The following is a 71,245-nucleotide window of genomic DNA, read 5'->3' on the forward strand; positions in this document are numbered from 1 at the left end:
AACCAGAACTTCATCCTGCCGTGTGTTACAGAATAAAATCTCTCAGAGCTACCTTACAGATTTTTTCCACAGGCAGTATCACAGTTACAGGTATTTTAATGTCAAAAAATAAATATTTAACTTGTTGGGAATATTTAACTTTAGAGCCAGTAGGTTTGGGAAAGCAAGATGTTTAAAACAATCAAAAGATAATGTTGAAAGCATTTAGTTTTCCCTTGCTACTAGTTTGTTTTTGAGTGAAAGTGCCAGAAGGGTTGTAGAGAAAGTGTTATTATTGGTAGGTTCAAAAAATTAGTTAGACTGAATGTACACAGTCTGATTTTTTTCATGAAACCAAAAGCAAAATAGCACTTAAGAATGCAGGTAATTATTGTTTTTTAAAGCATTTGAATTTTCTTCCTTTTTTCTTCCGTTCGTAGAGATGTTAACTACTCCATCTAGCATTAACAGCCCTTTCATGAATACGTATTTCCAAACTGCAGATTTGTGGAAACTCAGAGGGTAGTATAGCATTTTGTCATAAATGAAGCTCAGCAATATTTGCAGTTCTTCAGACTTGTGCTATCTTCTGTTAGAGCTCAGCTAAGAGAACCACCACTGAATAACAGACATCAGTGATTTTTCCCATGTAATCAGAGACATGATGTCCTGGGTCTTGGAGAGGCCATGCCATTTTTTCCTCTCTTCATCATTTTCATTTTTCATTCTCTTTTCTGTTTGCTTGTGAGATGTCTACCACCAGTGTCCAGGTAGAAGAAGTCATGTTTTTCAGAGAATACATGTTAAAATGCCACAGAACCAAAAAAAATCATTGTGTATCCCTTTAGCGGGAATTTTGTCTTGCAGTTGTTAGAGCTCAGCTACTGGTTCAGAAGCTGGGTAAGGGTTTTTTTATTTTCACATCTTAATTCCTTAACAAATGCCTATGTTTATGCAGAACATTTCCCAGAAGGTATTGGAAGCAGTGTTTTCTAAAGAAGACAAACTTCTATCAGATTTAGTAATCTAAAAATGAAGGGCTAAAAAGTATTTCAAGATTGCAGCATATGTTTGGAACAGTGCAACTGGTCTAGCCAAAACTAAAAACTAAATTTAAAATAAATAAGAAGCCTTAGTATCACTGCAGTAATAAAAAAGCTCTCAGCATGTCTTGTCAGCCTCCTAATGACATTCAGCTCTCTTTAAGATTCTTAGTACTTCACTGCTTATAAAATCACTTCAATATTTTCACAATTTTCCTTTCAAATATGAAGGTAAATATGGTAAACATAGAAGTTTTGCATCCTTCTAGTTTAGTTGTTGCAGTGAGTTTGAAAATTAACTCAGACCTGATTTTGTAGGCTTCTGCTTTGCCTCTCTTCTAGAGGAAAAAAATGTCCAGAGTCTTACATTTCTTATTCTAAAAATGTTTTAAATTACTTTTCAACTTTGCTGCACTCCTCCTCAAGTGCGTCCAGATGAAGTTTCTAGTTGAAGTTCTAGTACTTGTAATACCTCTGACTCAGGGAATTTTATTTGAGATACATAATTAGAAACGTTACAAAAACCCAGGAAGGTGGGTTCTTTTTATGGGACATGTATAAAAATATTTCATTACTTTCATAAAATATAATAAAAATCACTAGCATATAATAGAAAAAAGTATTGTTTCTTTGACTCTAAAATGAGAAATAAGGGGGGTGCTTAGGGGGGTTTTGCAGTTTTGTTTTGTTTTTTCCTTCTCTTATATGCCCTAGAATAATGATCCAGTTTTTACATCTCTTGACACTTAGAGAGAGCAGCATCTTTTTGCTGGAACTCTTTGCTTACTCATATTCTCACTTTTTGAAGGCTTCTCCTTTCCTGAGAACTTTCCTTTCTAATAACAGCCAAATTTATGGAGGGTGCAGTATCTACCTAGAAGACAGGTATCTTTCACCAGGCTTGTTTTATGCTGAGTGCTTCACTTGATCACTTTGAAAATATAGGAAGAATCCTACTCTTGTCCAATTGCTTTCTGACTGAGCATGTAAAACAATAATTACTGAAGTAATTTATGCTTAAGTTACTGTTTTTTGGGAGTAATTTTGAACAGTTCTCAATACTTGGAAGAAACTTTTGAAGTCTGAAGTGGGGTTATAAAACTCCTGAGTTCCTACTCATCAAGGCGTGTGAGAAATTGCTCTTCTCCTTTATTTGCATCACCAAGCTTCTATCCAGAATTAATATCCTCTGGCATGTTACTGCTCACTTATTTTATCTTAATTTTCCATTGTGTAAAGTGGTCTGGTACCAGCAGAAAGCATTGGTAGGTCATTTTTCCTTTTCTTTGCCTGTATACTCATAGTAACCTCCACATGTTTCATCCTGGGATGATAAAACCATTCCCTGGCTTGCAGATTTTGTCCTGAAATCAGTGATGAAGCTATTTGCAGAACCCAGGATAGAAAGTAATGGTCTATAATTTTCAAACCTAAAATAACCTTGTTTGTAATGTACTTCAGTTAAATCCAGCATTATTTAACAGTAGCTTTTGTTGGTAGTTTTTTAAAGCAAGAGCTAAAAGTGGCTCGGCTTGAAGAAATACAAAGTCCTAGAAGATTGACATAAGTAAAAGAACTTATGTTGCCTCTGCCACTCAGCCTTTTCTCTGGGCTGTTTAAGCCAGTAAATTGAAAATCAGCCAGGTTGTTATGAAATTAAATGACAGTATTATTTTACTGTACTCTATCCTTTGACAGATGTAGAGCATCTTGCAGACTTACTCACAAGAAAAGACTTTCACATGAAATGTGAAATGAAACAGAGAAAGACTGTTTAGGAGAAATGGGGGAGAACTTACTGTCTGTGGTATGAAGCTGTGATTGCTAATAATATTAAGGTTTTTTTAAAGGTACTGTTGTTGTTTTAATTTCTGATTCCATGATATTTCTCTTCCTACTGCCTTTTTTCTTTTTTCTTTAACTGTCTCTCAGGGCCAAACGTAAAGGCTGTTGCCAGTGCTGTGGAACAGATTTATCCATTCGTGTTTGAAAGCAGGAAATAAATTTTGTAATTCACCACTTGATGGTTAGGTTCCCTAACCGAGCACCTTCAAAGACTGCTGCACATTGGACTAAAAGCAAAAAGGAAAACTGGACCAACCATAGCAGAGGAATACAGACTCTTTTACTTGCTCATGGCCACAGTATAGACTCCAGTTCTTTTGGATTTTACTCTTAACAGTGCTGTATTGTAAAAACAGAAGTTTACAAGATATGAAATTGCTGCTTTTAAAAAGACATTCTATTTATTTTTGCAGTAATTTCTGTGTATTCATAAGCAAAGCTGTCACGATGTGCACTACCTTTAAGACTTTCTTTTTTTTTTTTTTAGCTTGAGCTTGTGTTTTATTTGTGAATAGTCTTTTACATTTTTGTATGCTGAATATTGGGCACCAAAGAAGCTGTAAAAGTTATCTTTTTCACCTGATGAATGTGCACAAATAAAAGTTTGGAAAATATTTCTCTTCATACCTGTTCTGTTACGTTCCTTCCCTTTTTATATTACGATTAAAATTGTATAGTTGCAAATTAATTTGAAACAATGTAAGAATAGTCTTTTGCTGATACCTTCTGTTTCTGTTTGTAGTATGTGTAAAACTGTGCGTGGGTTAGATTGAAATCTATAGTAGTTAACGTATGTTTATCTGAGGATGAAATTTGGTTTGTTCCCAGTTCTCTTAACTACATGCCAGACTTCAAGTATTTTCTTGTTGTTACATGAAGAGAAGACATTTCTAAATATAAAGGTCTACAGCAAGTGTTTTCCCGTAGATGAATTGTAGAATATGCTGAGTTGGAAGGGAGCCATCAGGATCACCGAATCCAGCTCCTGGCTCTGCACAGGACACCCCAAGAGTCACACCATGTGCCTGAGAGCATTGTCCAAATGCTTCTTGAACTCTGTCAGGCTTGGTGCTGTGACCATTTCCCTGGGGAGCCTGTTCCAGTGCCCAGCCACCCTCTGGGTGAAAAACTTTTTCCTGGTACCTGTACTAAACCTCCTCTGACTCAGCTTCATGCTGTTTCCTCAAGTCCTCTCACTGGTCACGAGAGTGAAGAGATCAGTACCTGCCCTTCTGCTTCCCCTCGAGAGGATGTTGAAGACCACAGTGAGGTCTCTCCTCAGTCTCCTCTTCTCCAAGCTGAACAAACCAAGTGACCTCAGCCCCTCCTCATACGGCTTCCCCTCCAGACCCTTCACCACCCTTGTGGCCCTCCCTTGGAACTTTCTGATAGCTTAATTATGTTATCAACTTATGAAGCTACTGTAGAAAAAACAACTGCCTTGTCCACCTACTCAATGCAAAAGAAAAAAATTTAAATGTGAACTTCAGAAAATTGTTGTGCTTCAACTGGGGAAGATGCTGTGGTCACTCTAATCCAGCCCCAACCTGTTGCTGAATGATTAACACAGACCTTTTCTACACTCTTCTTACTGTATACTGTTTTGATGACAGGAGCTGCCAACAAGCAATGACGCTTGATTCTGGCATGTATTATTATTGGTATTAATCTTGGACTTGAAAGCCAGTAGGTGTTTCTCTCAATAAGTGCACATTTGAAACAGAAGAGGTGAATGCTTAAAAGTAACTGCAAATGCTACTTTTAAAAAAGATACAATAAATATGTATAAATGTATGTATGTCTTTTTTCCCTATCTCACTGAACAGAAAAGTAACACTGCTCTTGCATGCTGCAGGTAATGTTAAGTTCTAGGGGGTGCTAAAAATAGTAAACTGAGCTGTTACTGTACCAGAAATCACAGCTTTGAAAGAAAGGTGGAAGAACATCTGGAGGAAGCAAGTGCCTGGCATGAAGGATTTCATCTGCCTGAGGGGGTGGTGTAGGACTTGGGGCTGTCCTGTGCAGAAAATATGTAAAGGAAGGAGTAGTATAGGAAATGCTTCACCAAATCCTTCAGAACTAAAAGAAACAGAACTTTGCCATAAGTCCTAAGTGGTATGTTCATAAAAGCCTCTTTCTAGGTGTCTAGAGAATGGTTTGGGTTGGAAGGGACCTTCAAGACCATCTAGTTCCAACCCCCTTGCCATGGGCAGGGTCACCTTCCACTAGACCAGTCTGTTTAGAGCCCCATTCAACCTGGCCTTGAACACATCCAAGGATGGGGCTTCCACTACTCCAGGCAACCTGTTTCAGTACCTCACCATCCTCACAGTAAAGAGCTTCTTCCTTATACCTAATCTAAACTTACCCTCTTTTAGTTTAAAGCTGCTCCTCCTTGTCCTGTCATGACATGCCTTTGTAAAAAGTCCTTTCTCCATCTTTCTTATAGGTTACCTTCAGGTAGTGGCAAGTTGGAATTAGGTCTTCTCTTTTCCAGGGGAACAATCCCAGTTCTCTCAGCCTTTCCTCATAGGACAGGTGCTCCATCCCTCTAATCATCTTGGTGGCCTCCTCTGGACTCACTCCAGCAGGTTCATGTCCTTCCTGAGCTGGATGCAGTCCTGCAGGTGGGTCTCACCAGGGAGGAGCAGAATCCCCTCCCTTGCCCTGCTGTCCAGGCTGCTTTTGAGACAGCCCAGGATACAGCTGGCTCTCTGGGATCCAAGTGCACGTTGCTGGGTCGTGTCCAGCCTCTCATCCACCAGAACCTCCAAGTCATTCTGGGCAGGGCAGATGTCAGTCTGTTCATCCCCAGCCTGTGTTCATACCAGGGGTTGTCTGGACCCAGGTGCAGCACCCTGCACTTGGCCTTGTCAAACCACATGAGATTTGCATGGGCCCACTTCTTGAGCTTATAAGAGGGCTTATAACCATGAAAATATGATTGGCTGAGTTCAACAGTCAGGGAATGCAATGTAGCACGCTATATGTAGCAAAGCTTGCTATACCTAAATTTTCCAGTTTGTATTAAAATAATGTGGACCTTGGCACTCCTGAGGTAAGCAAAGATGTTGTGCATAGTCAAAGAGCAATAAACAAACCACCATCACAGAACGCTAGTTATTATTATTACAACTTAGAAAAAGCAGAAGGTATTTGAACAATGAACAAAGTTGTAATGGGTTTTGAGGGACAAAGTGTAGTCCCAAACTGATGATTGAGGATTTGACCATTACAACTACAGTAACTGTTACAGATTAGGCTTGCCTCTTCAGATCAAATTACAAAGCTTTTGAGTGCTACCAGTGAATATCTGGAGCTTTTATGAAGCATATGTGTCTCCTAAATTTATCTGTGGAGAAAGAGGAACATTATGCTTTGTTAGCACTGCCACGTAGTGTGAAATCTGTCTCTTAGAACAAAAATGAAAGCTAATAATGAGCTGCAATGTATTAAAATGGGCACTAGTTCTTTTGAACTGCTGCCTAGATCCATGCTATCAGTTTGAAGCCTTTGTAACAATCCATAACAGAGCCAAAAAGCACACTACCAAACTTGCAGGGTAGTATTGAAGAAAATAATAGAAATAAAAGATCCCTTGAAATGTGTGCCCACCTGTCCTTCAAGCTCTAAGGGAGCCCCAAACTGTGAAAACTATATTTTAAAATTTCTGATGATGAAGGGCATCTGGTGCTGTATGCTTATTCTCAGGGATATCACTTCTTTTCCTGCTGCTCTAAATAGGTAGGTCCCCACCTCAGTTTGGAATAGGCTTTGCTGCTGATGCTTTCTACTGTGTGCACACACAGCCCCCCGTTCCCATCGTCACCAGTTAGCATTTGTTCCTTTGCTGTGTTGTGCTGCCTCCAGCTGGTCCTGCTACCAACTCCTGCATCCTCAGTAGGAGATGCAGGCCAGACTGTGTGTCCCAGCATGCTGGCTCTCACCTACAGTGTGGGGAGCAATGCTTTGGATAAACTTACCTGTCAATCCATCATCTCTTCCTCAGTGACCGTGTTTCCTGGAGCACTGTTCATCTGTCCCTGGTTTCTCCATGTGGATCCCATGCAAAACTCCCCACAGTGCTCAGCTGTAGCACTGGCAGTGCCATGAGAAGTTCATTTCATGTTCTTTAGAGAGAAGGGTTGGTTCTATTTATGCACCCTACTAAGGGCAGTAGATTGATAACTCTGACTCATTGCTGCCTTGTGGGTTGTCACAGCTACTGGAACTTTTCCTGCAGTTTCTAGCACCATTTTATCATTCTCTGACTAGCAGTTAATGTTACCAGAGAAATTTGTGCTTATGTTTTTGGAATTGTATCCTTCTGAATTTCAACCTAGTCTTTCCCAGCTTAGTGTTGCCTGCATATTTAATAAGCATATTCTGTTCTGTAATCCAGTCCATCGATGAAGATACTGAATAATTTTAGATCTGTGACAAATTCCTTTGTGCAGTGCTTCAGAGATCCAGGGATGTGATTTGTAAAATGCTTTCCTTTTTTCCGTTGTATTTTCATAGTTGATGGTGAGTGCCAGCTCTGTGTCATCAGATGTGCAGGCTTTGTTATGAAAGACTGTACAATTATGGCTACATTTATAGGCTATATAAGGCTAAGTCTGTAGGACTACAATTAAGACTATAGCTATAATGATTTTAAAAATCCTTGACTACAGCATCATCACTTTTAGGAGTTATCTGAAGGTCTATCACTGTCTCGTTAGTAAAACCAGTATTGAAATTATCCTTTCTTCAGGAATGTGTCATTTTTATTTATTTGTTTCTGCACTAAATAGGTGTGCATAGGAAAAGTTTAGAAGAGCTTCCAATGATCTCAAAACCTGTAAACTGGAGAGACAATTTCTATGGTATGTTCTAAGTTAAATTTATTTTTGTAAGAACATTCAGAAAATTTATTACAGCAGAGGTTTGTTTGGGAAGCTGCAACGCTGAGAAAGGTTTTGCAGAAGCCCCTTTCACTAAATACAATGTAATAGAAATTAAAAGCCAGTACAGGCTTGGATTGTATGTGCAAACATCTGCTATCTAGAGGCAGCTATCAGAAAACAGTACCAGCCAGAGCAAATGGGGATGCAAAAGGAAATGCAAATAGTCCACTGCCTGGTAAAGTCCAGGATCAGGAAATTGATTAATTTCCTGCAATATAGTCTTAAAATACAGTAATACTAAATATTACTGGATTTAATCCCAGGCACTTGTTAGTATGAGAATGATGTTGACAGCATATTTGAAAGACTACCCAGAGTCACCTTAATATTTCTCATTCTGAAGCTTAGTAGAATGCATGATATTGCTAACCATCCTCCAGCATAGACATGAAGCAGGTGAAGAGATTTTCATTAGACATCAGTGCTATAAAATTAAGGCTCTCATGCAGAGGTAGCTAAATTTTCAGTGGCTTCAGGCAAATAATGGCCTTGGCTTCAATAGTTTGTTTTCAGGTTTTGGACATGAGCTCACTAGAGCCTAGTCTTGACTAGGCTTGTTTGTAGAAATTTGTGGTGTCAGTATCTAGAAGTGCAATCTGATCAGAACTGATATGCTTTGCTCAGAAGTAAAACTTTATCTGTGTCAGTAAGTCACTTTTCCTTCAGTGCAGAACACAGTCAGGTGGTTTTAATGCTATGAGACAGCAAATAAAGTGGGATCACATGCTTAGTTCAAACTAGTATCTGCACTCCAGCTGACTCTGTCAGTCTTGCTGCCTCAATGAAATGCTGGAAGAAATGCCACTTTGTGGCTGCAGACAGTCAACATGCTTTTAAAGCATGCTTTGTTGTTTTTCTTTTTTCTTTAAACAAAGAACCATTTATTTATCTGCTAATAAATATTTATCTACTGATCACTCTAACAACATCTATCAAACTTCTAAGAAAAAAAAGACCAATGTTCTTTTATGGGAGCCATATGGATAACCCTTTATAGAGGCTTGTTGAGTACTTCAGGATACACTTGCTGAGCAATAACCAAGAACTGGAAATAATTTATGATCTGCAGTGATTACGGTTCCTGAACTCTCCATGTGCTGCCATGTACCACACAATTCTCACTTTCTGAGTCCAAAAGCCAAAGTCTAGTGTGTCCTGTGTTGAGAAACAAAATTATTTTGGCATCAACTCTGGTACCTTCAGTTTCCAACTTTCCTGGAAATGAGAGGCAAAATGAGAGGCCAAAGAAATCCTCTCTCCTCTTCTGTAAGGCCATGGTCAGTTCAGGTTAATTGATTATGCAAATCATAGAATCAATAAGGTTGGAAATGAGCTCCAATATCAAGTCCAGTCTTTGGCTAAACACCACCACGCCAACTAAACCAGAGCACTAAGTGCCACATCCAGTTGTTTCTTGAATACTTCCAGAGATGATGACTCCACCACCTCCCTGGGCAGCCCATTCCAATGCTTCACCACGTTTTCAGTGAAAATTTTTTACAGATTCCCCGCCTGAGCCTTCCCTGGTACAACTTGAGGCCATTTCCTCTCATCCTGTCACTGATTGCCTGGAAGAAGAGGCGTACCCCCACCTGGCTACAATGTCTTTTCAGGTAGCTGTAGAGAGAGGGATGCATTTAATGTTCCACATTAAAGAATTTGACAATGTTTTCTGAGGAGTATTTCCTAGGTCACTGAATCCTGGCCTTACTGAGAAAATGTATGTAAAATTCCTCTTACAAGTTGACTTTGCTCTGCATCATAAATAATTAAGTTCAGCTGAACAAGATCCTTTTTCAAATCTTGTTAAGCTGAATCCTAAATTAATTTATAAAAAGTTTATATCTAGTAGTTCTGCACTAATGTCATCCTTTGCTTTCCATAGTTGTCCATTTTTTGTTCCAGAGCATTGTTTTCCTTAACTTACAGACAGAGAGTTGTTAACCTTTTAAGCCCCATTTTTACTAACTTAAACAGACCTGTCTTTGGTAGGATCCTCCACGAGACTTTTTCTTCTCCCTGATTCTCCTCTGCACTTCTCCAGACTGAACTCTCGTTGAATATGAATATGAGAATTGTGTGCAATATTCCAATTTCCAAGAGGTGAGTAACCTCAGGGGATTTGAGGAATGCTGATTAGAAACAGAGGCGAGATTTCCAGTTAGTTATAAACTATAACAACCTTTAATGTTGGCTGTAAACTGCCACTGAAAGAAGTTCTACCAAGAAATAAAAAGAGAATATCTTGTGTATAGCAACACCACGTGTCCCATAAGAGTGTGAGCATCTTTTGTTGATCAGATTTTGGTGAAGGCTGCTTTGCTTGTCCCGCCTCTAGTAGAGCTGCTCTTTCTCTTGGCGAGTTCCACCGGCACCAGTTTCTCCCTGCGCTGGCTCAGCCCGCACAAGGGCGTCCTCCCGTATTTCCTGCAGAAGCACAAACCCGCACACGTTGCCGGCGGCACACGGGAGGGCTCTCCCTGCCTCTGAGGGCGGGGCGGCAGAAACACCCGAGCGCCAGCCCTGCGCCCGGGATGCGCCGGGATGCGCCGGGATGCGCCGGGATGCGCCGGGATGCTCCAGAATGTTACAGGATGCCCAGGGATGCTCTGGGATGCCCCGGGATGCCCCAGAATGCTAAAGGATGCTCTGGGATGCCCCGGGATGCTCCGAGATGCCCCAAGATGCCCCGGGATGCCCCGGGATGCCCCAGGATGCTCCAGGATGCCCCGGGATGCCCCGGAATGCTACAGGAAGCTCCGAGATGCTCCAGGATGCTCCAGAATGTTACAGGATGCCCCGGGATGCCCCGAATGCTACAGGATGCCCCGGGATGCCCCGGGATGCCCCAGAATGCTAAAGGATGCTCCGGGATGCCCCGGGATGCCCCGGGATGCCCCGGGATGCTCTAGGATGCCCGGAATGTTACAGGATGTCCCGGATGCTCCGGGATGGCCCGAGATACCCCGGGATGCTAAAGGATGCTCCGGAATGCCCCGGGATGCCCCGGGATGCCCCGGGATGCCCCGGGATGCTCTGGGATGCCCCGGGATGCCCCGGGATGCTCCGGGATGCCCCGGGATGCCCCGGGATGCCCCGAGATGCCCCGGGATGCCCCGGGATGCCCCGGGATGCCCCGGGATGCTCTGGGATGCCCCGGGATGCCCCGGGATGCTCCGGGATGCCCCGGGATGCCCCGGGATGCCCCGGGATGCTCCGGGATGCCCCGGGATGCCCCGGGATGCCCCGAGATGCCCCGGGATGCCCCGGGATGCTCCGGGATGCCCCGGGATGCCCCGGGATGCCCCGGGATGCTCCGGGATGCCCCGGGATGCCCCAGGATGCTCTGGGATGCCCGGAATGCTCCGGGATGCTCCGGGATGCCCCGGGATGCCCCGGGATGCCCCAGGATGCTCTGGGATGTCCGGAATGCTCCGGGATGCCCCGAAATGCCCCGGGATGCCCCGGGATGCTCTGGGATGCCCCGGGATGCCCCGGGATGCCCCGGGATGCCGGCGCTTCCCCGCCTGCCCGCGCGGGGGCGGCCCCGCCGCACGCTCCGCTCCGCCGGTCCCGGTCCCGGCTCCGGCAGGGAGGAATGCCTTTCTCCAGGAGGAGGGGAAGGGACAGCCCGAGGGCCGGCGGTTATTCCCTAAACTAATTAGTCCATAAACAAGCTCCTTCAAGCCTGGCTGAGTGGCAAATATTCTCCTGTAATCTAGAAAAATACTAATATAGGATGATACTAAGATGGTCACACTTTAATTATTTTTACTGACAAAATAAAGTATCTAGACTAGTAGGTCAGTTTAGGTCGAAAAAGGCCTGTAAAATTATCAAGTCCAGCTGTTAACCTAATGCTGCTCTCTTCACCATGAGACCATGTCCTCAGGTACCCAATCTAGACAATTTTTAAACATCTCCAGGGATGGTGATTCCATCACTTCCCAGAGAAGCCCCTTCCAACACCTTACCACCCTTTCAGTGAATAATTTTTTTGTAATATCCCATCTAAGCCTCCCCTGATGCAATTTTAGACCATTTCTTCTCCTGTCACTAGTTGCCTGGGAGAAGAGACAGACCCTCACCTGTCTACAGTGTCAGTAAAGACACAAGAAAAATTCGTCTACAACAGCTATCAAAATTCACATGGAGCCTTGAAGTGACACCCAGGACAAAACAATTTGAAATTCAGGATCTCTCTTTCCCATTTTCTGCATGCAACCCAAAACACACAGGCCTAAATGCAAGATCAGAGTCACCCTCCCATCCAGGAATGCCAGCCAGCAAAAGTGCTGGGGAGCCAGACTTGGCTGCAGATGTTCCTCAAATGGGTGCTCAAAAACCACCTTGCCTTTAGGACTGGTCCTTCAGCACCAACAAAATGGTGGCTACTTAAATCAACAGGTGCAAGCTCAAGCCTTGAAAGAATTGGAAAATTCCCACATAGTTTCCTTTTGTTTTATCAATATTTTGAAAGGCTTTGTCCCTCTGGCACTTGGGGGATGCAGTCACACTCTTGGTACTTACTGTTTAGCTAGTTCCATGGATATTTGCTCCAAAGAGCATCCTTTTGTCTCTGGTATAAACATGATAACAAAAGCCAGTGATGCTAGGCTCATTATGGTGTAAATGAAGCACACCCAGGACAAGCCAATGAGCTCTACAAAGGAAGAAAACATGTCTTTTTTAATTTTCAAATATTGCAATTCTTCTTCCTGTTGCTGTATTTTATAGGATACATCCCCTAATGCACAGGAGAAGTTAGAAAGAAGCTAGGCTGCTATTCTTAGCTCACATATATAAAAAAAAGAAGAGTGGCTTTGCTTTTTGTAATACTACTTGTGAAAGAAAAATTAATGAGTTCATATTGGCCCACTTGGCATGAACATATTGGTTTATTTTATTTGCAATTAATCTGGATGAAGAGAGTGAGTAGCCATTGTTCCTGGTTTGTGGGAAGGCAGTGAGGATCACGAGTGCCTTGAATTTTTGTCTATGTCTGGTTTTGGTACACATTCTATCTTGGAGCAAATCCAAGCATTTTTCACACTATTACAGTTGTCTCCAGCTAATCCTCCCCACCTGTCAGTGCCCAGCATTTCCACTGCACGTCATGGATGCTGTGCCAGAAAGTGATCCAAGAGTGAGCTCCTAATGGAGCCATCCAAGAATCAGTTTTTCTGAGCCTACAGCCCAGGGGCAGGTACAAACCCAACCATCTGCTGTATCCCCCTTAGCCCTTTTCCCTGCTAAGATAAACCTGGACAGTTGAGACATTTGTCATTCGTGTCATGAGCTGAAAATTGCAGCTGAAGCCTCTAATCCAGCTGGCACCTCTGCATCAACACATGGGTGCAGATGCTGCTGGCCACTGTGACCTCCATGTGTATTCATTTGACAGAATTCCCAATCCTGCCTTTCTGCCCTAGATGAGGAATGCATCTTTTCTTGTACTTACACTTCCATAAATCCAGATTAGACCCAGTTAAGCCAAGGGAGCTTTGCAGTCTTTGAAAGTGAGACCGGGATAACAGCGAGATGAGCATTAGCAACCAACACTGCACGACAAGAGGGGACCTCCCAGTGAAGCAGCTGACACTGAGCACCTGGGTGGTTCTGGGGACATTTCCTAGGAATAACTCAAGTCTGGTCCAAGGACTGAGCAGGTGCATTTTCTCGTTTGGTTTTTGTCCAAAAGCTTGTGCAGCTCAGGAGTGCAGTTCTGTGATGCAAACTGATGGGTAGTGATGGGAGTAACTGGATGCTGTCCTTTTGAAGAAGACCCTTGATACAAGTGAGAGTGGGAGCACAGTGAACTTTACCTTTCATATTTTTCCTAGTTTTAATCAGGATGGAGGATGCATTTTTCTCTTTCTCTCTATCTCTCTCTCTCTCTCTTTTTTTTTTTTTTTTTTTTTTTTTTTTTTTTGGTAATGGATCACACTCATTTTCAAATCTGTCTCAAAAAACATCTAACATGGTGAAAACTACCTTGACTTTTTGTGAGTTGATTGCCTGCCTCTGGTGGAGAGTAATGTAGACTTAAGGGAATCCTGGAATTTCTGCTCTCTCATATATTTTGAATTTCAGCACATATTTTCCACACAATAAGACTGAAAACTAAAATTTACAAAGCCTCACATTATATAGAATTAGAAAAATAAGCTTGCTAATCAACAAATTTTAGCATCAGCACTTAACCTTCCCCTTTGATTATCATCACATTAAATGTCATATATAGTAGTTTATTTTCTCACATTAAAATGTGAAAGTTTTAACTCACAAAGACATTTTTTCTAAAGAAAATTTTCTGAAAGCCAAGACATTCCTGTGAAAAGGAATGAATTAAATGGAATTGGGTTTAAAAATTTTTATGATCAGAAAAGCTGTGATCTGATCTAGAACAGAACTTGCATTGATTTCAGAAGATGCAGGACTTAATCCTAAACATGATGTATTTTTAACATGATGTAGTGTTTTTAAGACCTGAGTTTCACAGCCTGTGGAGTTGGTGTGCAGGTTGATCTGACACCAGCACTGAGGCTGAAGTTACTGGCACAGAGATGTGGTGAGAATGGAGAAGTTACAGCGACACCTAAACAGAGATCTTGTCTCCTGGGCTTTCACAGCTGCAATTGTAGCAATGCTTTTGTAAAAGAGAGACTTTTCACCCACTAGGAGAATATCAACTTGGAAAGACATGGAGAAATCTTACCAGTTACAGTCAAAAACGTCAAGGAGATGAGGAGATTTATACCCCAGTTCATGCTAGATGTCAAAGCCATGGCTCGTCCTCTGATCCCACCGGGGAAAATTTCACTCAGGACCAACCAGGACACTGAAATACAAGGAAAAAAAATGTTTCTTTGGAAGGATGACTTTCCTTGCTGTAAATCTAGGCAGTCCATGGATTCAGGTGAGGCCACCTGAAATAATAAGTTAGATTTGCAAGGGCCCACACTCTGCAGACAGCAGGGGCAGCAATCAGCCTCACCTCAGGTCCCCATCCCTTCATCCCTGCCCAGTGGGTGCTGAGCCCGGGACAGGTGGCACTGCACTGGGGAGGTGAGCTCTGACTGCACACCTGGCTGTGAAAGAGAGTTCTGACCCAATAACTCCTGAGTGACACAGCACTAATGGAATTGGGGCAGCAAACCAAAGCAATCCTCAGCCTCAGAGGGGCACTGTGTGTTTATGCCACGTTGTAAATCAACCTGCCACGCTGAAGTATGCTTGCTATTCCAGCTCTCTGCTCCACATAAATGAGATTGCTGAGCTATAAATGAAAAGAGAGGGACTGATTTTTGACCCCTTCATATCACACCACACCACAGGTGATCTAAATGCTGGTGCTGCTAGCTCAAAAAAGCAAATTCAGACATGAAGAGCTGGCTGTGTAATCACCTTGATAGCAAGGAAAAAAAAGACCAAAAAAAAAAAAAAAAAAAAAAAAAGACAAGTTTTTGGACTGTTCCTGATTATCAGAAAACGAATCAACAAAAACCAAACCACAAACAAACCCAAAGCTCAGCCAAAAATCTGCTCCACCCTCTCCTTTTGTTGGCAAGCAAGATACATTAGGAGAGTTGTGGGTTAGCAAATGACTGGCACAAGAGCAGTGAGGTTCACTTGGAGGAGCTGTGTCTTCAGGCCCTTGGACATAGCCATTATAAATTGCTCATCTGTGCTATTATTTCTGCAAAATGACAGATGGGAGTTTACCCAGAACACTTGCACTGGGCAGTCTAAAAGATATATTTTTAAAATAGGCTCCTGTATGTCCAAGTGTGTTTCATGCTGTACTATCCTTTTGGATGCTTGTAGAATTCCTGTGTGACAGCACTGGAAAAAAAAAGGTGCTCCAGGAGGAAACTAAAAAGGACTAGCTGAAATGGAAAAAAACCCCCGAGTTTAGAGTCAACAGAGCAGATTTGAGCAAATTCTAGATTTCTTTGTACTACAGATTTGAATTAAGGGTTTTTTGTTTTTTGGTTTTTTGTAGACTTGGCTCAGATTTTTATATTTTTAAAAGAAAAATAAAAAAGCTTGAGTCCCAGCATGGGAGTGACCCAGAAGAGTGATAATTTTATTACAGAGAATCAAGACCACACTTCATAGCAGCCTAACCCTGTTGGGTACAGTCAAGTGGCCATAACACACCTGCCATGTCTAACAGCAGCCATAGAGAGGCTTTTGTTTCTTTTCTTTCTTTTTTTAAATGACTTGGATCAGGTTGAGCTTTAACACACTTGCTGCTGACAAGGCAAACATTGCTGTGAAGAAGCACCCTCGGTGCATTCTGTGGAGCAAAGAAGAAATGAACTGACTTCTCAAGCAGGTGTTTTTCCCTGCCAAGCCAGCTAGCCCTGCACCTGAGCACATCCACGGGGATGTCATGATTGTATTTTTCACCAGGGCTATTGAAACTAGTATTTAAAGTCACAACACTTCAGGATGAAAAGCAAAGCAGCAAGTAAGCAAGAGGGAAGGGACCACAGCCCCTGCAGCTCACCTCCACAGGATGGCCTGCCTGCACACAAGCTCAGCTGCAAAAATTGTTACACATCAAAAATGGTAAAAGGGATATTTGCCATCACATTAGAGTTAAAATAAAGGTTGAAAGAATCCAAACCCACTTTCTGCTGGGCATAAACCAAACCCCAGGAACAAAGCAGTGCTCTGGGCACTGAAGGATGGCTCATGCTGCAGCTGAAATGTGTGGCACTGCAGCAACTCCAATACCATGCAGTTTTCCAATGACAGACTGGCCCTTTCAGCCTAACTGATAATTTGTCTGGAGGTTTGAATTGTGTTGTTTTCTGTTAAGAAACCAAAATACTCGAGGATCAGCTATAATAGTGGGTAGCTGCTTTTATTGCAATCACTTATTTACTTTAGACAGACACCACCAAAACACCAGGACTGCTCTTCATGTGTGCTAGTGGTAGCTACACCCACTGGCACGGCCCTGACCTCTGCTTAGCTGGCAAGGAGTGGATAGGCTCATTCCCCAGGGGAGAAAGAGCAGTTGTAGAAATCTGACACTACAGTCTGTTTACTCCTTTCCCCAAGCTGAAGCAGCAATAACCATCAATTCTTTGCTTTTAGCACCTCTCTGGGATTGTGTTTACTGTTTGTACCTCTGACAAAAAGCAGCAGCTGCTGTAGGCATGGCAGGGATGTGACTTGCTCTGGGAAGCCAGCAGCTAGGTTCAGGCTCCCATTCATAATGACTGCTGCTCCCTTCTGCTCTGTGCACACAGCACTGCAGAAATTTAACCTACACCTCCCAAAGTGGCTGCCAAGCCACCCCTGTGCTCTGCCTTCACCAGCCTAAGCAGTGGCACTCTACAGGGGAAATCCTGCCCCTGAACAGAGGATCCAAACACCACCCTCCACCCCCACCCTCCATCTGCTGGTACCCAGCAGTATTTCCACAGGATGCTGTGATAGCAACCACACTGCAGGTTTCAGTGTCACCCCTGGCTGGTGTGAGTGGATTGGGTGGGAAGAGAGCTGGTGATGCCCAGGTCAGATGCAGGTAAGAGGTGAGGCTGAGGGCTGGACAGCATGATTCTCTGTGCTCAATTCAGCAACTGCAGGGATTTGTTGCTGCAGGCAGGAACTCACCTTTGCTGACCCACAGTGTGCTGTGTGTTGACAGCAGTTAAGAAGAATTGTGTGGTTTAATGGTCCTTTATTATGGTACAATATAGAGAAAAGAACACACACTGCAAATGCAGACAGAAATGCTGCATTGGATCAGAAAGCTTAACTGTTTAATTAAATATCACAGAAACTAGTTGGCCTGACATGCCTTGCCCAAGTGGAAAGAGCAGAAGATTCAGATATTATAAACATCCCCACAACCAGGATGGTGACATCCACCTCTAAACAAAGTCACAGGGGCTGTACAAGCAGGAAACAGAATAGTAATGGAAGATTTCAGCTGGTCCCATTAAGACTGAATAAATCGAGTAATTGAGCACAGTGCTGGGAGTACATTTTACATACCAGAGATAATGGCTCCTTTTAGCACTTGGTTGGATATTTAATGAGAGAAAAACAGGCAAATTGTGCTTCAGTGCTGAGCCTGGGTAGTTCAAGATGCAGCCATGACCAAATGCTTTTTTACACTGGTTATAACACTTAAAATTCAATATTCTTGTAGAAAGGAAAAAGCCAAGAGCCTACCACATTTTGTTTTGACAGGAGAACAATATTAACATAAGCCTGCTTTCTATAAAGATCAGGGTAAGGGCTTCAGTGGTGCTCTGGAGAATGTTTAAACTACATGGTCGAAGGCTTAAAATATACATACAACCAAATAAATAAGAAATAGCTCAGCACAGAAAAACTACAGAAAAAAAGTGTACATTGTGCCCAGACAAAGAAAAGACAGTATGACTGCTGAAATATTACTTGCAATACCATCATCAGACAGCCAAGTGTTTTGAGTGTGCTGGCTGAGGATGAGAGGCCAGGGACAGAAGCAGTGACATCCCAGTATTAAAGAAAACATTCCACTGGGATGCAGGAAGGGATCACCCTGCTAGAGCGAGCTCCCAGCTGGAGCTTGGATAAAGCTGACTAACATCAGCTGGAAAGGGGGATGTGTACAGTGTCTTGCAGAGTCCTAAGGAAAACCATGCCAGTTTGAAAGGAACAGGGTTAGAGATGAATGAGCCACTGCACTTTTCAGTCTCAAAGACCTTTGGTGAAGTGTTGTGGGTTAGAAGAGCAGTGGGTTTAGCCACATTCTAAAAGATACAAACCAAGAGAATCCAAGTGAAATTACCAGGTCCAGCAGTTGGGTGAGGCAGAAGGATGTGCTTTTTCACACAATGAGTATTTCAGCCATGGAACTCATTTTCACAAGATATTTCCAATATGAAAAATATTGGTCACTTAAATCATTAAATGCTGAAAGAAACATTATTTCTCCATATGTGTGGAAAAAAGAACCATACAGAACTATTGTTCACAGTAAAAACAATTCCTCAATATTTTTCTTGAAGTTTTCTAAACCTACAGATAGGCTGAAGGTCATCTGTGCATGCTGTGTGGGCCTCTTCTTCTCCATGGTCTCTCAGCACTTGTTATTGGCTGGAGGTTAAAGTGGTTGGAGGCAGGGTAACACACTGATTAAATGGACTCTTAGTTTGCCAAACTAATGAACTTTATACCTGGCAAAGAGATGTCTCAAACTTCATGTGTCGTCTTCCTTACTTCCTTACTTCCTTTATTTCTATGCAGTAAATAAATTTTAAAAAGAGAAATTAACATAGTCACATCAGAGAAACAGAAAAAACTGAGAATAACTGAGAAATACCATGAGCTTCAGGGTGCTCAACATTCAACTGAAGTACATGAATGAAAAATGTCCTTGTTTTGACCTTTTCCTGCCAGGAGGTAGAAGCTAATTGGAAGCTGCTCAGCAGGTCTTATTAATGAAATATTAGATTCCCTTGGTATTCATTTGTTGCTTAGCCTTTTTTTTTCTCCCTGTTACCTGTATTGTGTGAGATCAAATTCTTTATGGTGAGATTCAGAAAATGCCCATTGCAATATGTGAAAGAATTCAAGTTTCTCAGGTACAAACTCTGGAAAGTGATTAATTTGACTTACAGCTTAGGAGAGAAGTGGGCAGAAGTATCTTAGATTTTTAAAAGGAGGACTGGATTGCTTACAAAACAAGGATAAGGAAGGGATTATCCCATGAAGTAACACAGGCAGACCATCTAAGAGTGTGTAACAAATGATCAGTGCTGGGGAAGGATGCAAACAAGTCACTGCAAAGCTGCCATGAGACAGCAGGACTTGACAAATGACTGGCTTTGCCAAGACCAGATTTTTATTCCAGGCTTATGAAACCCAATAGGTTTTTCATTTTCCTGGCTTCTTGCTTTGCTGGGTATTGCCAGAAATAGCCAGGTGGCCAACACTTCCCATTAAAGGCCAGGTTCAGCAGCAGCTGGCCTTGATTTCAAAGGGCATATTGTGCCATCAGAGGGGTGGCACAAACCCTCAGAGTGTGTGTGGTGGTGAGGAGTGTGCCTGTGAGGACACACAGAACTGGGACAGAGCTGGGCTTGGGGGACACGAGTGCTGCTGTCACACACCAGCACTGCCCAGCACTGTCCCTGCACCCATGTAATGCAGCTCTGGAAAAAGCTTTCACTGCAGATCCAATGAAAATCATCTGGGGGGCTGGCAAAAGTGAGGGATGCTTAAGCTGGAAAAAGGAGAAGGTGGGAGGGAATTGGTCCTTTTCCAGAGCAGATAAAGGAGATATGACACACAAAAACTGGACTTAAACTCCACCCACAATTTTGTGCAGGAGGACAAAGTAGATGATTGGTGTTAAAAATCTATGACTTTGCTTAACAAGAAACATCTTTCTCTCTGGCTCTGCCCCATAAGATGAAACTGAAGTGGCTGTTCAAAATTAATAACTGGCAAATACAGAGCAAATGATCTGCTGTATTGCTTTGGAGAGCATGTGAGCTGCCAGCAGAGCCAGCCTGACAGGGTCAAGTCCTACCCTGTGTGTGCCATTAAAAGGAGTGGAATTGCTGTATTGCTGAGAGATGGGGGAGTCAGGAGAAACCTCAGCTAATCTCATGCCTCTGACTGCATTCTGATCTCTGTAGATGAGGCCAATAAATATGTACTTTAATTCTACAGCTGCCAAGGTGCTTCTCTCCAAGCAGCAGACTACTGGGTGCAGGATGCCTGATGCCACTGATGATACAGGAGGAGCTGATGTGATGTAGCAAATCTAAATTCTTTTCCTTTTCTTCTGATACACCACAATTCTGGTTCTAATGGTTAACCCTTTAGGCTGACTCCTTGCAGTAACATTATTAGGACAAGTGGGATTTAATCCTTTTTTCTCTGAGGCTGTATCAGAGTACACAAAAATTGTTGCCCACTGTTTGCATCACTATCTAATAGACAGGCTGAGCACTCCCATGTGTTTTTTAAGGAATCTTGCAGTGGACTATTGAAATCACTCATGCCTCCTCCAGTTTATGATAGAGCAACAGGAGGAGTTTTTGGGAAGATACTGATTCCAAAGCATTACCTCCATCATCTGTGCTCTGGGCTGCTTGGAAAGGAGGGTAGTGGGATGCAATTCACATCTGATTTTCCTAGTGATCCTTCCTCCCTTTACCCTCTCACCACTGTAGGCCTGCATTTTCATCTGGAAAGAATAGTCAAGAATAGTCACAAATGAGCTTTCTTAGAGGAGGTGATTCTCATCTGAAGGATTACTGGGCAAGTAGTGATAGATACATGAGGATCTAGAAATGGTAGAATTCTCTTAGCTAATGTGATTTGCAGACTGTCTTGCTCAATAAAAGTGCTCAGCAGAAAATCTATCAGTAGAATTGTCCTGTTTCAGCTGGAATGGAGTCCCATTTTCTTCTGAGCAGCTGGTACAGTGCTGTGTTTTGGATTTAGTATGAGAGCAATGTTGATAACACACTGATGTTTCAGTTGCTGCTAAGTAGTGCTTACCCTAAATCAAAGATTTTCAGTTTCCCTTGCCCTATCTTCCATACCCAGTGAGCAGGTGCACAAGAAAGCGAGAGGGAACATGGCCAGGACAGCTGAAAAGAACCAAGGCCAAAGGGATGCTCTATATTATAGAGCATCCTGCTTAGATTATAAACTGGGAAGAGTTGGCCAGGAACCACTGATCACTGCTCAGGAAAAGTCTGGCCATCAGTCAGTGAGAGATAAGCAATTGTGTTGTGCATCACTTGTTTCTCTTGGTTTTTATTCCTCTCTCTGCCTCTTTTCTATTCATCACAGTTATTGGTATTATTTTTATAATAATTATTATAATTAGAATTATTTTTTGTTATTATTTCAATTATTAAACTGCTTTTATCTCAACCCATGAGGTTTAACATTTTTTTTCCAATTCTCCTCCCTAGTGGGCAAGGGGCAGGGGAAAGAGTGAGCAAGCAGCTGTGAGGTACTTAATTGCCAGCTGAAGTTAAAAAAGAAGAATGCATCATAGCCTTCCTGTTGGCAGATATGTAATAGTCTGCACATCTTTTCAGGTACCCTAAGAAAAGCTGTTTTGAACTGATGTGTGAGATGACAATTTTGTTTGCAACTGGATATCACAGTCACTGCTTCTCTCATCCTTTGTTATGCAGACACTCAGATTCTCCTATCAACACAGAACAATGTGCAGAGCAGCAGACAGGAAAAAAGAGAAAAAGGAAAAAATTTAAACAAGCTTTCAAGGAAGAATGGGCTTATTATAACATTACTGCCATCCAAAAAAAGACCTTTTAATTAAAACCTGAAATATGTATTCCTGTTTGCAGGTGTTTATTTGTTCAGAATATTGAATCCAGGATAATCCTTTGAGGCATTTGCAGAGGAATGACTGCAGAAGCCAGAAGCCCTAATTCATGAGGAAGTTCTATGTGAATTAGTTCAGCTTATTGCACTTCTACAAAGTATGCAGAGGAGAAATTACCCAGTTGAGTGGGATAAGTGAACCTGTTTTTCCAGTACCCAAGAGCTACTGGTGGTCCTTGAGGGGTTGCACAGCAGAAAAAAAACCTGTTGTGACAGAGCAATTGGGGGCAATTTAGGCCTTTGCTCTTGAAGAACAGAGATTTATTTGTGCACATGCCTCACAAAACTCCCACTAGAAAGGATAAGCAATGTTTTACAACAGTGACTTGTTTAGTGAGTGGTCTGTGGTAATCCAGATTTTTTTTTTAAGTTCCTCACTGGAAGCTGCTGCCCATGCTTTGCTTTGGTTGCTGCTGGATGAAGGCAGTGAGGAGGAAGGTGTGAAGGCTCTGGGTTTAACCACCACAAAATGTTTTTTAGTTCTGTTTCTTCCATGAGAGTGTCTGCACTTGGGGTTGATTTTCAAAGGCAGCAGAAGCTGGGTGCCCTCCCGCGTGCCCTTTCCCTTTGAGAAAACCTTCCTGGCTCTCCTCCCAGAGCTCAGTGTGCACAGCAGCTTGGATGCCATGGGAGAAGCAGTCTCCTGACTTCATGCAGACTTACTGCACTGCCTGTGCTTTGGCTGACAGTCTCACCTTCCTCAGCAGTGCCAGTAAGTTATGTGATTGATTACACATTCTTACCTTTTCGGCATAACTATTTTAGAACTCATGTTTGCATTTCATGAACTTTACAAGTGAAATAAATACTGACTTTGCACATGAAGTCCTACTGCCAGTTTTAGTTTCTGCACATATCTGGCCCAAGATCAACTTGCTTCTAAAATATTCTTCCCCAGCCCTCTTTCCTGAAGGAAGCTGGATTTTATGAAGCTTGACAGACGACCTGCAAACTTTTTCACAGACTTCAGTATCACAATGGTCTCGTCTCCTAGGACATGGTTAAGGAAACTAATATGAACTAAACTTTAAAACTCTGCATAATTTGAAGCACATGCTCCATTTCTCTTAAGCAGTACCTTTGTGTCAGTGGGTTTACTAGCATAGAACTATTAGTAAAGAGATATTTACAATACCAAGCTCAGGATACTGACTCAAATCCCTCTTTAAGTGGAACATAATATGCCAAACCACTGGAAGTCACCCACCTTTTCAACAGCAGATTGAGCCACTGTCATTGCAGAGGCATAGGAAGAGTGGCTGGGGCTTGGTGTGGTCTCTCCCTCTTTTCACAGTGGCCAGGCCTCTGTCTCTCAGAAGGCAAAGCCTTTGGTCTGATCCACCAAGACTTTCCCTCATTAACATATTAGTTACAAACAGGAACATAAATGCCAGTGAAAATCATGCCTCTGATTGCAGGTGCACTTCAATATAATGTTAAAATTCAGTCTTGAGGTTGAAATATAATAACATAATTAAACAATTAAGAAGATCCTACTGATATTCCCATGTCTCATTATGGCAAAAGCAATTTTTTCCTTCTTATGACTTTTTTGACACTTACAAAAGCCCCCAAAAATTTGTAGGCTTTATTAAGTGATATAGAACAAACCTATTCATCTGATGTTTTAGAAAGCACCTTCTGCTTTAAAATTTGAAATCCTATAATTAACATCCAGCTATCAAAAAATATCATAAATTGGCTTACACTTCACTACTACCAATCAGCCTTTGAAAAGGCAAACCTATTCCTGGGATAGCTGATGTGTTAACAAGAGGCTTCAGATAAACTTTATCTGGAAATAGGGAGAAGTGGGCAATTTACAGCCCTTGCTTTATTTTTCATTTTGGTTTGCCTTGTGTTTCTACTGCTTGGTAGTACAGACACAGTGTGAAGTAAAGGCCATGTGAGGCAGAATTGAATAGCACAGGAATGATGAACTAGATAAGCACGTGGAGTGTCATATTCAAACCACATGGATGCATGCATTAAAAGATGATTCAGTACAAATAAACAGTGCTAGGGATCTTGTCATAAAACAAAGAATCTAAGATAATATTTTTATTATCTGAAATAGGACTTTCTGTACCGTTTCTCAGTAAAACATGCATATTCCCAATATTTATTATCTTGATTAAATTCCAACATAGCATTTAAGCACTTGATTGGTTTTGAATTAGTCCCCAGCACTATCCCATTTTCCAGAGTAAACCACAAAAAAACATAAAATTGACGCTTCTAATTTTTGTGAATTCTAGGGTCAGGCCATAACTGCTGTGAAAAATGTAGAAATTGAAAAATAAAACATTGTAAACAAATGTCATTCAAGGCAATGTCGAGCATAAATGTTTGTTAATATCAGATTCCTGTGCACTATAAATTAATATGACAAATGCATGTTTTTAAAAGCCTGAAATACTGCTTTAATGTAGGAGATATTGAGGTGAATTCTAGGTATCTCATGTTTTTTACTGGTGTTTTCCAAGAAAGTGCAAAACCATAAAGCTTGCAATATTTCAAAACACAGGAAAAGACAACTAAATCCATGGAAGGTTCAGAATTTCTACACTGAAAATTCTCATTTCCACACAATTTTCCAGTCTCAGGTCAATCATTAAGAGCCCCACAAGAGCACCAGGGGGCAGAGAAAAACCACCCTATGCTTTCTGGATGACAAGAGATGACCTCTGTGATAATGTCCCTGGGCTGTACAGTGTCATGTGTCAAACCAGCTGTTGTGGGTTTTGCTACAGATGCATTTAGTGACTGAGGTGAATGACACATAGAAGGTTCAGCCTTTAACTGTGCCAATAAATCATGCTTTAACACAGGTAGCCAATTAATCTAGCAATCACAGGACCAAAGTCAAAGGGACTAAATTTGCCTCCAGTATAGTTCTCTGGGCTTTAGGGCACTGTTTCAGCTCTGGGTCTTGCCTTGATCAATCCAATGAAACACAGAGAGAAACCACCACAAACCACACAAGATTGTATAAGAAAGACAGTGGTGGATTGAGGATGGATTTAATTCCTTTTTCACCTCTATGGATTTCACTTTTCTTGTGAAGCCTGGAGCTTTCTTCTAACCTTCTGGATCTTTCTTACTTCATCCTTGTTCCCCACATTCCCCAACACGGGTTTAAAACTGCATTTAAATTACTCCAACAGCTCACAATAAGATGTAGAGGAAACAAGTGGGTTTTTACATGGGAATAGAATAGAATAGAATAGAATAGAATAGAATAGAATAGAATAGAATAGAATAGAATAGAATAGAATAGAATAGAATAGAATAGAGTAGAGTAGAGTAGAATAGAATAGAATAGAATAGAATAGAATAGAATAGAATAGAATAGAATAGAATAGAATAGAATAGAATAGAATAGAATAGGTCAGTACAAAAGGACACACAGTGATCATCTAGTCTAACTGCATGACCACTGCAGGGCTTACCAAAAGTTAAAGCCCACTATGTGTGGAATGCTGTCTAATTTATTTTCCTGGTCATCCTAAAGTTTCTTTAACAGCCAGTAAGGAAGGGAGCACTATGCCAAAGGAAAGGTCACAGATTTCACAGGTTTCACAGAATATCCTGAGTTGGATTGGACTCACAAGGATCATCAAGTAAAACTCTTAAGTGAGTGGCCCACACAGGGATTGAACAGGGGTTGAACCCACAACCTTGGTTTTGTTCACACCATGCTCTGAGTTAGAGAGCAGGGGTCTGGAAGCCCCCAATTGGTGGAGAAAATATTAGTCTTTGTTGATAATCTGAGGAATCTGGCTCCTGAAGTAGTTGGATTCCCAAACACATTGAAGCATCTGTTTCATTTTAGGTACAAATTATCTCAGTTTTAAAGTATTCATTCAAGCTGATATAAATTTAACTCAGATATATTCAATATATGATTCCTATAGGATCAATATTCAATATAGGCAAATCTGCCTAGGTTTAAACTAGAAATGGACTATCTATCATCCTAAACTACACTTTTATCAGTAAAAATTTGCTCTTCAGGTGTGCCCTCACTAGGGGCTTGTCTTTACCAACTTCTCTGCATGGGTTTTGCTCCTCCCAGGGCTGGTGATCCACGCAGAGAGCTCCCACAGCAGCAAGATGGTGCATCACAGTCCCTGCACCTTCTTGGGGAACCCAGCCTGGGGGGCACAAACCCACAACCCTGGCTCTTCCATGTGGGAGGAATTTAACCAGTGTGAAACTAGCCAAACATGAAGGCAGGCTTGGTGGCCTGCCACCCTTCCCTACATCAGGATAGAGGAAGTGACTGTAGTGACCACAAGCCCCTGGTTTGCTCACCTGTGTTTATCCTCTCTTGTGCCTGCTCCAGCACCTTTGAATCTGCCTGCTGTAAGCCTCTGCACCCACACAGGGAGAGAAGGGAGGTGCTAGGGATCCCCAAATGCAGGAGGAGCTTTAGTCTGAGGTGGCTGTGAGTGGCTGAGTCCATCAGAGAGCTGTCCTGGGGGAAGTACTGTCCCCAAAACTGCAGTGTCCCCATTTTGTGGGTCCTGTGCTCACCCTCCCCTTGTGCTTGCCCTCCCATGTTCTGCAGACATGTTTTGCATCCACTGAGGGTCTGGACCTCACAGCCCTGGGCACTGGTGAGTTCCTCCCAGCAGCCAGCTGGTCTCCTGTTTTGTAGGTAATGTGCTCACTTCAGCAGCTAAGAAGAAAGAGTGATGAACAAGTAATTTTTTTCCAGTTTTCCAATCAGAAACACTCACCTAGCTGAGGCTAGCAGATGGCCACAGAGGCCCTTACATCCCAGTCTGAGAAGGCTTCCTGTGGAGATTCAGTTTCACTCTTTTACAGGTTTTTAGCAATGCCAAAGTACTGCCAACCCTACAAGCACCCACTCATGGGAGCTATGCTTTAATGGGACTGCAACAGCAACGTGGAAAATCAGGTTTGCAGTAAGCTCTAAACCCCTCTTCCAACACATGGTTATACACTTAATATGTTGACCATAAATATGCTAAAAATATATTTTGAGGTTTATATCTACATGGATAGGTAAATATGGTATTTCTTTGTGCCAGACCCTGAAACCCAGGAAACATTGTTCCAGCTGCAGACACTGACTTGCCTTGGCCAACACTGACTTGTGTTGTGGCCACAGCAATCTGTGTGTAAAGAAGGCTCTAAGTGATTGTGTCTGCTTGAGCTGCAGCTCTGAGGTGTCACCTGGAAGAGGAGTCTGTCTCCAAGAAAAGAGCTCTAGAGTTTATCCCTTGGCTTTGAAGAGCCACACAAAGCTGGCAGCTGCTCTAGGACATGAAGTAATAGAACATCTTTGTCACAGGTTGGCAGAGACATAAGTACCTTTGGACTTTATACAGCTAAGTTTTGAGGTTTTGAGGATGATTCATGTCATGAAATTGCCCCTCAGGCCCAGTTGTAGGTATTTTTGTGGATTTTCATCTGCATGCTCAGCATGAAATGCCATGAAGCCAGCAGAGCTGATGTGATTTGCTCCAGCAGCTTATCCCAAAGTTCATTGGCCAACAGCCTAAATGCTTTTGCAGTTACACAGAAATGTGTTTAAAGGGCTCACAGAAGAAGAGCTCTTGTGCAAGGCACCAGTGCCATACATGCAGTCCAAATGCATATACTTGACATTCCTCTCTCATTAAAGGTGTTCCTCATTCCACACCAAAAAAACCCTGAGACATTCATGGACTCCCTTGAACTTCACTCCCACAACATCACATGTGTAAAGAGGTACTGCCCAAGTCCTGTTTTCCTCACTTGCCTTTAATTTGCAAGAACAAATTCAGACTGGGAAAACAGACGCTCTGTTTGGTCCAGGCTCAGTCTGCATTACTTGCTTCTCAGCCTGGGATTTGTTGGAGACATTCTGACTTCTATTTGATAAAGAGCCTTGCCTCTAGACCATATTGCATCCCTGCATACCTGTGTATGGTGCTACTATATTTCTTCCAATTACTTACTGATGAAATAATCTCACTCAGGGGATATGCAGGAAATACAGGGGGAAGTTGTCCCTATTTAGTATTTGAACTGGTGCAAAAGGAGATGGTCAAGGCAGAAAAACAGAACTTTGGTAATGGGTGCAATCTGATATCTGAATTTTGTTCAGCAGGTCTGAGAGGATAGCAGTAGAGCACTGGGCACCCACTCCATTTCAGAGAGACTACAGCTGCCCTACATTTGCTAACCAAGAGACTCTCTTGCACATGCTCCATCCAAACACAGGAATCCTATACTTAAAGTCTTATTTTGGAAAATAAGTCTGGTATCCCAAGAGCATGGCTTTCCTTGTTGCAGCATCCCAACATGTTGTATCACACACAGTGGTGAATGAAGGAAGTGATGCCTCTTCATGAGAAAGGACTTCTAGTTTTTAGCCCTCAAGTGGTTTGAGCAGAGCCATTGGTAAATGAGATGCCCTGAAACTATTTCAGTTAATTCTGTGTCATTTAGTAAGTGGTCATGCATGGTCATAGCCCTGACTAGATGATTTCTGGGTGTCCTTTGTGTTCAGTTACTTTCCAGGGTCACATTGAGTGATCACATTTTAGCTTGGGTGATGAATTGGTGATCTACCTGCACTCCACACTCGTCTCATCAGCCTGCACTTGCTGATCCCCAGGCTCACACTTCTGTCCCTCCCCTGTGCACCTGCAGCAGGTTCCAATGCTCCTCTTCAAAAACGTGCTGCAAACAAGGAGGAGCCCCTCTCGCACTCCTCACCCTTCACATGGCAGCCAGGAGTGGTTTCCTGAGGGCTCTGCAGGCATCATTCCCTCGTGAGGATGGCTGATCCTTGCTTGTCCTTTCTGACACACAGACAAAGGGTAACCCAAGACAATCAAACCCCCTCAGCTAATGACTGAATGCCTCTGCAAACTCCCCAAGAGAAATGGCATGTGCTGTTCTGTGGTGTGATGAAACACTCATTTGTTGCATCCACAAAACGTCCTCATAATTGTGTGAAATTGAGTGTGAACAAGCAGTTGAATTGCAGTTCATCAAACATAATTAAACTGAAACACAACAGAAGAAATACCCCTTTTATCTTGTGTAAGCGCTGATGATATAAATACAGAGCACCCCAGAATCAAAAAATTGACTAAGCAGATGCTTGCTAGTCTGTGAAATCTTTTGTAATGCAAAATTGACTTTTATCTCTCACTGTCTATTTTTGAATGCTCGTCACTGTGCTGCCTGGGTGCTTTGATAAAAGGCAATAAATATATTTACCATATGCTTAGTTCATTAAAAAATCAATCTAGTGTATGTAATTTGGCAACAAAAGAGAAATCATGGAAAAATGCATTTATAAATATCTTCTACACTAGTCTGGATTGTAACTATCTCTTTGACCACAATAAAAAAAAAAAAAAAAAGGTAAAAAAAGGACAAAGCAGTTAAAAAGAAGATGATAGAGTTCAGATTGTGTGATCTGTCCTGTGAAGATTGTGTCATCTGGTCCTACATAAAGTCTTTTTTATCCCCACAGAACATAATGCAGCATGGACTCAAATAAAGTGGGTGAATTTATTCCAGTAATGGCCTTGTGGTGTAGAAGGAAAAGAGCACGATCTTCTCCGCTCTTTATCCAAAAGATGTCGATTTGATCCACAAAGAGAACATCCCAACACCACCTTCACCTTAGCCAGCCATTGCAGGGAGGCAGGCATTGCATGGAGCACGAGAGTTTCCCACTGAAAATCCAGTGGTGCAGGGGTTACAGTGCTTTTGTCCCCAGGTGCCACAGGCATTGCCTGGACACAGCAGCACAGCAACCTCCATGCCTCCTTTCCACTGATGAGCAGACAATGGAGAACACTCTGGTCCAGACCACAGACCAGATTTAGAAATGAATAACATAAAAATATATTAAAACTATTTACTTTACATAAGCAGAGGGGCTCATTTCTCTTCTTTACATTAAGAAAGGTTCATTGAGGGTGAGAAAACTAGGCTTTGAGAATACATTCAGGCATTAGGGCTCCAAACAGGAGATGTTGTAGACTATTTTGCAGATTCCAACAATCTCTTGGTTCTCCAATCCTTGCATTTTCTATACGCTGTAAATTTTAAACGAGCAGTGTACTTTCAAACACAGGAAAATGCCTTGAAAGGACTTATCTGAAATTTGAAATACCTGTATCTCTGTTAGACCTGGCCTTCACTTGCTAGGCAAATGCAACTGTCAGTATAAATTACCCCACAGTGGCTTTCTACACGATTTCTCCATGCTGGAGCTGAGAGGGTTCCTGTTCTTTCCCATTTTCTGTTTGAGAGCATTTGAGCTTTCAAGTCAGGAAAGAGATCAAAAAACAAGCACTGGCCTCAGAGACTTCTCAGATCATCCTGGAAAACATGTCAGTTTTTGTAGCCCTCAAGAAAATAGACATTGTTCTCATTAACTGTACATTAGGCCAAGTCAAATGACTAAGAACCCATTTACAGCCAGGTCACCAGGAAAGCAGATTTCAGCAGGAGGCCAAGACTGAACATGTGACCCCACCCTAAGGGTCATTAAATATATGTTTGAAACAGCCAGATAAAAGTTTTGAAACGTTTTCTTCTCAGGGTTTCATCCCTGGTTTTGAACCTATGTCACAGAAAGCAGAATCCAGCCCGAGGACAATCTTCAAGGGAAGGAATAATGCTGTGATAACACAGTCAAGCTTGCAGTGCTGGCAATGAATACTTATCTCACACTGCTCTCCCGGTGAGTAATGTTTAAAACAAATAAATACTGCAGGGGAGTTGTTAGTGCAATTGTTGGGTTGTATCCTTGTGGCAAGCTTTTTATCATAATAGTACAGGAGAGTACAGTTTGTTTGCAAGGCAAGTTTGAACCAGAGTGCGTAAAAGAGAATATAACATCTGTTAATAAATAATGGACTGGGCACGTGGGTTTTGCAGAGTGACTTAAAAAGTCAACCCCTTCAGAGCACAGCATTATGCAAGTGCTATTGAAACAAAACAAAAGAAAATTAGGAAATTAATTTCTAGTCCCTTGGAATGACAGACCTGCTCTCCTCAGGAGAGAGTGGGAACTGTGCAAGTGCGATCGATGGCAGATGCAGCAATGCAGTGTCAGCTGTCCAGTGACAACCTTTGAGTACTCCCACTTGTACTGTTCCACACAAGCAGTGGCAATGGTTCTACAGCTTGCTCATGAATTATGGTCCCTTGAATGTGCTTTCTGTGTCTGAAGACTATCACACAGTCAGAGGGACAGATTCTCGCAGGACTCAGGTTGGTATTTTGTAGATTTGATGATGTCATACCATAGAGAGGTCTAGGGTTTACCGTTATCTTGGGTTTAGGAGCTAGCAGCAGCAAATATCCACATCTTAACCTTCCCAGTGTAAGGACACAATAGGCTAGGAAGAGGAAAGATAGCCAGGGGCTCTGTAATTTTACTGTACAAAACTAACAGCAGTTCTCGGCTGAAGAGGGACCAGTTAATTACACTGAATGGAAGGGAGATCAGGTCATTGACCTCAAGGGACCTCTTCCAAAAAAGTACATGCCAGGCCTACCAGGATGGTCTGTGACAATACCAGTGCATATTGGCAGACAACACTGCTTTGCCCAACTTAGGAACTGCTTAATACCAAGCCAGACAAGTCATCCCAGCACTTAATATTATAAGTTACAAACAGTTAGAAAAATTAAACACTTACTTGGTCCAAGACCTATGGAAAATGCAGCAACATAGGCAAGCAGGCTGGCCAGTGAGAGCCATTTCAGGACAACAGGAACCTCCCCACTTTCCATGTGAGACCCTGTTGTGCTTTTCCCTCCTGCCAGGGCAGTCCTGTTCAGTTCTCCTGTCCTGGTAACATCTGGGCTTTGTACATCAAATAACCATCTTTCTGTTGAAGCCATGCTAGCAAAGAGGCCCTTGAGACTCCCATTGGCGACAGTGAAGTTTCCTGGTCTCTGGAGAGTGAAATCCTCTGGAGACTGACTTCTACAGACCTTGGTGAAATTCACATGTAGGTTATGGTTCACCACACCCATAGTGACCAACGATATTGCCATAACAGAAGAGCCAATACATAGAAAAGTTTTACTTCCAACTTGATCCACAAAAAATGTGGCTGGGACTGTGCTGACCACTTTAACCACTCCAACTCCGGTAGAAGCCAAGCTGGCAGCTTCATTGCTCTGGAACCCAACTGACTTCAAAACAGTTGATGCATAAAATAAAATGTTGGGCTGCCCAGTTGTTTGCACAAAAAACACCAGAGTGAGTCCTACCAGCATCCGGGCCCTCATGTTGTTTTTTGTACGAAACAGGTCCAAGAAGCTGTACTGATGTTCATCTTTCAGGGAAGACTTAATCACAGTAAGCTCTTTAGTAGCATCTGATGTTTCCCGTAGCCTCTCCAGTACTTTTCGTGCCGCTTCATCGTTATTTTTCATCACAAGAAACCGAGGGCTGGGCGGCAGGAAATACATGGCAATAGCTTGCAAAGCACCTAACGGAATCACGAGGCCAAACATGTACTTCCAGCCACGGGACACGCTGGCAAAGGCGTAGTTTGAAACGTAGGCGGAGAGAATGCCGACGACAATCATGAGCTCGTTGAGCGACACCAGGAGGCCCCTGCGGCGCTGCGGCGCGATCTCGGCGATGTACACGCAGGTGGCGATGGACGACAGCGAAATGGAAACGCCGATGGCAACCCGGCCCACTATGAGCGCCTCGTACGACTCGTAGGGCAGCAAAATCGCACTCCCCACCACCAGCAAAGAAGATGCAACAATGATAGCAAGTCTCCTTCCAAATCTGTCTATGAGAAATCCACCAGTAAGGGATGCAAATAAGGCCCCAAAAAGCAGGGAACTCACAACGACTTCCTGCTCTTTGCAGGAGAGTGTTAAAATGCTGCTCATCTGAAGAAGAGCTCCAGAGATAAGGCCCAACTCATAGCCCATCAGAAGTCCACTTACAGCAGCAATGGCAGAAGATAGAAAGGTAAATGTTCCACAGCCTGAAATAAGACAGTAAAACAAGAGAAAACTTGAAAGAGTGATTTCTGCAACATTCTGACAATTAATAATAACTTTATTTGATATACCAGTTTAATAAAATATCTCTGTAACTTTTAGGCAGAACAGCTAGGTACAATGCACATCCAGCAGCGGTGGTGACATAAAAGCTATTTACATACAAAGCTATTTCTGAGAAGAAGAAAAAAAAAATAATGAATATAAAATCTTTAGTTTTAGTGCTTTTGTGTCCCTTATCTTCCTGATCAGAAGTCAGTAAGGTTTTGATCAGGTCCTAACTAATTAAACCTTCTGCTTCAGAATATTATTTCAAAAAGAAATGGTGAGAAAGCAATTTTTGTCTTGAGATTTTTCATTGCTTTTTCTAAACTGAGGAAGTCTCATCCACCCAACTAGAGTAGCATGAACAAGGAAAGCATAAACTTCTTAGCCAAATTGCTTCAACTTGGACTCAAATAAGTAACAAGTTTTCCTTCACCACTTATTATTTCCTTTGTTTTACCTGAAGATGACATGAAGGCTGCTGGTACCACTGTTTTCATTTTGCCAAGTTGGAGACTTATTAGGTGAGCACCTGGCTGATGCAGATATCTGGGATATTCTAGGGAAACTGATCTTTGAGGCAAACTCATGAACTTTCTAGGCTTTGCTCATGTCTAAACTCAGATTCTTTGGAATATCTTGATCAAATATTTTGCATCGCTTTTGACAGTCATAATGTCAGGAATAAGAAACAGATGATGAAAACAATGCAGATTATATGCCTTTGAATGTCCACTTTAAAACAAACTCATTTTATACAGTTGTGATTCATTGTTTATTGTTACAAGATAGATTTGACTGATCATATTCCACTAGCTGTGAAGCCTTTTGCACCCTAAACCTTGAGGAATATATCAGTTTGTTATTGTTGGTCTCATTCTTTCTCCCAGCGTGGTTTTCCTCGCATCATGATGTTGGCTGCCACACAGCCAAAAAGAGTAAATTGACTTCTGATTTTGCAAATAGTTAGAGAGATTGGACATGTCAGAGGAGAGGTGGCTTTTGCAGCATGACAGAGTCCATATTTAGCTAATTCTCCTGGAATGAGTGGTATATGATCTAATTGGAAATGATACACAGAATTTGTTTATTTTTAGCTCATTTTTCTAAGGCATTAAAGCTCTTTGATCACACTGGCTGCTCAGAGTTCCTTGCCAATAATTTTGAGCATATTGGTGAGGATCAGTCCCATTTGACAGAGGATATTGCATTTCAAAAGCAGATCTTGAATAGAGAGAAGGAGAGCAGCCCTAGCAGTACATCTGCACTGCTAAAGTAAACAGTGCAGAGCCCAGTCCCAGACCCTGGCATGTGGCCACATACCCTACTAAATTGTTGGCAGGATCCCTGGCACATTTGTGCCCCAAGCCACCTTGTGTTCTCCTGACAACTCCCAGAAGCAAACAATTCCACCATCCCACCCTGCAGCCACTCCATAGGCAGATGGGTTGTTTGGAGGGTAACACAGTGTAACTGTGAATATAAGCAATGCCTCAGAGGTCAGGGGAGAAGTGCAAGCCCATTAAGTCTGTTAAGAGAAGTATCACCTATTAGCTGCCCTAACTTTGAGCCAAACAGCAGAAGCCCTTGGGTACTGAGTGCACCAAATGCACCTCAGCTCACTCAGCCACTGAGCTGGTGTGGCTGGCAAACCAGAGATAAAGAGACAGGGAGAAGCACATGGTTTTGTTCTTGATGGGCCATAAGGACTCAGGGGGAATGGAATTATTGTGAAAAGTGGGGGCAGGTGGAAGATCTATTGGGATGGAGATGGGACATCTTGAAGAAAATCTCAGAAACAAATTTGCAAAATGCTCCAGTGGTTGAACTTTTTTTTTATATTGCTGCTGTCCATACCTGTTAATATTCCTAAAGCTTTTTATTCCTTTGTATCTGCAGTATCTGAGACCATTTCACTTATTTTAAATAGAAGCATGGGATAGGTCCTGCTGTGCTCCTTCACCCATTGAACAGTACTTCAGTGAAAGTACTGCTGACTACAGCTAAGCTGCTTAGTGCTATATCCTGCAATGCACATGTGCAATATTTGTTTCATCATTTCAAAACAAAATGTCTCCTTCCCATTTATACTTTTGAGTTGCCTGCTTGGTGCATATTATTATATCTGGATAATATACCCTTCCAATGAATCCTGGCTGGAAATCTGGGTTGATAATAACACAGTGTTGTGCTGAAGGAGTGAGCATACCAGAAACTAAACTGCTAATTTGATCACAGTGCTCTGCCCAAACTACTGTTCAGTGTTGATGTTTGTGCTTTCTTGAATTTCTCTGTATTTTATATCATTGAGCCACAGGTATTTAACATAGGATTTTACCTCAATTTATGTATTATGGAGTAGGGAGCATTGTGTTCATCCAGTCTGACACTCACAAACAGCACAACACAATCCTTCAGACACACTTCAATTACATTTCATCTGAACTGGGCAAATTAAAGCATTCAGCTTTGATTCAAAAATGGCTTGTGATTGAAAACCAATGACTCAAGTCATCAGTCATCCCAATTATTTCTAAACTTTACTTATTTAAATTATTTCTAAACTTAATTTCTGCAAATTCATCTTCCAGCCATCAGATCCCATTCTCCATTTCCCCACACTTAACTGTGTTCACTAAGTACAGACTTACAGCCTGTCATTGAGTCATCTCACAGACATCTCCTTTTCAGCTACTCACCCTGTGAAGCTTTACAAGTTTACCAATCCCTTAAATATTCAAACTCTCCTCTCCGAACTTTTTCCAGACCATCAAATTCCCCATAAATTGTGATCTGGACCCAGTGCTCCTGCAGTGATTACACAGTGCCAATGAAACCTGGACATAATTTTTCCAGTCCTGGTGGACATTTCCCTCTCTACTTGTCCAAGGATTCTCACAGATCCATACAGAAGCTTATCTTTTGGTTATCCTTCAGGAAAAATCTACTTTTTTTCTGACTGGATTCTTTCCAAGACACTGACTTGCCTTTAAATATGGCCTGCCTTGTTGCATCCTAGTGAGGAATGCAAATCACTTGACATTTGTCTCTATTAAAATACATAGGATGGGTTCAACTTACCTAACTGTGAGACATCTACACCATCTCTAGATTGCTCTTGCAACCACTGGAGAAAAATAGGCACTTCCAGACATCTGAATCAGGTTGGGTGCCTACTTCCCTTCACTGCCTATCAAAGGAAACTGTGGTTTGCTCAGATGCAGATGTCTAAAGTTAGCAGAGAGGAACCCCAGGCAGCACATTCACTTGCAGTCAGCAGGCCAAGGCCTCCAAATTGCATTCAGCCAGTGACATATTTATTGATCACCTATCACCTTTATCACCCTGTTAAATAATCTTATTTTCTTCCAAGAAACCAAGAAAAAACATTAAGTAAGAGAGGGGCAAAAACCCTCTTTTTAAGTTTAAGGCTCTTCAACAGAAACACAGCAGCATGGACAGTGTACCCTATTGATACTTTAAAGTCTGTGTCCTGCACAGTTCTTAATTCTTAAAATGCTGGAGTATCACTTTTGGATGGCTTCAGTTTCTGAATGAGAGTGCCAAGTCAAATATCTTGATACAGTCCACCACCAGCACTGGTCTTTACAATCCAGACTGTGCTCACATCAACCTGTGGTCCTTAGATCAGAGAAACTGAGATGGTTATTTCTTTATAGTCTGAGAGTCTGTACAAGCTAGATGTAGAGCTTGGACACCTAGGAATTGATAAGGGAGCATTCAAGCACATTTATTTCTTGCTTCTCCAAGTAGAGCAACTTGGTCAATGTCTTCATGTATAATTTGTTTGTTTTTACTGGGTCAGCTGGTATCTTTCTTCATGTGCCCAGTGACACATACCCACAGATGTACAGAAATAGTGGAGGGCTGTAACTAGAGCACCCCCGAATGAAAAGCAGTTCCTGATGTGATGCAGAGAGAGACACATTGTACTTCTGCATTAGCAGCAGCAAAGTCAGTAGTTAACTTGGTGTCTCCTGTCCCTCACAGGCACTATTCCACTGAAAAACATTGTTATATCACCATGAGGTTTTGTTTTAACTGGTGTACCCGAAACTTGCCTGCTCACAACTGCCTGCTGAGCTAAACCTTGAAATCTCTGCTCAGTTTCCCTTCATGGCCTTCCTCTAGGCAAAATTCCCTCTGATTTCAGCATATGTTTTGCTTTAACGTTTCCAGATAAAGAATGTTGCAGTAGTTCTACTCACAATCCTTTTAAGTGTCACTTTTAATGATGCTGCTGGCAGTTCTTAGGCATTCCTTTTTTTTTTACAAAAAGCTTCTTTATAAATACATCTATATATTTCTCTTATTTTTATGAGATGCCAGCAAAACATATGGCAGTATACAGCTGAGGGGAATAAAATATTTTAATGATAGCTTCCAGAGAATTCTCTCCTTCTGTCTGCCACTAACACCATGGCTAATGAGTGTGTGGCTGGTATGTGACAAGTGATTGGAAAGTCTATTCTCTGGTTTCCCATGTAAACAAAGTGGTTTCTCACAACTGTTGTTCAAGTCAAAAGCAGCCCTACTTGGCAAACAAACCTGTCCTTAAGAACATTCGATGGGAGTGTTTATGCTTGGCTCCTGAAAAGGAGACCAACTGCAGCTGCAGTACAGCAGCACAGTGTACTGACACTGAGGCTGGACGGGGCCAAGTACTAAGGGTGTGCCCCTTTACTTATTTTCAAGCATATATTTGGGAAAACACAGCCCTTCCAAAGACACAGTATTTGGTCTGTACATGTATTTTATGGGCGTTATGGATAAATGATCAGTGCCAGGGACGACCTGCAAGCAGGCTGATCTGGGAAACACCTCTCTTCACCCACATAATGGGAGGGGGAGATAAGGGAAAGGAGCCCTTTCCAACTCAGTTTGGCAGTACCACACTCCACATTGGTCCAGACACTGAGATTTCTGTGGTAATTTCTCCCAAGAGATCATTCAGTGTGCATATTGAAAACTTCCAGGAAGGGGGAGGGAGATTAGTTTATGTAACCTGTGCAAATATATCTATTTTGATAAGAGGGGACTCAACAGTCCCTTCCACCATTGTACTTTCTTCAGTTTACATTGATTTAATCTGAGATGAGAAATGTCTCCATTTGGAAGGGAAGGAAGGTATTTTCCGGTCAGGAAAGTTCTTTAAATCCTTGCAATTTCTTTGATCTATTTAGACATTTGGAAAGTGAATCCAAGTTCTGTCAACCTTTGGTTAATAAGCACAGGTTAGAAAACCCTAATGAGTTGAATGCATTGCCTAGATATAAATCCACAGCATGGAATATCTTTTTTTTCAGTAGAATAAGACATCTAATTTTATCTACAAAAAATTTTAAAACTACAGCATCTGTATTTGAGAATTTTAAGCTATCTCTAATAACATATTTCTTCTCCATCTGAGAGCTGTCTGACATACAAAAAGTGTGTCTTTCAAGGGATATAGTATATAAATTGTCATTAAAGAAGATTTTGCTGAGTATATAGCATGAGGATCACTTTTTTTTTTTTAGGATAAATGTTTGATGGAATGTATTGCTGCATAATTCAATCATAGTTTTGCTTCTTATGAAAGGTAATTCCCCCATTTTCATTATCATGATCTTTGCTGTGCTGCCACAGTCACTTTCTCTATCTCATCCAGTTGTCTGTTACCCTGTTGCTCTATTCCAACACCTGAGGTTTATTTAGATCCAGTAGCTGCTCAGTAGGTGCATTTCTCCTATTAGCTAGAATACATCTGACCTACCTGTCCCTCCAGGAGTCTGGCATGGGATCTTAACCAGTTACCCAAGGATGAAACAAATGGCAGCTTTGGGACAAAGCTATATTGCAAACAAGAGCTGGAAAATCTCAGAAAATAGTAACTTAACCAAAAAATAATGTCAGGGCCATGTGGGATCATTTGTCAAATGGGACTTCCACCCAAGTGTGAAAGGCAAACCCAAAATAAATACTTTGTAAATTCTACCAAAAGAGAAGGTGGAAGAAAACTAATGTACCACTCATCCAAACTCCTCCATCTTACAGTGGAACACTGAATACTTTGTATAGCATAAGCCAAATAAATGTACTTTGCAAACAATATTCAAATTTCATGAACAAAACCCCCTGACAATGATGGAAAGACAGGGAATGCAGATCCTGGACAGACTCATATCCTCTCTTACTGCTCTGCTATATAATTTCATTATGTCAACATAGGCAGCCTATCTCCTCATTACGTGAAATGGCATTTTGGTTTTGTTTTGTTCATTTCTAGTAAGAATCAACAAGTTTTTTTAATTTCTAACTATGCAATTATATATTCCCCAGGCTACTGCTTTAATTTTTGGGTAAGGACAGATGTGTAATTTGCACAATGCTCTTCTAACCTTAACCCATGTGCTGCAGAAACTTTGCTATCTGTTTATTGCTGTCCTATAACCATCTGCACTGTTCTCCTCAGTCCCTAAGGCAATGTTAAATGTGTCTGTACACCTACTGACTTTCTGTTCTTGGCTAACCTCTGATTCCAGTGTCAGGACACATTGCTTGACAGATCATTACTGCACTCCAACAAAGCATTTGTGCCTATGGTTTCTGAATGTTCCTATGTTAATCAGTTTGTTCAGCTCCAAATGAACAAAATCTGCTTGGGACATTGTCATTTCTGGCTTATGATCATGCTGTCCTCTTTGGGTACAGCTGAGAAATATCATGATTGTGAGGCACTATCCCCTTTTATCATCTGGGAAAGAGTTTGAAAATACAAAACCATGCTGCAAACAGGCTGGGTAGCAAAGATGAAGAGCTATGAAATTCCATTTCTGCACTTGAAAACTTTTTTCGGACTGATTTTTGAAGGTGTCAGCAGAGAAATCCAGTTTCTTCCTGAAATGCTAGGGAAGTGAAAAGAGGAGGGAGACCCTGTCCCCCCAGCCTGTTTTGTTCCCCTGCATGGGCAGTGCAGTGCTTGCCTGGACTCCCTCCACTCGGAGTGTGCAAGGACCAGATCACTGTTGCTAGAGGCCAGCAGGTTCTCCTGTCTTTCAGACAGCTGATCTTCATAAAGGAGAAGGATTTACACAACGGACAGCACCTACAGCAGTAGGACCGAGGCCTTTTAGGGAAAGCATAACACACACACCTTCATTCAAAATTCAAGCTGGCAGTCCCCTTCCATACCCGTATGCACTTTGGGAAGGCATGTCCCGGGAATCCCAGCCCTGAGCATCAGCTGCTATGGCCACAGCTGTCCCCTAACCCCGAGCATCAGCTCTGCTGGCCAGAGCTGTCCCCTAACCCCGAGCATCAGCTGCTGCTGGCCACAGCTGTGCCCTAACCCCGAGCATCAGCTGCTGCTGGCCAGAGCTCTCCCCTAACCCCGAGCATCAGCTGCTGCTGGCCACAGCTGTGCCCTAACCCCGAGCATATCTGCTGCTGGCCACAGCTGTGCCCTAACCCCGAGCATCAGCTGCTGCTGGCCACAGCTGATCCCTAACCCCGAGCATCAGCTGCTGCTGGCCAGAGCTGTCCCCTAACCCGGAGCATCATCTGCTGCTGGCCAGAGCTGTCCCCTAACCCCGAGCATCAGCTCTGCTGCCCACAGCTGTCCCCTAACCCCGAGCATCAGCTCTGCTGGCCAGAGCTGTCCCCTAACCCCGAGCATCAGCTGCTGCTGTCCACAGCTGTGCCCTAACCCCGAGCATCAGCTCTGCTGGCCACAGCTGTGCCCTAACCCCGAGCATCAGCTCTGCTGCCCACAGCTGTCCCCTAACCCGGAGCATCAGCTCTGCTGGCCACAGCTGTGCCCTAACCCCGAGCATCAGCTCTGCTGGCCACAGCTGTCCCCTAACCCCGAGCATCAGCTCTGCTGCCCACAGCTGTCCCCTAACCCGGAGCATCAGCTCTGCTGGCCACAGCTGTGCCCTAACCCCGAGCACCATCTGCTGCTGTCCCAGCTCCTGTCCTTACCTGCTGCAGCCGGCAGCCGGCCGCGGCCGCGCTCCTCATCCTCGCCCGCTGCCATGGCCCGGCTCTGCTGGCCCGGCTCCTCCGTGCCCTGCCCGGCCACCATCGCTGCCCCCTGCGCACCTTCACACGGCTGCGCTCCTGCCCCGGCCGGCCGCCAAAGCGCAGCCTGCTCTCCGCATGGCCACAAGTTCCTGAAACTGCCTGGAACCAAACGCAAACCACGAAGTGGTTTGTGAACAACTTTGTTGCTATTTCAGAAGGCTTTGCCCTTTGCAGTGACACGGGCTGTTGCTATTCTGGGGAGCCTATTGCAGGCGAGGGGAGGGCCGTCTGTCGGAAGTATTGCTTTTGCCTTTTAACAAATAGTTGAGACATCAGACATCTCTGCACAGCTCCATGCACATTCCTTACCCATTCACTTACAGGGTCTCTCTCTTTTCCTCCTCTTGCTGCTGTTCATACGCACAGGTTTTTAGCAGAGAAGGCGCGCTGAAAGGGAGGGTTTGAAGAGTTTGCTCTGTCAGCTAAAGTTAGGGCACTGAACGGCATCGCTTCGTTCGTGTAGCTTATGAGCAAGTTATGGTGAGCAGCAGTGGAGAGGAAAACAGCCATGGCAGCCCTTTGCAGCCTGTGGCATTAGGAGCCAGGACTTCAGACGGCAAAGATGCACATGATATTTTACAAGAAAATGCAGGGCAAGCCACCCTCTCTTCTGAGACCATTATTTGTCGGAAAACTGAGACTGACTCAGCTATATTGAGTCAAAGAGTTGATTTTGCTGGCTGCTGGGAGTCATTCCATCCCAAGTCGCCTCTGTGGCAGCAGTGGTCAGAGGCTGGACAGCAGCGGGAGGGAGTTTGCAGTGGGTGCAGGTGAGCTGCCTGGAGAAGCTGCCTGCCCTGCTCAGTCCCAGTCCTGGAGGAACAGTCTCCAAGTGCTCTCAGACCCGCTGCCTCCATCAGGAAAGTTGTCCAAGCTTTCATTCCAGTGGGAATCACTGTTGTATAATCTGGCAGTGCTGCAGGCTTCTTGTTTGTGCTCTCTGATTGCTTGCTTGCTTGCTTGTTTTTCTAATACACTAACGCCTGCAGATAGCATGGGAGGGAAAGGTAGACGTGGAAACTTGGTAGCTTTTGCAGCATTTCCAGACAGGAGAATTCCTAAACATTTTTTCCTTATGTAGAGCGGGCATAATAAGCCCTTTATCGATGTTTGCTTAGCAAGAAAAACTGTGATGAAAGACATTGTAACTGCTCCATCTGACAGCTGCCTCACTGTCAGCTTCAGAAACTGGACTGCCAGGGATGCCGTGGGGACATTGCTGCCATTGGGGAGTTTGGGTTTTGGCAGTGCCTTTTACATGTAGTTAAACTTGTCAGCCTAACTCTGCTCTCACGTGTTACATACTTTCCTTGTGAAATGTCCACCTGTCAGTCGGTACAGGAGGCTGCCAGTATTGTAAACAGTTTCTTGACACTTCCAAAGAGGTGTTGTTTCTTCATGGGATATGTGCAAAAACTAATGTTAACTTTTAAAGAAATTATTTGTATGTTTTGGGGGAAAAAAAAAAAAAAAAAAAAGAGGCTGTTTAGGCTGGGGAATGAAAGGAAATGTTTTCATAGATCAAACTCAGCTGTGATAAGATTCTTCTGTGATAATGTGGTGTGTAATCGACCTCCTCTAACAGCCCACACCTCATATAACCCACAGCTTAGCCCAAGCAAGCTCTCTGGAAACTCAGCTGACTCCATAGGTGCACAGCTATTCCCACATCCCAAGTGCCTTCACGTGGAATGGTGCTGGAGATGTCAGAGAGCTGCAGAGGTGCCTGTGGCAACTTGACAGGGAGGAAAGTTTTGCTCCCAGACATGAGGCCCTAGAGATGCTTTGGGGTTCACTCCTCCTGCTGAATCACTCTTCACTGTGTTACTGATTTTGACAGAAGAGATGTAACACTCAACTGCTCAAAAACCCTCTAAACTAAATGCCAACCTCTAGCTAAATATGCTGATTATACACAGCTTCTGGCACATACAGACTTGAAGAGGATTTAAAAACTTGTCAGGAACTGCACCTTCCCCTGAACAAGAAGCATACTACCCCCAGGAGTAAGTAATAAAAAGACTGCTTTACATTGAGTTATCTAATCTTAGGATTAACAGATTTTATTAAATGAATGTTAAATAAATACAGTAATGAATTTTTTTTAATATGAAAAGAAAGAGTATTTTAGACAAACAGTAGGATTTCTTATAACTGTGTTTACACCTAGAGTCCAGTTCCTTCAAAAGCCAGAGCCTAGAATTATTTTAAATGTTTACCTCCTTGTTTACTAAGAAATCCAGTCAAATAATCCATTTTTCCTTTCTAGTTCTGCCTTTATTTAATGCCACCTGCAACATAGCAGTGGTTTAGCTTTGCCCCCTGGGATAATCTCAGAAGGTATTTACCTAGCTTGCATGGAGGGTAAAGCAGCCAGTAGACACAGTACAAACCATAATGGCCAGAGAAAAGATGAAGGAAGACATCCTTATTCTGAGGGCTTGTGTTTGGGCTGCCCAAAGGGCAGTGCACCCTTGCCATGCTGAGCTGTGGGTGCTGCTGAAGTGCCAGGAAGGCTCCTGGGCTTCCACCTGCCCCCTCAGTTACACCCTGTGCCTGTAGAAACTGCACCAGTGTAATATGATCCTTGGAAAAAAATGTTCCCAGTAAGTGGATATGTGAAATATTTTAGCCTGAGATCTGCTGTTTGCATGGTGTTGTTATAAGGGATGGGCTGCAGTGTCATCAGTTTCAGCTGGCAGTGAAAAGCCACAGTTCAGCTGTGGCAAACATCTGAGGAATTGATGTTATTGGTATTTACTGGTGCTAACTGGGAACTCAGAAAAGGAAGGAATTGTAAAAAAGCTGATTGCAGCCAGTGAAAGCAAACAGAGAGAGCAAACCAACAGCCTTTGCTGCTCTGCAGTCAATCCAGCTGTAGAGGGATGGCGTGAAAGGCAGAGACTGAAGCCCTTGCTGATGGCCACAGGGTCCTGGTCCCACAACCCCCTCTGCTTCCCACCAGAAATAAACAGTCAAGCAAGCAAGAAGAGCTCTAGCACAACAGACATGACTGTGATAAGGAGGAAGAAAAGGACATGGGCTTTGATGCTTCTCAGCTCTCCATGGTTTTCCTGTTACTGCCTGGCCTGTGCACAGTGCTCAAAGCAATCTCTTGGCTGGGGCTCTGTGCCAGGAGCAAGGTGTCCCTGGGATCAGGGGCAGGAGCCTGCCAGGGTGGTGGCAGGCTAGCACAGGGCTGCACCTCTTCTGCCCCTCTCATGGCTACCCAGGAAGGGAGTCCTGCTGGAACTAAGGAGCAGAAGGACCAGGAATCAGAAGGCAACAAATCCAAAACGCTGAGATGGGCAACAGATTAATGATGCTCTGAGGAGTAAGAGCCCTGGCTTCATAGCTGTGCTGTGGGAGGCTGGGCAGAAGGTCACACCCTACAAGAGCAAGAAAGATTTAAAATTTCAAAGCAGGAGAGAATCAGGAGACAGGCAAGGGCTATGAGAGCAACACTCTCATGAGATTCCCTTGGTTTTACCCGTGTGCAGTTGGCAAGAAATCACCTTTTCTGCTATCTTCTCAGTTCCTTGCTTTCAAAATCAGCCAAACACTTTAGTACTAGAAGCATGGTTAGACTAGAAAAAGAAGATAATAAAGTCACATTAAATTGCTGAATAATCTGTCTGGAAATTCTGTGAGGCTGATGTGGGGATTTCTTCTACCATCTCCAGTTGTGATTTGTGTTTGTATTTCTGGTGATATAATAACTCAAATTTGGGGCTGTGGAGAGACAGGGAAGTTGGTGATAAGCTAACAGAAATTAATTAAGAGTTGAAGAGTTTTCTGAATCAGTTTTCATATGCCATTTTTATCAGAGTTGGGGTAAAGAAGATCATCTTATTTCTCTGTAGATTTTATGATTCTTAAAAAGATAGTGAAAGTCTCCTAATTAATTTATTTTGAAGTGTAGAAACAAAGTTTTTCAGCAAACTGTGGAGAACATTAAGTTACTTTGTTGCATCTTTGATTGTTGAGATTTGCTCTCAGAACTAATAGTTTGTCATTTGCAGAACATGTTCATGAGATAGCTGGCTTGGAACACCAGGAGGAAATCTGGGAGGACACAAGAATGAAAGTGATGTGGAGAGGAGAGACAAGAAAGAAATGGAGAAAAACCAAAAGAAAACCATGCTATTTATTTAAAAAAAAAAAAAGGTACTAATCTAGAAAAGCATGACTAGCCTTTACCATTAGTGTTGACACATTGATACCCATACACAAGGAGGAAAATATGCCAAAATTCCAGTTACTGAGCAATGAGAGCTGGATAAAAACCTGAGAGCTACTTCAAGAAAGTAAAGTGATCCCTCCTTCAGCAATTTTGAATATAAAGATAATTGTTATTACTGTTGTGCAGCAAAAGAATTACAATAAAGCAGTCAGTTTTTCAAAGATTTTTTTATAAATGTGAGATATATTTCATAAATACAATGTTTAGGCTATGCCATTTGTGTAATTTTGCAAATGAATAAACTGCAGATACATCAATAAATGGATAATACTTAGTAAGTAAATAAATAATGTAGTTTGATGTCATATAGAAAATTAATGACAACTGAGAACACAAGTTTTTTCATTTTAAGTCCTGTGGTTTCTTACTAGGTCATACTCTTTCTGTAATGTTCTTACTCATTGAGAGGCAATGATTTATACCAATGTATTTTTATCTGGCTCTAAAAAACTCAAATCATAGACATAGTCAAGAGCTCATCACACTTCACAACTCCCTCCAGAGTCCTGCTGACTCACTGCACAAATATTTAATATTTTGGTCTTCTATTAGTGTCTCTTTTAAAAGTACTCTTTAGAAGTACAGTGTGGCCTTGGCCAGCAACTCTAAGAGTTATGTTTTGGCAGAAACTTGAAATCAAACTGAAGGTAATAACTGAAGATGGGAAGATACAAAACAAATAGAATTGAGATGAGAAAATAAAATAAAATATAAATTTCAGTTCAGGTTTCCACTTTCAAGGCTGTGTAGCCTTTCCAATGGAAAAAAAAGAAAGGTCTTTTAGCTCCTGGGTCATCTGAAGGGGCCACTTGTACTTTGTTGCTGAATAACATGTCCTGCTTGTCATCACACACTGTTCTTTCCTGTTTGCTTCAGATATTTTATATTTACCTTTTCTTTTTTAACAAATCATAGAAACCACAGCCCTTACATTTAGAAGAAAAGTGTCCATCTGAAATAAAATTATGAGGCAGTGCATATTTTCAGTGCATGTACTGAGCCTGGAGAAGCCTGTTAGTAATGTCACCCACTTCTTGAAATCAGGTGGTCCCTAGGAATTTCCAAATTAGGTGCCAAAAATTGAAACCTTTAAGATCATTGTACAGTGGAAAGGGGAGATTAAGCTTTACTCTTGTGATGAATTGTTAACAATGTGTAAGCTGAAATTCCCTTTGCCTGCTCCAGTTAAGGAAAGGGATGTACATCGCTAAGAAAAGTTTGAGTTGCTGAAATGTATTCTTTCTGTTGCTGGGAAACATTTTCTCCCACATGGAATATGTCAGTCACACAGGAAATGCAGTCATTTTCATGGTTCTAATTATTTCCACTGACAAAGTGTTTTGTTTTCTCCTGAAAATCTTATTGTTGCAAAAATAAACAACTAAATGTCATTAATGCTGTGCTTCGCCTCCTTGCTGGTTTTTGACCACAGCTGGCAATCTGAAAGCAGTTTTACATGCAGTCATTAAAACCAAATGTCTGGGTAAAGCTTTCCAAAGTCCATCAAAATTTTCAAATTATTGCAGGCAAGCAGGAAATGAAACCAGCCTCCAAAGCACAGGTCAATTTGTGTTCATGCAGCAGCCCAGAAGAAATGAGCAGTGGACACTTCTGCAGTGTGATAAATGCTTCAGGTCACCTGTTCCCCAGAATCTCTGTCACCTGAGTCCATTAACAGGTAGCAAAGGCAGTCTCCAGTAGACACTGTGCATCTGGAGGTGTCTCAAATTTATTCTGAGGCTACCATTCCCCTTCAGAGCTGGAGATACTGAAACCTCAGTAGGTGGAGTGACAGATCTGTTAGAACCCAGGGCAATACAGGAGAGGCTCTTTGGAAAAAGTTGAAATTTTCTGCCCCTTTCCTCTGCACACACCAAAATCCCATCTTTTGAAATACAGGTTGGGGAAATGCTGTGCTGGCAGCACTTTGGCAGGGAGGGGACAGTTTCCTTTCTCCACTGTATGTCCTGGATGTGCAGGTAGGCACAGGGGGGTTTACATTCTCCATTTCAAAGAGAAGATTCTGCCTTTATTGGCAGACACCTGTCCTTCAAACCAGGACATTTGTTGTTTTTTTTTTTAAAGCCCAAGATACATATCACCTCTGACAAAGCTGATTTTCGTGAAGCAAACCCTTTCTTGTAATTTTCTGTTTAGTTTAGCATCAGGATTTGTATGAAGGAGTTCCCTGAGCAGCTGAGAACTGCAGCCTGTGGTGCCTGCTGCTGCTTCCCTCCATGCCCCTGGTAAAGGCAGACAGCCTTGTAAGAAGGCAGCTGCCACCTGTCACCAAGGTCCCTGTCATCCCAACACTTCTGCTTGCTGACTTATTTCTGTAACAGGAGACTTTAGCATCAGGACTTGGGCCTCTCTGAAGACTACAGAATCCCTGGTGCACTCATTTGCCTCCTACAAGGGGCTGCCAGCCTATGAGCAGCTCCACTCAGCAAACACCCTCCTCCCTCCCTTCTCATTCAGATTCAGCCTCTGTGCTGCTCAGTTTGGCTTAAACCTCTCTGCTGCAGACTAATCCCTGCAGCGTTAGTTGTTTAAATTCACACTGATGAAATAGGTGCTGGCAAAGCTCAAGGGACTGTCAGTGGTACAGCATGTGCTGTGCTGGGCACTCACAGTGTCCTGAAGAGCACTGCACTGCCTCTGAGCAGGAATGCCCCCAGGAAAGAATGTCTGAGATTGGGTTCACAGCAAACAGGGTGCACACAATGCTTTAGCCTTCCAACACAGCTTCTAACTTCAGCAGGCCTTGTCAAACAAGAGAGAACAAAGCATAGTTTTGTAGTTAGTTCTGATAAAGTTTAGCTCTTAGAAAGGGCTTTTCTACCATGGAAATAGTGCATGAGGAAGATTTTTAGGAGCCAATAGGCAGAAAGTTGCTGACTTGGCTGAAGGTTAATTTCACACCACAAAAAGTAATCAGAAACTCCAGAGCAGCACTAGAGTGGCTGCTTAGTTGCAGCTACTCTTATGAGAGCAAGGAAACTTTCAAGTCTCTTCCTGACTCCTCTGGGAAAGTGTAAGACACTTTTTTCCTGCTCCAACCTCATCTCACTGATTTTTGTGAAAGCTGGTGATGAGTTTTGGCACTGCCTTCAATTTCTCCCCCTTCAGACTGGGAGCTTTGAACACATCCCTCATGCTTCACCTTCTTCTCCAAATCTTATCCTTTCCCATGTAGTCACCAATATGCACTCCACCTCTCAAAGCAAATTCTCTCCTTCCTGGTCTGTGACTTTCCTGAACTGCACTCTGGTTTTTTGCAGTGAGTACCTGCTCCCTCCTGATAGCTGCTCTGAAATTTCAGTTGTACTCAGTGAGTATGACCTCACACTGTGCCACATACACACCATTGTTTTTTACTCCAAGCCCTTTGACCATGTCCTCTCCTCTACCTGAGCCCACCCCAAGGGGCAAAGCAGCTACAGCAGTGAGAAAGGAAAATCAGTACCCTCTTGAAAAAGCCCCAGCTCACTGCAAGACATCTAAGTTTGAAATGGCTTTCTGTGTGATTTAGAGATTTTTTTCTGACTAACATGTTTAGGCATATATATCCATGTTTACTGCTGTGGGGTTTGGATCCCTTGCCAATTCTAGAAGCTAATACACTTGTGCCAGCTCTCAATCTCTTGGACACATGCCATGGAAATCAGAGGCAACATATTAAAGTGCTTAATTCCTGGAGTCTTTTGATTATCACATCTACACAACCCACCCTCTTAGCTGTAAAAACTTAAACGCCTGAGTAAGTTAAGCTACATTCATAGAAACTCAAGAGTGAGAACATGAATTAAATAACTCAGCATTTTTTGTTTCTAACAGCCATGTTTTCTAAGCCAGTATTTTGACTATGTTATGAAAGGTTTAACATTTACATGTTTAACATTTTATCTTCATCTTGAAAATACATTATATTAAAATTGAGGAGAAGAACTAGTTTTATGGATAGAAGACATTTTATCCTTCAGGTCTATGACTGCAGGATAGTTGGAACAGTTCAGTCCTTGCACCATTGATATGGATGGGGCAGAAGTGGGCAGGTACCCTAGGGACAGTGCTCAGACATGCAGCAACACAGCCCTGGTCCCAGTTTTGGCTGGGATAGAGTTGGCTGGGAATCATTGGCCAGTGCTCCGGAATGGGCTGAGCATCAGTCAGTGGGAGGTGAGCAGTGGTATTGAGCATCACTTGGGGCTTTTTAGGTGTTGTTTCTTCCTCTCTCATTTGATGATGATGACTACTATTATTTACTTTGTTTTGATTATTCAACTGCTCCTATTGCAACCCATCAGTTTTAGTTTTGTATTCTTGTCCTTATTCTTGTTGTCTTCACACTGGGACAAGCTAGGGGAGTGAAAGGGAGGCTGCATGCTACTTAATTCCTGTCTGGGATAAATTACAACATCCTTAAAAGGCAGGTTTTCAATTTGGCTCTTATGAGGGAGGGACTGAGCACAGCCTACAAGTGCTTCATTCACCTGAAATCCTCCCTGCCAAAGGAAACACCTGTGCCAGTGGCAAGCTAGAGCAGTGAGGGCTGGGCAACACAGCTGCAGTGGAATTCCCCTTAACTCTTTGCCTATGTCGTTTTGCAGGTGTTGGGAAATTAGGGCAGGAGCAGAGCAACTTATCAGAGTCTCCATCCACCTCTTTATTGGATCCTGGCTCCTTAGAGATAATGAGTGTCATGGAGCAAGTGGGATTTGGAGGGAAAATTTTGGATAAAAAGCAAAGTGCTACTGCTCTGCATGGTAACTGCAGCTGGTCAGGTTTGCACCTACTGCATGGACTCTGCAGTCTGCTGGAGCAGCACAGGCTGCTCTCAGATTTGGCACTTGGCATTTGGCATGTCTGCTTTCAGACAGCTTTCCCACATCATTCCATCCCTCCAGCTTCATTTCCAAGTGACTGCCAGATCAAATTGAGGTTTGATCTCTGTAGGTTGCTGTGAGTTTAGACAGGAGGGATTTCTGGGCAGCCCAACAGGCCAGGGGCCACTTGGTTCCCTGTAGATGGGGCTCCTGCCTGGACTGGGCCACACTGGGAAAGAGGAAGCTAGGGAGCAACTCAAAACTATCTCAGCAACAGCTGGTGTTGTGCTGCCCTGATTAACTGAGCAGGGAAAGGAATCAAACAGCTTCTTCTTGAAGACAATAGAGGTTTGTTTCAATGAGTCATATCACAGATAATCACAGATATTTTGAGTTGAAAGGAACCCACAAGGACCATCAAGTCCAGCTCTAAAGTAAATGGCCAGTATGGGGATCAAACACACTACTTTGGGGTTATTAACACCATACTCTGACCATCTGAGCCAATCTCAGGATCCTATAAATTTGTTCTTCATGTTTGGGTACTGCACAGGTTGATTTCATGCACTATTACAAAAGACAGCTATGTGCAAGCTGGTAAATCCCAGAAGCAGAGGGTATTCATGCTTCTGCTACTCTGCTCTTTTGTGCACAGGCACAACAGATTTTGTTTAAAATCTGTACTGCATACAGTTTTTTTCACACACCCTCACCTTGTTCAATATACAAAGAAGACAATTATTAGCTAATAATATTGTGTAGGTCTGTGGTACATCAGAACTCAATCTGCAAAACCACAGCCATTGCTGCTTCCTTTATAACTTACAGTGATAGTGAGCATTATGATGTTTGTTTTTTTCCAGTCTGTGGTATTAACCTCGGAAATGGAGATAATCCATCATGGAAATATAGCTAACAGCTTCCCCATAAAATGCTAGATGGTACAGTAATATAAAAAAATTTCATAAGACTGAATTAATCCACCTTTACAACATGACAAAAAGATGAATGGATAGCATTAACTCTGCATTGGAGTTGAGGAACAAAGATGTGTCATTTTAAAGCCCAAAACATCCTTTATATTTGGACACCCAGTTTGGGAAACCTAGGCTCTGTCCTTGTGATTTAATATTAACCAAGTCTTAAAACATATAAAGGCAGTTACCATTGACTTTGCTCACGCTTGGGAGCCTGGAACACAGATGAAAATCAAGCTTAAGCATTTCGGATCATGCCAAGGGGAGAAATAAGTCTGACAGCGTCCCCTGTAGGCCATCTAGTCCATCTTCCTGCCCTAACAAAAGGTCAGCTATCTCAGTCTTCGCTGGTTATCTTCATTGCTAAATTTTTCCTGTCTAACCTCACCTTTAAAAGTGCCTAAACACAGAGTTTTCACTGCCTTCTGAGGCAGGTCTTTTCCAGTGCCTAATTATGCTCGTTGTTAGGCTCATGTTTAACCCTCTGTACAAGTGCTTTCCTTGCTTTGTGCCCAGGAGACATAAAGAATAGTATATTTCTCTGCTCTTTGAAGATGTTGGATATCTGCTGCTGACTCTGACAAGACTCCTCACTGAATCACACCCTCTTTGGGGAACGTTGCCCAGAATAGGACATGAAACACCAGTGGATGCCTCAGGGCTGCTGAGTAAAGCAGAAAAATTTCTTCATGTCTCTTATGTGTTACTTTCTCTGCTTATATGTAGCAGATGTGATCCTCACATTTCTGCCCAACGGTGTCAACACTATTGCTCATTAATAACAGGGGCATGCTACAACCTCAATTCCCTTTCTGAAGAACTATAAGCCAGCCTGCCACATCCCATTTCATAATTCTGTAGTCAATTACTCTTACTTAAACATATAATTTTGTGGTCTGACTTATTACTCACACTTCTTTAACTCTCTATACTAATTTGTCAGTCTTTTGACCTCCTGTGTGTCTGCAGCTTCCTTCCCAGCTGGGTGTTGTTTGTGGTCTCCCACACAAAGTTAATACACACATCTGCTATTGACATGAATGGTGGAAGAGGAACCAGGAGAAAAGAAGTAAACCGGGGAGACCACTATGGAAGTGACAACAGTTTTTTCTCCAATTTGGCAATTACTTGTTAATAACTAACAGCTAATAATTGTAGTGTCCCTACTGCAATTATTTTCCACACATTTAAGAAACAAGGCATCTACCAATGAACAAACTGACTTGGAAAGTCTGGTGTAAGCGACTTCCCTAGAATCAGGCACCAGACAGGCAGAGGTTGGAGCTCTACTTTTATCCACCTCCACCATGGGGAAATTTGCTTCCTGCTGTTTAGTTAAAAAATCCCTGGGGTGGCTCCATGGGGGCAATTCTCTCTTCCTGAGGAGAGTGAAGTTGCAGCTTCTTGGTCATCAGGAGCTGGGAAGCAAGGACATGACACATACCCTGAAGATAGCACCTTCAGAGACTTCAACTTTTAAGTTCTAGCCTTACATGCCCTAACTCCTGATTTAACCAAATCTAGGGCTTTTTAAGGAATAGAAAAGCATTCTTGGCACAAAGACTAACTGTCAAGTTCTTTGGGTGTCCACTGAGGGTCTACTTCTAAGAACACAATTGCCTTATATATTCTTCACCCTCTGGTGACAGGAAGAACAATGGGAGAGCTGACATGGAATTCATAAGAGGTATGGATGGAATTATCCATTACAGGTTCTTTGCCTTTTCTCAGAATCCACAGCTAAATGCATTATACCAATGTCATGTGCCTTCTTTATCAGAATTGTATCATAATCTTTGCATTACATAAAACTATTAGAACTGTGAGCTCACAAGCAGATTCTGTATAGTTGCTTTCAGCTTCTTGAACATAGACAAGCAAAATAAACTTCTCTTTTATGAGTTTCAGTTTAATACAGTTTGGAGGGGAGAAAATCCACTGCTTTTAATGGGGATTTTTTGAACGATCTTAAAAAATGAAAAAAAATAATCTATTTTTACTCCACTAGAGGTCACTAGCACTATATTTTTCAAAGAACACTACAGGAAAGTACAAGCTAATTTCACTTCAAGAACTTCACTTAGGACTTAACAATGTGAAGTATTTGAATAGCTAATCCTTCCTGAATAGCTGTACCAAATTACTTTTGAGAACCATCTCACAGAGATTTCTGCTTTGGTAGCTAATAATTTTTCTGGGGAAAAAAAGCCCAAACTAAATCAAACCAAAACACACACACACAAAAACCCCCCACCATCCCCCAACCAACCGACAAAACCCCAGCACTTTAATTTTGTGCTAGTTTGTTCACACCATAAAGGATAACTTAGAAAACTTGGATTGTATCAAAATAAGAAGACTGAGCAGTTATTTTGAAGTGCTGAGGCCATAACTAAAAAGAGGAATATTCACTAACAGCAGAGTAAATTAAAATAGGGATCTGAAATTAGATTCTGTGCTCATTCTACCCTGTAGCCAGCTCAGTAAATGGGGACCAGAGAGGATGTTTTATGTCAAGATAAGTTAAACCAGACTTAGAGGCTTGGAGCTGAGCTCAGCAAGTGGTTGTCACATCTCCATTGAGAGTGTAATCACAGCTGGCTAATATCAAATTTGTTGTGATAAGTTATACAACACCCTCATCAGAGCCAAGGGTGGCAGCAACCATTAATTTGGTTCCCTGTTCCTTACATATCTGGAGATAGGAGCATCCCAAAGAGAGCACCAAAACTGCCCTTGGGCTGCAGCAATCTGAGGCTTCTCACAGCTCCCCTCTTGCACCCCTGCAGCAATGTTGCACCTACTTTTCTCACCCCTGAGCTGCACAGTTTTCTCTGTCCACATCGTTGCAGCAGTGTCAAGTTGAAGCCCTACTGAACCTGTTATCCTAAGGTCTTAGCATGGCCTTGCCTTGACACCTCATCCTTTAAAAAGCATCAGGTCCTACAGCAGAGCTGCAGCCCATCTGTATTGGTCCAGGTTGTATTTTTCCACGGGTAATGCAATCACAGGCCTCAGTGTGCTTTTTCAGAGGGGAGCAGGGCCATCACACATCCTGCTGCTCCAGGAGATAAGGGTGCACAATAGCCCAGTTCATGGTGCACAGCCCATAGCACACCAAAAAGAACTTCACCTTTGCTGACAGAGCAGGTCAGGGGCCAGCCAACGGGAAACTAAAAGAGTCTCTTCCCAGAAAGTTGTGCCTTGCTCATGAATCAACAGATATCAACAGCAAATACAGCTGCCAAACACTGTGCAGCTCCATGAGCAATGGCTTACACATAAACCATTTAAATGAGCTCATATGTACCTTTGCAGAAATCTTCCCCTTCTACGTTCTGCCCCCAACATTTTTCAAAGCTTTACCCCAGTTATCTCCTTGTTCTCTTGCCCACTTTGGGTCTTTTTGGTTAGGAATGTCCACATTCCTAACCTCACTCCTCCATGGACATTACTTTGCCTGTGCTCCATCAAAGGAGGTCAGGAGACAAGGGACCATCATCGTGCATGAAACTTAGAGCCCCCACAATCCCCATCAGCAACAGAGCAGCTCAATATCTGCTTGTGAGAGAGGGCAGGTATCAGGCAGGGAGCAACTCATGCTAGAGCACTAAATGCATTGGCTGAATTGTCTCTGGGCTTTTTGAGTGCTTGCCAAAACATTACTCCTTGCAACACCCAGCTGTGGGAGGAACATGGCAGAGAGATGAGAAGGTAGCTGCAACCTCCTGGTGTTTCTGGCAGCAAGGAGGTGCTATGATTTTGGAAGGAACAGCTAAGCCGCAGTATATGTGGCTTATTTTATTCCATACTTACACAAACATCAGTTATCTTTATTTCATAGCAGCTAGTGCCTCTCTGAAGCATTGCCACTGCAATGAAGTCTGTGTGGTTTAGGAAGGACATGGTGCTTCTCTGGTTCTTCACTTGGTCATTGCTAACATCAATTTTGTCCTATCTTGTTCAGGGTCAAAGAACAATGTGCACAGCTTAAATAAGGCTCCTGGATGGAATAAAATTAGCCTTTCACTAAATCATGGATGTTCACCTCCCTTGCTTTGGCTCTCCTTGAGCTCATTTATAAATCACGAGTGGCATGGACAAAGTGAACAGGGATTGATCATTCACTGTCCTCTTAACACAGTAATTCTAGGTGATCAGGGAAAAGAGAGGTAGAAGAGAGATCTGGGAGAAGAGATAGTTCACAGCCACAAGCACCACAGCTGTCCTCTCACAGTAGAAACTGACAGGCAAGACATGACCTGTGGTGTTCAACTGGACACTTTTGTATCAGGAAATGTGGGAAATCTCTTGCTACAAGAAGGTGTGATAACAGGACAGGGAAATGCACTTTGTTGAAACTTAATCTGGTGAGCTGGAGTACAAGCAGTAGGGAAGAACATTTTCTGTGGTTTCTCACAAGCTCACTGCTGAAGTGAGCACTGAATGTCCCCTGTGGGCCTGCAGAGCCGAGACTGAAAGCCTGGCTGTCTCACCTTGCTCACTCTTGCTGTCAGAGTAGACCAGAGTAAACATCGATCAGGCTAACGACGTCCCTGCAGCAGAATTGAGTGCAGGCTGTCAAAACCAGCTGAGAAGCACAATAAGTACTTGACTCATCAAGCTCCCTGCTAGCAGCCCCTGCCTAGGGTTGGGGATGCTCACATCATCTCCTTTGGCAGAGCAGCTTGCAGGTACCTTAAATTTAGTTCAAGGCTGCCTGTGCATTCATGCAGGCACGCTCTGGTTACAGGGTGTACACCCTCCCAGGGGCAGTTTGGGAAAGAGGGTTTCCTACTGCTGACACACAACATCATGCCTCCTCCTAAGCATGGCAAAATGGTGCCTGTGTCGTGTGGGTTTGGATTAACCCAAATGGGAAAAGCTTCTTACATCACTTGCCTGGAGGGTAGAAAACCTGACCTATTATGCTCTTCATGCTATTCAGGTAAAAAGGATTAAGATAGAAGTAACATATGTAGAGTGAGAAAATACCAGGGTATACCTCTGCTAGTTTCAAGATGCAGCTGCTATCGGTTTTTGAGTTGGTGCTTATACACCTTCTCTTTTGTTATATTTGGAGTGTAAATTAACTTGTCATCCAAGACATTAAGGACATGTCATGAATAAGTTTATTTGAAGAAAACCAGTACACAATATTTAAAATAAATGCAATTAAAATGGTCTTTGATGAAGAGCTTAGAAAAGTTCTATATTCCTCGCTCTGAGAGATATATTGGCAAACTGACATTATATTCAAAGGAGGGAAGGGGATTAGATTTTGCACTTGATGTGATCAGCTAGGTTCTGAATTGATTCTTCATTTTAGTAACGGTGCTTTTCCAGCTGCCTTTTCAAAGTGCAGATTTCAGTAATAATAATTTTTAAAAGCCACATTTATAGAGGACTAAGCTTCCTGGAAATACCACCATTGAACTTACAAGCTTCTTAACATCCTTTTTATATCCTGAAGGTTTAATCAGTGTATTTTTGTCTTTAGCCAGCAAGTAATTTGGCATTAGCACCTCACCTTATTTAGGTCGGTTGAAAAAGACTCCTGATTTATGGTGAGCATAAGGGGAGAATCTAAAATTGTAAAGACCTACAGCCTAAATTTAGGAAAGACAGCAGTAAGCATTGTACTCAGAGCTAATAGCATTATGGGAGCAGAGTATTTTTGGGCATTTCAGTTCTTAAGGAAGACTCCCCTATTTTGTGATTATAGCAATCATGATGCTTTGCTTTCGTTTTTAGCTATGAAATCCCATAGGACTCTCCAGCCTTACAGTAACCTATCTTGACATAAACAACAACAGATTTTTCTCCTTTTTTCTTTTTTAATTATTTAAAGTTTTACCTTCTTTGAAAACTGGCCCATTTAAAAAAGATTTAAACAACATTTTCAATCTTTCAGATAGAAATAAATTTCTATTTGGATTTGGAGCCTCCAGGACTAATTTGGAACCTAATTATTCTGCAACAAGCTGTTTGTGAGTCTATGAATTAAAAATCTCAGTTAGAATAAAAGGTTTCCTGGAAATAAAAAGTGAGTGAGAGAGTCAGGAAAAGTTGAGATGTGCAAGGCCTTACTTTTCACATCTGATAGGACATTGTTAGAGATGTTTATAACTTTAAAAATTTGGGTCAGATTGTAGAGGCTTGCTATGCCATGATCAAGGCAGAGCCTGAATCAAAAGACTCAGAAAGAAAGCTGTCAAAGGTGCACTACAGAACATTAAGCTACTATCTATAGAGGGAAAAGAGAGTGTGTGAGATTTCTTTGTTGCAGAGAAAATGTGTCTAAATCTGACAAGGACTCAGAGATGAGGGTGTGACAAAGGGCAGACAAATAAAGGGGGTGACAGGCAACTGGGGTGATGGGTTTTCAGGTGTCATCTTTGTGAAACCAAATTCTAATTACAATTTGCTACTCAGAGGTGGATAAATAGAGAGATACAATAGATCCTACTTTTAATATGCAGTTACTCGAGAAGCTGCTGGATTCTAAACTGTAAGCAACATGTATCTTATCTCCACGTGTCATGGGTTTGGGTACTGCATGTGCCTGTATGACTAATACAGTTTGCCCAAGTGTCATCCATCAGCAGTGAACATTGTGCAAGGAGAACAAGAGCACTGAAAACTGAGTTCTTGAATTCTCATCCAGGGAAGGGGATTGATATCTGTTTTTAAATTGTGTATTCGAAAAGGCAATTCTGGAACTGAAGCAGCACTTTTCCTTTTCTTTTTTTTTTTTTTTTTCTTCTTTACTTGAAGAGGACTCTCAGGATGATATGATAACATAAAGGTATATTTGCTGCAAACAGATGAAAGAGCTTAGCTGAAATGAAAACACTCGATAGAGACCATATACTTGGCTACACATGGGAAAAGGAGTCACTGCTTGGTTCACGTGCATCCATAAAATGCTAGAGGATATATGCAAGTAATCTGTTTGCAATTCCTCACACTTGGTAGATATTTGTGGTTTGTCTAATTTAGAACTGTCTTATAAAACTGTCCCTAAAACAAAATGGTAAGTATATATTGTCAAAAAATATTTTCATTATAAAAACCTGCTTGTAATTATCAAGTGGTTGTGGGACTAATTTTTTTAATTGCACAGGAAACTAAGACTAATTTCCATAGAGTCAATCTTGTGCCAGAACCAAACTGACAGAAAGAGAGGTGAAAATCAAGCTTACTGTTATTTTTCTTACTTCACAATCAGTGATGTTTCCAAAATAATTTTAGCAATTTATATTTATCAAACTTATCAAGTTAAAAGAGGGGCATTCAGACAGTCAAGATGAGCATTCCTGGATTTCTGAAATGACTGGAGACCTGACTGCATAATGGGAAGAAGAAAAGCTTGGATTCATGAACATCTTTAGGAGAAGATTATCTTCCATCTATGCTTACGTGGAAGATAACACCACTTCTCTCAGAGCCTTCATGTGGACACTAGAATTGAAACATAGGAGCTATCTCAAAAGGTTGCACAGTCCATGAACATTCCAAATGCATGCTGGAGCATGGCTGTTGTGGTCCATAGCCTCAGGCCCTGACATATAGGGTTTTACACAAACAACAACAAAGCTCTGGCTGCCAACAGCCAAAAGCCTGCAGCCTCAGCTCAGCATCTCTAGCCTGCAGTTGCAATCACACGACCCAAAGGAATTGATTTTCCATAGCCCAGCTCTGTGACCACCACTGGCTTTAATATATATGTGAGAGTGCTGAGACAAAGTCTCACTTTTGCCAGAATATTCTGCTCCCCTTTATAACTCCACTGCTGTGCTAGACCATTATTCTGCACCATAATGAGGAAAAGGAGGGGTGTTATAGAACCCTTCTCATTTGGTTAAATGAACTGCTGTTTTGGCCCAGTGGTCTGTGGAAACACTTCAGTGCTGTTGGCCTAACCCAGATATGGAGTAAAACAGCACCTAAGCAGCTCGACCTTGTTTTACTTTACAGCCTCCAGCAGGTACAAAAGCCACCTCAGCAATGGCACCATAAGGCAAGGGAGGGAATTCACAAACACTGTTGGCAGTTTTTCTTACCAGGATGTTCCAGTCAAGATGACATGGAAACCAATAAATATTTTACATCTGGCCTGTCCACTGCAACAGAAGCTGTGCAGTTGGAATGAAGGAAAAAAGTAGATACATAGCTCTTTACTGTGAGGGTGGGGAGGCAGTGGAGGAAGTTGCCCAGAGAAGCTGTGGACATCCCATCCCTGTAAGTGCTCACAACCATATTGATGGGGCCCAGAGCAACCTGGGCTAGTGGAAGGTGCCCCTGCCCACGGCAGGAGGGTTGGAACTAGATGATCTTTAAGTTCCCTTCCAACCCAAAGCATTCTGTGATTCTATGATTATATAATTATCTGAAAAATATACATTAGAATGTATCAGCAAGTGTTGCAGTACACACAGCAGTAGAGCAGGTACATACAAGCATTAATTTTATTCATGCAAATAGTTTCAGTGGACTGAATATGCTGTGGGCTTTGTGTGTTGTCAGGCTCTAAAGTCTGGCTCAGAGTGACTATTAAAGTCAGAGTATTTTAGCATGAACAGTTGGTGAATTATTTTTGACCCAGATGGTAACAGGCCCCCATCAAATATTTTGTTTGATTCATGCCAGCAGAATAGCTCTGCTAATGATGCTCTCATGTTATATGAAAAAATGGTTTACAGGTTTACATGATTTAGTATAACTCCCTGTAGATCTTGGCATCATTTCACACAAGAACTACTATTCTGATTTTCTAATGGAGTGTCTCAGAGTCATATCTATTTTCAGCTCTTTGCCATTACCTGTCATTATGCTGTGCATGATGGCAACATGCCAAGAGATGCAGTGTCACATTAAAAATTGTTAATATATAATAGGGCAGATATCCACAGTGATAAGTATTTAGAAATAATAAAACTTTTTTTGTTGTTGTCTTTTGTTTTTCATATTTCTTCTCCAGCACTTTCCATTTTAGAGGCTGCTGGTTCTACTTCTCATGTCCTTGTTTGTTGCTGAAATACTTCTTTGTAATGGCCACGAAATAAGGAGCACTATATCACTAGTCATCTGTAAACCTTAATTTTAAAATCCATGCTTTGGAAGCTGATTGTCAAATCTGTTAAGCCTTCTTCTGGCTTGCAGTCATGTTTTAAACAAATACAGTTTTTCTCTGCTAAATGTTTTTAATTGCTTGCAGGGCTTATCAGCATCTGCAGAGGTAAAATACTTCAACTCCCTAGTGAGCTGCATCATTTCCAGTTAGTTCCATGTCTTTTGATATCAATCCCATGTGCCTAGGATGTGATCTGCTAAACACACATAGGCGGTGAGCAAAATATGCACATGCTGAATGATCATCTGAGAGGGAGGAGGAATCTGTTTTAAGCAACTGCATTTACAAGTCAGTGAAAACTCCATTTATAGGCAATGGAAAGAAACAATCCTCTCCAGAGAGCCCTACATGTCTGTTTAAGACAAGTCAGATCACTTTCTCTCTCTGGATACCTGGAAAGTTGCTGTAAAGAGAGACTAGGTTGCATGGTCAGGTCTGACCCATACTGATCAAGAAGTATGATTTAATTAACTTAACTATAGACTGTTAACCAACATGTGGCCCAATGTTTCTCAGTGAGATGATATTCCATATTCAGAGTTGAAAAATTAATAACTAGATAATCTCATATTAAGCAGGAATGGTTCTTACAAGTCTGCAAATTTATCATTCACAGTACATCAGTAAAACATAACCTTAGTACCAACCTGATCTCTGGAAGCCAAAGTGATACTGGAATACAGAGAAACTTTGGACTCAAATCTGGAAACCTAAGTCACATTTGAAGCCCTCTTTCACATTAGCCAGATAAGCACATCTCATAGTCTCATGGTCATTACTTAAAGATATATAGGGATTATTTCATCCCTTGAGAAAAGCTAGGTCCCTGTACATCCACACATCATTTTTATTTTTTTATTTCAGTGTTCACTTCAGCACAATCAGTCATTAGTTGTGGTTGTATGGTGTATATTACATCTACATATGTTCAAATCCCTACAAAGGCTATTTTTTGCATCTATAATTGAATTGATACAGAGCAGTTCTCAGGAGGAGCTATTCTGTATGGCATATACTTTTTACCTGGGGAGACATTAGCTGTACTGCTGTCTTCAGAGCAGTATGTGCATTTACCTGAACTAATAAATTTATTTCCCTGAGAAAAGCAAAAATGGTAACTGACTGACTTACTATATATTTTTTAAAATATATAGGACTGTGTGCTAGATTTCTACTCTCCAGTAGACTGTATATAGACAGTAGATAATATAAAGAATATTACTTCTTTACAAAAGTAAAGATATACTTCTCTGGATTTCAGAAGCAAGTATATGGATTTTCTATACCAGTGTAGAAAATCTCAACTCCAAACCACTAGAGACCAATCGTAAGTATAGACTCTAAAGTGCAGAGGGAAAGATGTTTTATAAGAACTGAGAAAGCAGGATAAAGTCTAAGAAGGCTTTATTTATTTGTGTGCTTTATATATTACATTCATAAAAGATGGCCTGTGGGATATCTCCTCCTCATCAACATATGAGAGACCATCCAGAGTGCCGAGTTCTTCGCATCCTCACTCCCAGCGAGAGATACTTCAGTGAACAGATCGCTGCCAAACCAACAGGCCAAGGCTGTGGATCATTTCCTAGATAGTCCAGCCTTTCCAAGTAAGGAGCTGCTGAAGCAGCCATGGACATAGTGCAGCACTGCTCTTGCCTGGTGCTCCTTATCCCTGCTGCTGGAGGAGGAGAGGGGCAGCACTCATTGTAGCAGCTGGCAATTCAGGCACCAGAAAACACTCAGAAGGGAGCTCCTGTGTTAGCCTGGTGCTTCTCAGAGGCAGATGAGTCCAGATGGGGATGTTACAGGGAAGACTGAATCCGAGAAGGAAACCTGGGCTTAGTAAGGCCTGAACGCCTCCAGGAACGCAGCCCCGCTACCATCGCGGGTTGATGCCTGGACATGGCTCCTGCCCCTCTCTCGGCATCAGCGCGAACCAATGGCTCATGCAGGAGCAGGAGAAGGGCACCATTTCCCAGAGGCGCGGTCTCCCACGCCCTCCTGCTCCACAGTTCCGACGGGCTCCCGTCCCTTTGCCTTTCCCGGCGGGAGCGAGCGCTGCCCGGCCGCACCACGGGGTGTCACCCTCGGCCCGGGCCCGCGGCGAGCGCCGGGCCTCAGGGGCGCCCAGAGCCGCGGGACCGACCGCACACACTGAGGGGCCGCACGACAACCGGGGACACGGGCAGGGTCACTGCAGTGCCCCCGGACTGCAGGGAAGGCAGCAGCTGCCACACTCCAGCCTCTCCGAAAACAGACCTTCCCTTCACAGCCTGACCTGACTCTCCAGCAATCTGCTGGACACTTGTGTCTCTACATATCTGCTCGAAGCTTTCTTCTTCAGATTATTTTTCCCCTCATTTTTGGAATGTTTTGGACGCATTTTTGCAGAAATTTTCCATCATCAGGCCTAGCCAGCATGGAAAATTTTATCCCGATCTTGAAATGTAAGCCTTCATAGCAGAAACTGCAGCCGTGGGGAGCGTCAGAAAGCATCTTTACTGAAAGGTGTCATACCAGCCTACCAGGGTGACTACAGCCACATAGTATCACATTAACATCTGCAGATCTGGCACTGCAGTTAAATTGGAGCATAATGTCATGCATTATTTCATTTCTCTTCTTAGAAGAGTCCAGATGGGCCCAGATTCATCTCAGCCTGCCTTTTGGTCCCCCGTGTAAGATGCTGAATTAGGGCCACTGGCCTAAGCCCTTTTCTGAGCAGCATCCCTCATTTTTAGCATCTCTCTGTAGAAATGTTTCACTAGACATGCAAGGCTGTACTAGAATCTTGTTTTTTTTCATTAATTTCTCCAAGCTTTTTATAAGCCTTTAGAGGGTGGGCATAAACTACTTTTTAAGAATTTTGGGGGGGAGATACAGAAACTTCCTGCTTAATTTGCCTATGATCCAGTCTGTCCTTCAGCCTGCTGAGTATAAGGAACACAAGAAAAATAGTCACTAAGACATTTCTCTTATCTCCCTAAGGCTCATGAAACGGTTCATAGCTTTTGGTACACAGAGATAAGTAGCACACACTACATGAGACGTCTACATTTACGTATTTAAATATTTTGCATGTATTATCAATGCACTCCACCCAAACAGCATATGAAAACCCAAGCATGCTCGTATGCAGAGTACAATATGTGTTTGAAGTTTAGTTGCATTGACCATTCTGCTAAATAAAGCTATCCAAGCTGGAGGTGGTTACAACACTGCCACCTGCAGAAAGTGTGGATGACTACTTCCATTTTTACAAATGAGTGAAATTAAAATACAGATTCAGGTCTTAGTCAAAATAGCTCATAACACCTATGTCACCTGATTTCAGGAATCCTAGCCCTTTGCTTCTCAATGCACAGACTTTTCTCTAAAGGAAACACACACCTTATAGACACAGAACTCCATAAAACAAACAAAACAACAAACCAAAACCCAGCTGACTTCCACAGATTCTCCCTACAGTCATAACTGTAATACATCAAAATCAGCAAGACTAAAATCATGGACAACTTTTTCCCCTTTTCTACACCAAACAATTGAGGCGGCATGTGTTGAATATTCATTGCTAGCAGTTGCAGACTTTTGCAAAAAGCAGCAGCAGCATAATAAGCCTACGCATGGTAGAACAGTCAGAATTACAATCAGACATTGTTTTTTAAAAGGAACCCATTTAAATAATACCCTACGTCTTGGCAGAGATGAAAAGCACATGATGTACACCTTTGAGTCACTGAAGTTTTATACTTCTTCATTGTTAATTACTCCAGCGGGTTGTTTTCCTTAAAAACGAAAGGTGGTGCTTAATGTTCAGTTACCCTGGAGCTGCAGTTCTCTGCTCGTGTATCTGCACACAACACCTTGCTCATGACTCGGAAATGTGAGGCAAAGATAATGTGAATGCACAGCTTGGTTGCTTAGCAAGTACAGTTTCATTTTCTGTAGAGACAAATTAACACTATATATTTTAACATCTCTAGCCTACAAGTCATCAGCACAAAAGATGTTTCAGGAACATTTTAGCAGTGGAAGACTTTGCAGAGCCTGTCAGTACACTATTCAAGGAGTTATTGAATGCATGAATTTCAGAGTTTGTTGGGAGTTTGAGGAGGAGGTGACTGCATCTCTTTCAGATAATAATGGGATCTGAAAGGTTTCTTGGCTGCTATAAATCAGCATTTTCTGCTCTGAGTGTGGTCTCCCAGAAACAGTTTATAGCTAGAGCCATACACGTTTTTCTGTTCCTACATAGAACAGATAATAAAAGCTGGAAAATTACTGCAGGCTTTTATCTCAGAAATGTAATGAACAGAAATACCACCCCCATTAAAGATCTGCTTACACTGCTGTTACCACAGCAGCCTGAGCAACATTGACTGTCCAACTTTTTTCAGCAACTGCTCATTTGGATTCTCAGAATTGCTAAGACCACCAACTGAAGTACCCAGTGGATAATGGAAGCTGTAAAGAAGGTGCAGATGCTCTGTTCCTCAGAGGAAAAAGCCATACATCACCACACAAAAGAAACTGAATTGGATCACCCCAGAAGAAGTGGTTATCTTAATTCTTGGCCAAAAGTCTCTCTTGAAGGCCATCTGGTAGTAGTACTAGTAATAAAAAACCATTTAAGTTTAGTTTTACCCCAGAAAAAAGCATATAATCAGTGGGTGAAACCCAGCTCCTGAATAGATTTTGGAATACTGGTAAACTTGGGGTACAGTGGACAGCAGCAAGGTTAGATGCTCCAGGATGGACTCCCAATAGTGGCTGTTTCCATCCATCTCATCATAGCCTGTTTCTAGTGTATGTCTGCAACACCATGCTAAAATATCTGTCTTTGTTACCTAAGGACATAATTCAACTGTAAGGTGCTTTGTACACACCAGAGAGAAGTACCTTCACTTTCCTTGAGGCAGAGAAACTTGTTTTGGGGAAATGGGAACATTTGTATCATGAAAGAATTCCTACACTGATACACAACCACTCTTACCACACACAGTTGGAAGACCAAGTCGTATCTATGTACTTTGCCAAGTTGTATCCATGGCAAGACTTCCGTGGGTGCAGTTTGATGGAATAACCATCACACACCTAAGCAAAATTATCTTAGCTGATTGGCAGCTTGGATTTATTTTTAACTATTTTTTAAATCTTTCTAAAACTTGTGTTTTAAAATAAGACAGAGTTTATGGAAGTATTTTCAGGATTTTACTGCAAACCTATGGGTCTGGTCACAAAAAATATGATACATATAACCATGTTAATTATATTACATTACAATGATGGTATACATTACAAGTAAGTCAGTTTAAATATACATCTAGAGTTACAACTGAATGTACAGATCTTTACAATACATACAATCAGGAATGAAAATCCCTCAAACCCCAAGACCATAAATAATGCCCATTTTACATATGATAGATTTTAAACTAAAAGAATGAGGAGAAAAAAAAAAAAAAAAAACAAAAAAAACCAACAGCTTTGACCGACTGCAGCTGGGGCATTTTGGTCCATAAAAACCCTTTCTAAAAATAGAAATCTTTTTTCATAGCAGCAATGCTTTCTTCAAGCATTTGGATACAAGTAATTGTGAGCCCATTTCAATAATTTTAGTTGACAGTATAGATTTACAAAAGAAATTTCAAAATTACACTTAATTTATCTTCCAAATATGGAAGAAACAAACAATGCCCCACATTGTGGTATCCTGCAAGTGTCACACTGATGCTTTAAACTAAGTCCATCTGTAGTACGCAGACCACACGCATACCATTTGTTCACATAGTAAACCCACATAAATGAACTGAGAAACACACTCTGCAACAGGGAAAGCTTTGGAGCTCACAAGATCTCATCAGAAAAAAGGCACATTTCATAAAATCCTTATCACCTTCAGATAGATCTTCAGGCAAGGCTTTTCAAGCACGATTACAAAACCGATTGTTCTTACTCCTACAATCTGCCGTAGCAGTCAATGGCAGCAGTCATTCTGTTTTCTCTTTCCCAAGGAGACAGCACCACTTTGGGGGAAGAACAAATGGAAATGAAAAGCCTGTAAAGCTCATTTAGAGAGTGATGTGCTCTTCAAAAAAGCTTCCAGCAAACAGTGTAGTTGAAATTAAGGCTGCAAAGCTGCCATGGTGGAAATGTGCAAATTCTTTCAAGGTGACGGGTCAACTGGCAGTTCCACCAGAAGGCCAAACAAAAAATAAAAATAATAGTTGTTATTATTATTAAAAAAAGAATAAAAGAAAAATGTTCACAAGAAAGAGTCCACGGGTGGGGCATATGAGAAGCCCAAAAAAGCCTCAGCAGCTTCTTTGACGCTGGCGGTGATGAGGATGCTGTCTGGGGACTGGCCAATGGAGTTAGGGACTGGCTCATCTGTAAACTCCGGATCAAAGTGTCGAAGGTCACTGGGGCCACTCTGTGGAAAGAGCAGAAAAGGAATTTAGACCCAAATTCAATTCGGAGATAAGCACCCTTGTACAGAGACTCACAGTGTTATCGCCTCAGGCTCATTGTTTAGCAGCCTTTGACAGTTTTGACTTTTTTTGTATCCTGTTGCACATTCTCTCATTGAAAACAAGATGATTTGACTCAGCATGGCTACACCCCCACTTAGCTCATGCAACACAAGCTAAATGCAAACATGTCACTCTGCCACACAGCAATTTGCAGGGGAGGACTTTGATCTCCTAGTTTAAATTAAATTTATAAAATGCTCAGGAAACAATGGAGAACAACATCCACAACCTGATCCCTCACTTTATATGTTAGTATCTGACAAGCCAATTGTAACTCTGCCCTAGGGAAGCTACTTGCTGTCTAAACCTTAACATCCCCTTTGGTAAAATGGGGAGGCTGGGGATTATTATAAAATTGCCAAGCAAATGAAGCATGTGAGACAACAAAAATACCAGCTAAATTTAGATGGATTGTCAGCAGAAAGTCAATTACTACCTATTATTAACTTTGCTTGGACAGACACAGGGGAAGGAAAGTTCCCCAAACACAGCCATCCAGCCACTTGTCCCTGGCTCCTGGACACCATCCACAGACAAGGGGCAAAGAGACACTCTCCATGCACTCTATAATTAGAAGTGATACATACCACATTTGGGTTAAAAGGGGGTGTAATCTTCTTATTAATGAGATCATCCCAGTTAATTGGGGAGAAGAAGATGTGATTCTTAATCTCCATCTGTTAAGAGAGAGAAAAATAGATTCATTCAGACCCAAGCTAATGTAAGCAGTATGGCCCAGTCATCTTCCCACACTGCATGTGAACACTGGCCAGTTTGCACTTACAAAGTCCTCCTTGGCACCGAGTCTCTTTGTCCTGTCCTTCTGCAAGAGGCCTTCCAGGAGATGTCTAGCTGAGTTGGTAATATTTGGCTTCAGCTGCAAGGGTTTGTTCAAGATATTGTCGTACATTTCTGCGGTGTTCCTGCTGTAGAAGGGTGGCTGTGGGAAACAGAAAAGGGAGAGTTAATGATGCTGACAGGCAGGCATGGGGTTTCTTGTGGGGGAAGGTCAAATAAGCTAGTTTGATCTGTCATGAAAGATTTGTTGCTTACCAAGCCATAAAGCATCTCGTACAGGACTGCTCCAAGGCACCACCAGTCCACAGTCCGGTCATAGGGCTGCTTATGGAGAACTTCAGGAGCAAGATACTATGTAAGAGAAGGGAAAGAGCCATGTGAGCCATAGGGATCTTTACAATCAAGAAAGCCTCTCCATTCATGAATGAAAGCAGCTTACTGAATCCCAGCAATATCTAAGCTAAAGCAAAGCTACAAACAGGCAGATGGCTGGAGAGCTGCTCTCTCCTGCTCAGCAAGTGTCCTACATGTCCTCAGTGGTAGCCTTATATTAGAAGGGCCCAAAATGCCCCCTGCTCATGTAACCAGCCTTACATACATATAGGAGAAGTCAGTTTTCACTGATGGGAACAGCTCTTGCTGTTGCTCTGAGAGTGGGGGGCTGGGGGCTGGCCGTACATACCTCTGGTGTGCCACAGAAGGTGGAGGTTGTGCCATTGTGCTCTATGTTTTCTTTGCAGAGTCCAAAGTCAGTCAAGACAATGTGCCCCTGTGAATCAAGCAGGATGTTCTCTGGCTTCAAGTCTCTGTAGGAAGAGATGAAAGAAAATAAATGTTAGAGGAGGTGCAGTGAGAATATTTTAGGTGCAGCTGTTTACAGTTCACTAAGCCACAACAAAATATTAAAAGCAATTCCAAGGTCCTACTGAGCTGAATGTTTCAATCCTTATTTAACAAGGCACATGTCCTTTTATGTATAACAAACTGAACAAGATTGCTCACCTATAAACGATGTTCAGGGAGTGCAGATAGCCCAGTGCACTGGCAATTTCAGCAGCATAAAATCGTGCTCTCGGCTCCAGGAAGCAACGCTCCCTCTGGAGATGGTAGAACAACTACAGGAGACAGAGAGAACAAAGTTGTGTAAACGGCGCCAAAGCCTGTTAACAATGCACTTAATTAGACTCCACATATATAGCACAGGAGAACAATAGCAGGAAATGGCCTAACGATCCTTTGGTAGTTCAAAACTTGGCAGGCAGAAGTATTCAATCTAGTAACTTCTCCTGCACAGCTTTTTTTATATTTAAAAGGAAGGGTGAAAATGTCTATCCTACCACCATGCACATGATAGGAAATACTATTCAATTTTCTTACTGCTTACCTCTCCACCATTGATGTAGTCCAGGACAAAATACAACTTGTCTGCAGTTTGGAAGGAAAAGTGAAGCCCGACCAGGAAGGGGTGTTTCACATTTTTCAGCAAGACATTGCGCTCTGACATAATGTGCTTCTCCTGAAAACATCAGAAATCATCAATATTTAGTACACTTGCTTAGTAATTGCAGTAAAAATATTTTTGATGCACATTACAATAGCATTGTGACAGGCAGCTTACCTCCTTCTTCTTCAGGATTGCTTTTTTCTGCAGGACTTTAACAGCATAGAACTGCTCTTCTGCCTTATGCCGTGCAAGGAGGACCTGAAAGTGCATAAAATTGCAGAACTGAGCACTACTGAAATACAGAGCAACTTGTAAACACAACCAGCAACAAACCTTTATGTTAGCTGCTGAGACCTGCTACATCCCTCTAGATTCAATGTGTAAGCCCTTTGCCAGAAATGCCTGACACTCTTACCATTCTGGCAGATTAATCTAGCCCAAGGATACTAAGTCTAGTTTCTTTCTCTTCCAAAAGCAAAGTATATCTATTCTTCACAGCACTAGTGAACTGAATTCCCTGGCTCTTCTATGACTCATTTAAGTGCAGAGTCCCTGCTCCTGCTCCCTCTCCCCACACTGAGCAGCGGGATGTACTCAAGTTTGGTTTAAGTGACCACCATTTAGCAAAGGCAGTAAAAACCCCACTCTCTGGTATTTCATAGAAGAACTCAAGTGTAAATTAATTTAAATGAAAAAAAAAAAAATTTACGCTTACCTTCCCAAAACTGCCTTTTCCGATCACTTTTAAGAAATGAAAGTCTGATGGTTTGGCATGTGGATTGGATGATGGGCCAAGATTAATCTGCTGTGAAGGACTGGGCTAGAAAAATAAACAGATACCACATTCATTAAAACAGTTCAGCGGTAAGAGTCCCAACAATTTCTCTTTTTTAAAAACATAAGTGGAGTGACCTTGAAAATAAAGATTAACACTCTTATTGCCACTAAACTTGATCTCTAACAGATATCTTAAACTGAGAGGTACTGGTCAAGTAGAGTCTAACAACCATAGCTTACTTAGCAGTGGTTGTTGAAGTCTTGAACACATTCCATAATGAAATAACAACTCATAACACTTTTTAAACATTTCTTCTTCATGTTTGAAACATGCAAAAGTTTCAGTCTAACCCGATTACTCTTTCTTGTTTATATTAGTGTGCTATGACATGCACTAATGCAATAGTCATGCTGCTAATTTCACTACACTTCTATTAGTGGATGAATTGATGTTCTAAAAACGTCACACTGAGTAAAATCTACTTACCGGGGGAGAAGGATTAGCATTCATAAGTTCAGGCTCTTGAGGCTGAGAGATTTTCAAGATAGACTGAACTTCAGGGCTGCAAGGATAAGAGAGCACATGATTAGGAGAGTTACCAGGAGCAGCAGGCAGATTTTTCCGCCAGAGGGCAAGCACGTATCGCTGAAGAGGGAGATCTGGTTGCGCCTACTACAGAAGGCAACCAAAACAATCTATTTGACTTATGGAGTAAAATTTTTCTAGAGGCAGTAAGTCCCATCATACAAAGAAATTTAGTTATGCGCTAAGTACAGCATATAGTAGGGACTGGTCACTAGAGATCTCCAACTTATTTGTCCCAAATCCAACTCACGGAGATTGTTGCGAAGTGAGTAATACCTCAACAAGACAAATAAACTCTTCCGTAACAGTAATGCCGGAGGAATTACAGTAAACAAACATTATTTTTAAACTAGATCTCGCAATACCTAGTGATATTTGTGACTGAAATCCCCCCGAAATTTTTGATACTTACTGCTTGCATGCATAGGAGTTGGTGGCTATCTTCTGAATGAAGTCGTTTAGTCCCATTCTTCTCTGCTTCATGAAAGCTACAAAGAAAAAAAAAAGGAGAAACAAAATCGTTAAGCCGCCCTAACAGAAAAAACTACAGCCCCTCGAGCATCTTCGAA

General features: G+C 42.2%; 3 protein-coding genes across 7 annotated transcripts in view; 1 reads left to right on the plus strand and 2 right to left on the minus strand.

Moving 5' to 3' along the window:
• Positions 1 to 4,661, plus strand: part of TBPL1 (TATA-box binding protein like 1) — a 14,332-nt gene extending 9,671 nt beyond the window's left edge. For both annotated transcript variants that reach the window (XM_056486561.1, XM_056486560.1), the window contains exons 6-7: positions 1 to 90; positions 2,955 to 4,661. The exon at positions 1 to 90 is cut by the window's left edge and continues 5 nt beyond it. In XM_056486561.1, coding sequence (XP_056342536.1) covers positions 1 to 90; positions 2,955 to 3,025 — 161 coding nt within the window. In that variant the 3' untranslated portion in view covers positions 3,026 to 4,661. The remainder of the gene's footprint in view (positions 91 to 2,954) is intronic.
• A 5,324-nt stretch (positions 4,662 to 9,985) lies between these two features.
• On the minus strand, positions 9,986 to 41,534 carry SLC2A12 (solute carrier family 2 member 12). 3 transcript variants are annotated; one of them, XM_056486556.1, is made up of 5 exons: positions 41,255 to 41,534; positions 31,894 to 33,210; positions 14,535 to 14,657; positions 12,347 to 12,479; positions 9,986 to 10,243 (listed from the first exon to the last, which is right to left on the minus strand). In XM_056486556.1, exons 1-5 carry the CDS (start codon positions 41,355 to 41,357, stop codon positions 10,114 to 10,116), a joined length of 1,806 nt encoding a protein of 601 aa, XP_056342531.1. In that variant the 5' UTR covers positions 41,358 to 41,534; the 3' UTR covers positions 9,986 to 10,113. The 3 variants fall into 3 exon arrangements, with proteins under 3 accessions (XP_056342531.1, XP_056342532.1, XP_056342533.1); XM_056486557.1 differs by lacking the exon at positions 12,347 to 12,479 and having other exon boundaries at positions 10,121 to 10,243; positions 41,255 to 41,517; XM_056486558.1 differs by lacking the exons at positions 12,347 to 12,479; positions 14,535 to 14,657 and having other exon boundaries at positions 10,121 to 10,243.
• A 24,192-nt stretch (positions 41,535 to 65,726) lies between these two features.
• Positions 65,727 to 71,245, minus strand: part of SGK1 (serum/glucocorticoid regulated kinase 1) — an 8,432-nt gene continuing 2,913 nt past the window's right edge. For both annotated transcript variants that reach the window (XM_056487245.1, XM_056487246.1), the window contains exons 2-12: positions 71,089 to 71,164; positions 70,578 to 70,653; positions 70,029 to 70,133; positions 69,488 to 69,571; positions 69,254 to 69,385; positions 68,872 to 68,984; positions 68,552 to 68,675; positions 68,125 to 68,220; positions 67,856 to 68,011; positions 67,659 to 67,748; positions 65,727 to 66,971 (exon numbers count right to left, since the gene is read on the minus strand). In XM_056487245.1, the coding sequence (XP_056343220.1) occupies positions 66,804 to 66,971; positions 67,659 to 67,748; positions 67,856 to 68,011; positions 68,125 to 68,220; positions 68,552 to 68,675; positions 68,872 to 68,984; positions 69,254 to 69,385; positions 69,488 to 69,571; positions 70,029 to 70,133; positions 70,578 to 70,653; positions 71,089 to 71,164 (1,220 nt within the window). In that variant the 3' untranslated portion in view covers positions 65,727 to 66,803. The remainder of the gene's footprint in view (positions 66,972 to 67,658; positions 67,749 to 67,855; positions 68,012 to 68,124; positions 68,221 to 68,551; positions 68,676 to 68,871; positions 68,985 to 69,253; positions 69,386 to 69,487; positions 69,572 to 70,028; positions 70,134 to 70,577; positions 70,654 to 71,088; positions 71,165 to 71,245) is intronic.

The sequence above is a fragment of the Oenanthe melanoleuca genome, chromosome 3, assembly GCF_029582105.1.
Source record: "Oenanthe melanoleuca isolate GR-GAL-2019-014 chromosome 3, OMel1.0, whole genome shotgun sequence".
NCBI classification, from domain to species: Eukaryota; Metazoa; Chordata; class Aves; order Passeriformes; family Muscicapidae; genus Oenanthe; species Oenanthe melanoleuca.

What these genes read in the sequence shown, in the direction of transcription:
- SLC2A12 (XM_056486556.1), bottom strand. Translation starts at nt 41,357, where the DNA reads ATGGTGGCCGGGCAGGGCACGGAGGAGCCGGGCCAGCAGAGCCGGGCC. An exon ending in CCGGCTGCCGGCTGCAGCAG is followed by an intron (nt 33,211 to 41,254) that starts GTAAGGACAGGA and finishes GTCTTATTTCAG; the next exon opens with GCTGTGGAACATTTACCTTT. An exon ending in TCCATGGAACTAGCTAAACA is followed by an intron (nt 10,244 to 12,346) that starts GTAAGTACCAAG and finishes GTGCTTCTGCAG; the next exon opens with GAAATACGGGAGGACGCCCT.